The sequence below is a fragment of the Coffea eugenioides genome, chromosome 3 (genome assembly GCF_003713205.1).
Source record: "Coffea eugenioides isolate CCC68of chromosome 3, Ceug_1.0, whole genome shotgun sequence".
Classification (NCBI taxonomy): domain Eukaryota; kingdom Viridiplantae; phylum Streptophyta; class Magnoliopsida; order Gentianales; family Rubiaceae; genus Coffea; species Coffea eugenioides.
The window spans coordinates 8,668,116-8,740,010 of NC_040037.1; the positions used below are offsets into that span (position 1 = coordinate 8,668,116).

At 35.3% G+C, this 71,895-nt stretch overlaps 5 protein-coding genes and 1 non-coding gene across 6 annotated transcripts; 3 read left to right on the top strand and 3 right to left on the bottom strand.

Moving 5' to 3' along the window:
- Positions 1 to 6,582: 6,582 nt before the first annotated feature.
- On the top strand, positions 6,583 to 10,262 carry LOC113765948 (pentatricopeptide repeat-containing protein At1g04840-like). Its single transcript, XM_027310184.1, has 3 exons — positions 6,583 to 7,789; positions 7,883 to 8,719; positions 9,448 to 10,262. Exons 1-2 carry the CDS (start codon positions 6,583 to 6,585, stop codon positions 8,713 to 8,715), a joined length of 2,040 nt encoding a protein of 679 aa, XP_027165985.1. The 3' UTR covers positions 8,716 to 8,719; positions 9,448 to 10,262.
- On the bottom strand, positions 9,920 to 13,839 carry LOC113765949 (mitogen-activated protein kinase kinase 7-like). Its single transcript, XM_027310185.1, has 4 exons — positions 12,920 to 13,839; positions 10,550 to 10,571; positions 10,231 to 10,419; positions 9,920 to 10,036 (listed from the first exon to the last, which is right to left on the bottom strand). Exons 1-4 carry the CDS (start codon positions 13,837 to 13,839, stop codon positions 9,920 to 9,922), a joined length of 1,248 nt encoding a protein of 415 aa, XP_027165986.1.
- Positions 13,840 to 21,314: 7,475 nt separating this feature from the next.
- Positions 21,315 to 28,378, top strand: LOC113766874 (TBC1 domain family member 13). The gene is made up of 9 exons (XM_027311039.1): positions 21,315 to 22,000; positions 22,637 to 22,729; positions 23,075 to 23,179; positions 23,976 to 24,125; positions 24,704 to 24,802; positions 24,884 to 25,012; positions 25,964 to 26,143; positions 26,845 to 26,961; positions 27,985 to 28,378. Exons 1-9 carry the CDS (start codon positions 21,509 to 21,511, stop codon positions 28,147 to 28,149), a joined length of 1,530 nt encoding a protein of 509 aa, XP_027166840.1. The 5' UTR covers positions 21,315 to 21,508; the 3' UTR covers positions 28,150 to 28,378.
- Positions 28,379 to 29,091: 713 nt separating this feature from the next.
- Positions 29,092 to 34,821, bottom strand: LOC113766899 (O-fucosyltransferase 1). The gene is made up of 10 exons (XM_027311059.1): positions 34,706 to 34,821; positions 34,461 to 34,617; positions 33,828 to 33,906; positions 33,653 to 33,723; positions 32,537 to 32,625; positions 31,553 to 31,676; positions 31,180 to 31,463; positions 30,882 to 31,011; positions 29,575 to 30,287; positions 29,092 to 29,370 (listed from the first exon to the last, which is right to left on the bottom strand). Exons 1-9 carry the CDS (start codon positions 34,711 to 34,713, stop codon positions 29,673 to 29,675), a joined length of 1,557 nt encoding a protein of 518 aa, XP_027166860.1. The 5' UTR covers positions 34,714 to 34,821; the 3' UTR covers positions 29,092 to 29,370; positions 29,575 to 29,672.
- Positions 34,822 to 40,218: 5,397 nt separating this feature from the next.
- Positions 40,219 to 41,199, top strand: LOC113765950 (cytosolic sulfotransferase 5-like). The gene has a single exon (XM_027310186.1). The coding sequence runs from the start codon at positions 40,219 to 40,221 to the stop codon at positions 41,197 to 41,199; it is 981 nt and encodes a 326-aa protein (XP_027165987.1).
- Positions 41,200 to 62,049: 20,850 nt separating this feature from the next.
- Positions 62,050 to 62,156, bottom strand: LOC113767208. Its single transcript, XR_003467927.1, has one exon. It is a non-coding gene; the product is annotated as a small nucleolar RNA R71 (small nucleolar RNA).
- Positions 62,157 to 71,895: the final 9,739 nt, after the last annotated feature.

Here is a 71,895-nt window from a genome sequence, read left to right on the forward strand (position 1 = left end):
AGGCAAGTGAAAAGTGTCACCAATACAATGGTGCTTTTTCAAACTACATTATACCTGCTAATGGTCACCATTAATTTTTACTATTGACCTATTGTTGGGTTCAAATCACATAATTAACCAAAAAGCAAAAAAAAAAAAAAAAAAAAAAAAAGAATTGAGTCATTTAAAATGCTTCAAATACACCAAAAACCATGTCCAACCTCAAGCAATATGGAAATTTAAAGCACAAAGTAGTAAAACAAGTAAATGTTATTCAAAACTAGTGCAAGCAAGCAAGCATTGGCTTCAGAAAGAAGTCATATGTTAAAATGATTTTCTAAAAGAAGTCATGTTATGAAACTAGTTCTAAAACGATTTTCAACATGCCTACATCAATATATGTTAAACCCAATATGCACAAGATGATCAGGTTCTAAGGCATATTTTCGAAATTGAAGTGAATGAAGATCAATTCCTTATTCATATAATACATAACATTAAGGGGGACAGCACACAATGCTTACTTTTTTAATTTTCTATTGTACCTTTTGATGGTAAGGATAAAGTGGTCCCAATTTTTTAGGAAAAAAAATCTCATACTGAATTTGAAGACTATTATATATATATACTCACACAAAGGTATCTCATTGAATTATATATATGTGTGTGTGTGTGTGTGATACAAAAAGTTAAAATCTGTTTTTATAAAAATAAGTTCTATAAATATATTATTTTTAGATGGTGCACACACATCAGCTTTGCATTAATTCTTCATAAACTTGGAAGAAGCCAAACACAAAGAAGACTCGCTTACAAAGAAGACTTGCTAACTAACAAAACCATAGGTACTTTTTTTTTTTTTCTTTTGGATAAGCAAAACCATAGGTACATTCAACAAACGGTATCTGAGAAGTCACTGCATATAGAAGAACTCTTGGAAACAATTTAGCTTTCTTACCCAAGTCTTTTACTCCTTAGTTTTTGTCACCTTAATTTATGCCATGCCATGCATGACCCAAAAATTTTACGCACCAATTGTTATCTCTCGCTTATATCAAATGCAGATTTCAGATCTAATCAATGAAAAGCATCACCTAGCAAATTGCTCAAGAATGCAACAATAATTTATCACAGCATCTTCAAAGGGTTCATACTGTTTGAAAAATCCAAATGGGTACCTAGCACTGCCAACTGATGTCAATGATACAAGAACCAGTTAACAGTCTACTGGCTGATGCCAAAATCACAAGTCGAAATATGTAAGACAGAAAACAGTCAAGCAAGACGATTGTACTTTTGTACTGTCATTCATCTCGAAACTTGAAAAGATTAACTATTCTACACGTTGTTCAAAAGTTATTTATTTTCCCACTTAGGAAACTGTCGTTTAAAAAAGGGTAAAAAACAAAAAAGTCTCCTGTGATAAACCTAATACACAGAAAAGCCCCCCATGATTTCAAAATATACAACACGACCCCTCATGCTTTGAACTAAATTGTAAAGGTGACGGAATCCGTTAAACTTAACGGAAATGGTCAAAATGACCAAAATACCCTGATATAATTCAACAAAAAAACAGCTCAAAAAATCATTTATTTTATTTTCTAAGTAGAGAGAATTGAGAGTTAAGGGGTAGAATAGGTATATTTGATAAAAATTAGGTATAAAAATTTTTTTTTAGGTTCCAATATGTCATTTCCGTTAAGTTTAACGGATTCCGTCACCTTTACAATTTAGTTCAAAGCATGAGGGGTCGTGTTGTATATTTTGAAACCATGGGGGGCTTTTCTGTGTATTAGGTTTATCACAGGGGGCTTTTTTGTTTTTAACCCTTTAAAAAATCATGCACAGACCCAAAAAAAACCTCTTGTAATGATGATAAATCTTTTCTCTTCAAGAATATTGGGTATAGATGCATGCCAAAGAGAAGATGAAATCAGAAAGTGTAATATGGGTGCGATTAGATTAGATTCAGGGTTTCTTTTTTGGTAATTGAAAATTTTTATCCCCCATTTGTACTAAAGTGTTCTGTTTTTCAACCTTTTTAGTTACATTTTTTCCTAGAACTCATGCATGTGATACTTCCCTCCAACTAGGAAGGGAAGGGGGAGTTAAACGGGAACGTAATTTTTTTTTCTCTTTTCTTTGACATCCAATTTTTCTCTCTAACTTATTGTTCGAACAATATTTTTTTGTTATATGTTTGACTATTCACCCCCTCTAACTTATGATCTTGGGTCCATCTTTGAGCAAAATGAAAGTAAATTGGACAATAAAGAACGAGACCTTTCAACTTCATTAAATTTCATATCTAAATTAACAAATATATATACCTATGTGACATCTAGAATTGGAAATTTTTAAGAATTGCACAACGACAAATTGTTAACATATAGCACAACAAGCAATTAAAGTGGCATAGGATCCAGCCTAATTCATGATTATGTTCTCGAATGGATTAAATTAATCCAATGATAAAGTGCTTTTATCCTATCTGATGCAACTTCTTTTTTTCCTTATAGGGTTCAGACTAGTTTGATATCAGTGGGTTGCACCTCTGTAACTTATTGTCATTAATGGGGCTGATCAGAAACTACAACTGGATTATAAGAAGTTTAGCGTTTGACCTCCATGAATACTCTTGTTGCCAAGCATATCATCCGCATAAAATAACTAGCTATTTGAGGTAAAATTTTAAGCATGATGAAATGAACTTTTGAAAATAAAAACAACTAAATTATTAAACACCAATTTGCCTTGTCTAACAAAACATGAATATATTCATGAGCTCTACTTTCTCCTTTGAGCGTCTTGTATGATGTATGTGAGGAAACAATGGAACATCTTTTTTTTTTTTTTCAATTGCAACTTTTCTGGCTGCTGTTTAGTGTAAAATTCATTAGCTATTCTTGTTATATAGACGTGGTTTGAGGCGGCAGGATGAAATACAATAATGTTGCAGTAGACATACATCATTTTGTCATAATTTGGAATGTTGTCTGCTACTGTCTATCACTTATGGAAAGCAAGGAAGAATTTTTACGATGGCAAATCTTTTCGCGATAAAAAAATAATGATTTTTTTTATACTGAAAGTGTATACATTAAGGGGAATAAATGCATGGCACATTACTGTAATTTGAATTCAAAATCTAAATTCTGTATATTTGACGTGCATTTAAATTTGGTAGTGCATGCTATTAGCGTATGCATGATTTATCCTAAAAAGGGTTAAAAATTTTCCTCGTAATATTGCTTTTTCCATACAAAGAATTGTGATTTATAGATCATTAGGTTTTGATATCATAAACCCAAATTTACCTGTCGAATATGCTCATATTTTGGGTGAAATATAGTGAAAAAGAAGCAGTTCAATTATTGTCCAGAAGGGAAAACTAGGTAAGCAAACAATATTGCCTCTTGCATATCCAGATATCCTGAATAGCAAGAGTAAATATAAAATATAAAAGAATCTGGTAAAGTGCGCACTACGAGTCACAAAATTTTTTCAAAATCTTATTTAGTCGACTTTATCGTTTTTCATGTCAATTGATCAACTAAACTCCTGAAAATGATCAATTGGCTCATTCCTATATATTTTCTCGATTAAAAGAGTTAAAATTGATGCTACTTCAGCTGTACACCACATTTTGCGAAGACATTTTAATCATTTCATATACAAAAATAATTGAGTGAGTCAATGTTACTTTGCGAAAGTTCAGTGACTGTTGATGTTGGAAACTAAAGAATAATGAAAAAAACTCTAATACAAAAACGATCTTTGCACTCCTGAATCTTTTAGGAAAATAATAGAAGTAGTTTAGCAATAAAATAACTTGACTTATCAAAAAAAACTTGATTTATATTTTAAGAAAGGAAAGATAAACTACCAAAAAGAATCACGGTAAAGCTTTAGTAATTTATTGCATTGGCGACCATGTAAAGAAGAATTCTTAGAAAAGACAAAAAGAAAAAGAAAATCAATATTTGCTTTTCAAATAAAAAGTAATATCTTTTTATTCTTCTTTATCCATTTACCAATGCAATGTTTCCCTTAAAAGTTCATTTGTGTTACAACTTGCTTTTTTAAGAATATCTTTCCTTATTCTTCTTTAATTTTTTTAAAAAACTTTCCCAAAGAATGGATCAATGGTCACTAAAATTTTCTAAAGTCTTCTTTAAAATCCTAAAAATGATAATGATGATATATTCTGATACCCCTGTAACATATAAGATTGGAGTAAATCTTATAAACACTGACATTGTATACATTATCATCGTTTGATTCATGACATGTATGCAAAAGTTGAATTTTATTTTGAGGTTCATTTTTTAAGTCATTCAAAACTTTTATTTACATTTTCAAATCACCCAAATGCTTTAAGCTTTTTGGGTTAACGTAATATAATAAGCACCATAAAAGGCAAGGAAGTTATGTGTACAACTTGTGAGATAGCAAAGAATTTGTACCAAACTTCCAATTTGAAATAATTATTTTGAAATTTCACTTATTATATTTGACATGGATTTTGTATCAGTTTATAAGTGTTTTCTTTTTTGATGAACATTATAAAGTTTATTAAGAAAAGTTAAGACAAAATCTCAAGACTTGTATCTAATTGTTAGAATTGCTTAAAAACATTAAAAAAATAAGTACCAACTTTATTTAGTATTTCTGGTTCTATTGTAGATTTTGCTAATACTCACCATGTAAGGGACTTGTTCAAACAATAGAGATTATTCAAATTGTTTTCATTTTTTCGGTATGTTATTTTTTTTTTCGATCAATCAACAAAAATTACTGGAATGCATGAAAGGGTTGGAGTAAAACATGCTTGTAGATCGATCTGATGTAACTCATACTTTTGTTTGTAAGCTTTGTTTCAAGGGGGAAAATATTAAATATACCATGTCTTTTGAACTTGAAGGAAATTTGTACGCAGGTATACAATTGGCATACATCCCCGCATTGCGTCTCCGCTCACCCTTTTTCTTTTTTTGTCGGTAAAAAAAGTTTGAACGAATTCAATTCCGATTATCACCACGGATCAAGACATGTCTCTGACATCATGGGCGGCATTGCATACCCCTGCTTCCTAATTATAGCTTAATAATACTAAGAAGATTAGTGTTTAACCTGTATGACTACACTGTTACCAAGATTATCATCATGAATAAAAATAACCATCTAATTGAGGTAAAATCTCGACTTAGTTAACTAAAAGGGAATGAACTTTTGAAAATGAAAACAAAATATCGATTGTTGTATTTGTTTTCAGTATAATTAAATACTACTAGTTTGCAGGGATGGTTAGATTGGGTAGTGAAAGAAGAGAGATTACATACAGAAGTTCTTAAGTTCAAGAACTCTCACTTATAAAAGAAAAATAAAAAATATTACTACTTTGCATTGGCAATATAATCACCCGCGCCTTGCTTGATAATCCTTCTAACATTAGGAAATAATAATCATCCGCCCCTTGCTTGATAATCATTTTAACATTGGGAAACACTTGCTTAACTGCCGTCCATTAGCCAAAGCTATATAACCTTAGCTAACTCCACCAACAATCTTTATTTTGTCGAGTTTCATTCTTGAAGCCGCTGATTTTAGGTTAATTTCTTCTCATATCCAGGTTCCTTGCAGTAAATAACCCACATAGCAGTAACAGGCAAATTATACAGTCATGGCACTTCTCAAGAGACGATGCTTAAACCTTCATATTGAACTTCCTGTCCAAACAATCAAAAACCAGAATCAATTCCCACTTCTCTCCCAAAGCCTTCAGTCACAAACATCAGAACTGATTCTCAAGAAATTCCCTCCTGTCTGATCTTGAGAAACTTCAGGTTCTTGGCTCCGGTAGCGCAGGGATTGTTTAGAAAGGCCGTGACAAAAAAACATCAGTGTTCTATGCTTTAAAAGTTGTCGAGGGTTGTCATCCTGATAAAGAGATTGAAATCCGTCGTTCAATCAACTCTCCTTCCACTGTTGGATGCCGTGGCATCTTTGAGGAGACCGTAGGCGAAGCCGGGATTCTTCTGAATCTTCCAACCTACCTTTTTCTATTTCTAATCATTTTTTTATCTCACACATATCACATCACAAAAAATACTACAGTAATTATTCCAAATAATATTTCAAATAATACTTATCCAAACAAATGTTTTCTCAAACGTTGCATTCACAGAATGCGTTCTTTGATTTTGCCTTTTTTTCCGAGCATTTGTTCCTTGAAAAATACACTACCTTGTCCATTTCTGTTTGCATTGAATAATCACTATATTAAATATGTGCTTAATTGTATAATTACTAGATTAAATGTCTTTTGTTGTAAGCAGAACATAAAATTTTTCAATTCTGAGCCCATGATGAATCAAAGATAGAAACTAAGAAGCAGTATATCTTTTTGAATTGAAAAAAATCTTAACTTTGGCTATTTATGGTATGGGACTAGTGCTAATAAAAAGAATCCATGGGGCACAGTGCAAAAGATACAGGGACTTTAGTGTGATTAAGCCCCTTTATTGAATATGAAGAATAGCAACTCTTTACCCGGCAAAAATAACACTTGCAACTCTGGGTTGAAGTATGAAAAAGGCCATGAGAGTTCTGGCACCAAAAAGTGCTCTTCCCTCCAAAAAGAATAACCCCATTTTTTCTCCACCCCCTAAACCTCACCAATCTTACAGCAAAATCATCCCTCAGAATCCGAATCAAGCTGAAACCCATTTCATAACTCTCATTCATGCCTCCAAAACCATCCTCCAACTCCAACAAATTCATTCCCAACTCATTTTGCAAGCAATGTCTTCCAACAGTAAGATCATCACTCAACTAATTTCTTCCTCCTCTTCACAGAGATCAATTGACTATGCTTTGCACATCTTTAATTCTTTTACTGACCCAAATGTTTATATGTTTAATGCATTAATTAGAGGCCTAACCGAAAATTCTTGGTTTAGGAAAACGTTTGAATTTTTTAAGCTTATGTTAAGGCTTGATGTTAGACCATCTAGGCTGACATTCCCATTTGTGCTGAAATCAGTTGTGGGGTTGGGTGATAAATGGCTTGGTGGGATGGTTCATGGTGGAATCTTGAAGATGGGACTTGAGTTCGATGGTTTTGTGAGAGTTTCTTTGGTTGATATGTATGCGAAAATGGAGTTGTTAAGTCTTGCGTTGCAGTTGTTCGATGAAAGTCCTGAGAGAAATAAGCTTGATAGTGTGCTTCTGTGGAATGTGGTGATCAATGGGTGTTGTAAAAGTGGGATCTTGGAAAAGGCTGTGGAGTTGTTTGAGGCGATGCCAGAGAGAAATTTCGGGTCTTGGAATAGTTTAATTAATGGGCTGATGAGGAATGGCAAGGTGGATAAGGCAGTGGAGCTTTTCGAGGGGATGGTTGAAAAGAATGTGGTTTCTTGGACCACAATGGTTCATGGATTGTCGCTGAATGGGATGCATGAAAAAGCGTTGGAAATGTTCTTCAATATGATCGAGGAGGAGGGTGCGAGGGCCAATGATTTAACACTTGTTTCCGTGCTTTCTGCTTGTGCAAAAACTGGGGCACTTGAGGCTGGGATGAAGATTCATAAGTATATTTTGAGCAACAAGTTTCGGTTCAATGCAGCTGTCGGAACTGCTTTGATAGACATGTATGCCAAATGTGGGCAAATTCAGTCTGCAAGTCAGGTTTTCCGTGACACAAAAGAAAAGGATGTCCGTACTTGGAGCGTGATGATATGGGGTTGGGCAATTCATGGATCTGTTGAGCAAGCTCTGCAATGCTTTGAAAAGATGAAGCTGACAGGTTCAGTGACACTTTTCTTATTGAATTTTGGATCTCGTTAATCCTTTTGACTGTTTTATTTGAGAACTGAAGTGCATATTTTACTCTTTGCAGGGATAGAGCCCGATGAAGTAGCTTTTCTTGCAGTTTTAACTGCATGTTCACATGCTGGGCTAGTAGATGAAGGGCTTAAGTTCTTTGATAGCATGAAACTTGACTACTCCATTGAGCCTACCATGAAACATTGTGCTGTAATAGTTGATTTATATGGCCGGGCTGGCCAACTCGACAAAGCTTTAAGGTTTATTCAATGCATGGCATTGACTCCGGATTTTGTAATTTGGGGCGCCCTTTTTTCTGCCTGTCGAGCTCATAAAAACATTGAAATGGCAAAATATGTTTCAGAGAAACTCCTGCAGCTTGAGCCAAAACATTCAGGCAGCTATGTATTTATGTCAAACATTTATGCAGGGGTAGGGATATGGGAAGAAGTGGAAAGAGTGAGAACTTCAATGAAAGATAAAGGTGCAGCTAAAGATCCGGGATTGAGTCATGTGGAGGTGCATGGAAAACTACATAGTTTTGTTGCTGGTGATCAAGCTCATATGCATACAAAAGAGATATACTCAAAATTGGAAGAAATGACAAATCGTGCTAGGGAACATGGTTACATTCCAGAGACTGAGTGGGTACTTCACAATATTGAAGAGGAAGAGAAGGAAGACGCATTAGGAACCCATAGTGAGAAGCTGGCACTTGCTTTTGGGCTCATTAGGACGAGTCCTGGGGTGGTGCTTAGGATTGTGAAGAACCTGAGAATATGTGGGGATTGCCATTCTCTGATGAAACATGTCAGTAAATTGAGTCAAAGAGAGATTGTGGTAAGAGATATAAAGCGTTTCCATCACTTCAAGGATGGAATTTGCTCATGCCAAGATTATTGGTAACATGGTAAGAACACAAGAATCGTGCTTCCAGGTGATTCTGTTCATGTAAGAGGCTTTAAATAATTTAGCTTTTTAATGCACCATCTGTGTGTTTGTTGAAGTTAGTTTATCTCTGTTGTTTCTATTTTTTTTCAATATACTCAGGAATTAACAAGCAATCTAAGGTATAGCTCTGTCATATAGTTTACCTTGAGTTTGTCAATATTACTTTTGCCTTTGTTTTGGCCACTTCCATGAATTCATCTCTTGTACGCATGGATACTTCAAAGAATTTCTTTTGATTTGCCAACTTTCCATTGGTGCAGCTGAGCTATCAGCTGAAAATAAAACAAAAAATTACTAATCACCAAAGTGTAACTGTAATATTGTCTTTCTTAATTAGTTGATAGAGGATGCATGGGTAAAAGTCCCTTTGTGCCCCTTAATCATAGAGAAGGATACATGGTGGCAATGGCTATCTAGGCTGCTAGCTTTATTTTTGCACATGATTAAGTTACAATAATATTTATCAGCTACTTCTAATAATTTAAAGTCTGCATTTGTTGGTGGTAGCATTATAGCATCTAAAATTTAGTTGTGAGTTGCTATTATATGCAATAATGCTGATTACGTAACCCTAGAAGGAGAATCTGTTTTTTGTTTTTAATCTTTTGCTTTTGAATTGAGAAGATTGGTTTGAGAATGTAAAATTTGAAACCAGTTTAATATCTATATTTTTCTTACTTTGAGTAGATTGATCTTCTTGCAGGTGTCGTGATGGCTCCATGGAACTTCTAGTTTCTTGAGAGTGAAATAGGGTTCAAACTAATTTGTTTGGTGCTTTGCATTGGATATGAACTGTTTCAATCATTTATCATGCCTGTGTTGAACAACAGCATTAATACATAATAGAAATCTGTACAGATAGCTGTGGTCCTGAGTGCAACTACAAAGCAACAAAGGTATGCCTTTAGAGTATATTGACATGCTGATATGGCAGAAAAAGAGTTAGGTAGATTCAGTTCAATACAAAGCCAAATACATTTAAAATAAAGTCTAATTAACCAAAAAAAAGGGAAAAAAATTTGCTAATGTTTGTATGAGCTTCATCAGATTGATGACTTGGATCTTCTGCTCAATACTAAGGGATGAGCTAATAACTGGGAAACACTCCATCTCTTATTTAATTCCTTCTGCAAGCACATTGGATTAAGTCTTGAAAACTTTATGATGCATGGTCTAATAAGCTTGGAGGTTCTTCCATGCTTATCTCAGACATGAGGGCTGTTGATTCTGCTTTCTGTCCAGGCTTCAAGTATGGAATATCAAATATACAGCTCCGCTGGCATCAAGCCCAAGCTCCTTACAAGACTGCACAGGGATTGCAACCATAGGGATACGGATCAAACCTTTGTGGGCTGATATAAGCACAAGGACATGCATAAGTTTTGCATGAATCATCTGAGCCAGTAACTTCACTACTAACTACAGTATCTGTAATCTTGCATTCATCTGTTTATCAAGTAGAATGTTTACTGGCTTGATGTCACAATGAACAATTTTTCTTGCATGTAGATGATCAAGTCCAGTGAGTGCTTGGAAAGCTATGCTCCCGATAATGTCTTCAGTGAGTGAACCATTGGTTTTGAAAAGATTATCCAGTGAGCCAGCATCCATGTACTCAAAAAGAATCCCAACCTCACCTATGGTTTCCTCAAAGATGCCCTGGCAACCAACAACAGAAGGAGAGCTGATTGAACGATAGATTTCATATTCTTTATCAGGATGACCACCCGGACGATTTTTAGAGCATAGATTATTGATGTTTGCTTGTCACGTACTTTGTAAATAATACCTGTGCTGCCAAAGCCAAGGACCTGAAGTTTTTCAAAATCAGATTGAAGTGCAATTTCTGGAGAATTGGTTTTGATGTTTGTGGTTAAAGGCTCAGTGAAAAAAGTGGGGATTATTTTCCTTTTTTCTGATTGTTTGGTCAGGAAGTTCAATGTGAAGGTATGGGCACTTCTTGAGAAGTGCCATGACTGTTTAAGTTGTATTGTACTGTTACATGCGTTGTTAAACGTTATTTACTGCAAGGAAGCTGGAGACAGGAATAATTTTACCCAAATCGGTGACTTCAAGAGTGAAAGATAACACAGATTGTTGGTGTTATGAGCAGAGATTTGTTGGTTTTTTCTATTTATTTGGTGCTCTAAGTCAACATGATAAGCCAAAAAAAAAAAAGGATGATGGGTTCGCTGATACGAAGGTATATTTGTCACTTTAGATACGACATTTGTTGAAGCAGAGTGGTTAAAATCTTTACTGTGCCATTAGACACACAGAGAATTAAAACGAGATGGCCTACAACTGCATGACAGCGTAAAGATCTATCGTTTCAATCTCGGGAACAACTAACGGCATGGAAGAACTAAGCAATTGCTACGATAGTTCCACTATGGAGATCAACATTCAAGACAGAATAATATGATTCTGATTTATTAAAAAGCAACCGCCAAAGAGGAAAAACACATGAAAATGGGAGAGAGATTGGCAATCGATGCGATAGGTATTCAAGTGGAGTGTTTAGTGCTTCATCCCTTCAACATTACTAATCGCACTTGATGATGAAGCAGTGCTGTCGCTGCAAAAAAGCAGACGATGAGGAGGCAATCAGTGAGATCGCAGAATAGTCTGCGTCCCTAGTTTCGGGCAATGACCTTATTATTATCAAGCAAACCATGATGATCAAATGGGAGTTCGTCGAAGGTTAGTGTCCCAGCATCTGCTGCCACCAGCTGCTGCTCGTTGCCATTTGCATGGAAGCCTCATGAATCTGAATCATCTGCCAACGCCAACTTGCCAGTAATGCATTAGTCATTTTGGCCATTTTACAAGTTTAAATGTACCCAAAACTGAGGAATATATAAGTGTGCGTGTGTGCGCGCGCGCGAGCTTAGCTTACAAGGGCTAGGAATGATAATGAGGAAGCTAATTTATACACAACTATGGATGCAGAATTGAGAATTCTTCTGCATTTGCTGTTGATTGTTAGATGAAGATCCGGTGCGGCTTGTCTTTTGCACCTTGTTGGAGAGAAACTGTCATGGATTTGTGGCAAATCTTTGTAGTGATAAAGAAGTGAGAAGAAATGTTCGAAAGGAGCCATGGAAGTGGCTAAAAGTATCTGAACTTTGTTATACTCGGATTCCATTGTCAATGGGAGAAGAACAAAACTCAAGGAATCAGTATCTTTGTTTTTACTACAGATTTCGGAGTACTTATATCACGAAATCAAGTTATTGGTATGATCTTTGAACATCAAATTCGCATCAAGTTGTTCATTTCTGCAGTAAACTTATCCACAGTTACTGCAAAAAGCCTGATTATAACAAGATCAGCGACCAGTATGGTATAAATGGCAATATGGTACAGTAGTGTCTATGAATTACATACGATTTTTTTTTTTTTTACGTACAATTGTATATACGCTAACAAGCACAAAAAAAAAAAAAAAAAGCTTTGTCAAAAAATCCACTATACTCTTTTAACTGTTGTTCAGCAAATCCAATTAGAATCACAAGAAATACTCAATCAAAACCATGATTTCATTTGTTTAACTCACCTTTCTTTTCCTTTTTTTTTAAATTTCATTTGTTTTAATTTCCTCCTCTTCTTCCTATGAACTATGATTCTAGTTGCACTCCCGCCCCCCATAAAGAATTTGATACTCAATTTTACCACCTAGTTCATGTTTAAGATAAAATTACCTTTTATATTTTACTTATTATCATTTTATTTCTTTTTCCTTTTATTTCTACTCTCTCTCTCTCTAAGCACTTCATTCACTTTTTCCAATTCTCTCTTTCACTAATAAGAAAAATAGCATTCTTAATAATTTAATTAATCAGAAACTCAAAGTTTTACACATGTGTCTAAATAGTTTTAATTTCAATTGTATATGTTCTGTAATACAAACAACATATATCTTATTGTGGTACTAAAAGTTTAGTTTTCTTAGTCTCCTCCTTTTATTTTGTCCAATTCTCTATCACAAACTCTGATGCTAATATTATTGTAGGTTGCAGTTAATTGTTGCTTACAAAGCATACATAATCTGGAAATTATAAATAATGAGATAAAATTATATTTACAAATAAAGCAAAAAAAAATTGAAAAATAAAATCTAGGGTTTCTCAAGCTTCATCAGGTCGATGACTTGGACCTTCCACTCAATACAAAGGGATGACCCAACAACTGGGAAACACTCCACCTCTTATCCAATTCCTTCTGCAAGCAACATTGGATGAAGTCTTGAAAACTTTCTGATGCAAGATCTGGTAATCTTGGAGGTTCTTCCATGCATATTTCAAACATGAGAGCCGTTGATTCTGCTTTCTCTCCAGGCTTCAGGTATGGATAATGTCCAATATACAACTCCATTAAGGTCAAACCCAAGCTCCATACATCACCCGCAAAGGGATTGCAACCATAGGTATGGGGATCAAATCTTTCCGGGCTCATGTAAGCACAGGTACCTGCGTAGGTTTTGCATGAATCTTCTGAACCAGTAACCTTACTACTAACTCCAAAGTCTGCAATCTTCACATTCATCTGCTTATCAACTAAAAGGTTTGCTGGTTTGATGTCACAATGAACGATTTTTCTTGCATGCAGATAATCAAGTCCAGTGAGTACTTGGAAAGCTATGATGGCGACAGTTTTTTCAGGGAACGAACCCTTGGTTTTCACAAGATTATCAAGCGAGCCGCCATCCATGTACTCCAGAAGAATCCCTAATTCACCTATGCTCTCCTCGAAAATGCCGCGGCATCCTACAATTGAAGGAGAGTTCATTGAACGAAGGATTTCAATCTCTTTATCTGCAGGATGACATCCCCGGAAAACTTTTAAAGCGTACAACATTGATGTTTGCTTGTCACGTACTTTGTAAACAATTCCTTCACTACCAGAGCCAAGAACCTGAAGTTTCTCAAGATCGGACTGGAAAGCAACTTCTTGAGAATCAACTCTGACGTTTGTGATTGAAGGTTTAGTAAAAGAAGTGGTAAATATTTTCTGGTTTTCGATTGTTTGGTCAGGAAGTTCAATTTGAAGGATTAGGGGTTTCTTGAGAAGTGCCATGGCTATTTGTGTTGTACTGTTTTATGCGTGTTATCTACTGCATGGAAGCTGGAGATAAGAAGAAATTAACCTAAATCAGACGCTTGAAGAAAAAAACTCAACGACAAAGATTGTTGGCACATTAAGTTATATATAACTAAGGCTAAATCACATAATTATTTGTCAGACTAGTTTTTTGTCAAGTTTGTCTATTACAAATTTTTTAAAAACTTTAATTACAGTAATCTCAAAAAAAATTTCAAAATTTTTAAACTATATACTTCAAAATATTCAAAAAAAAAACACACTTCAAAATTTTTTTAAAAATCTTCTACAGTAAGTTACAGTAAACTTTTAGACAAACATTCAAAGAACTCACTTGTCAAACGGGGCATATCAGTAAAGCTATTTCCAAATTTTGATCGGATTATCAAACGGGGCAAGCGGAAAAAAACGTTCTTGTTTTTAATATCAGAGCGAAAGTTTCTTGTCGAAGAATTAATCTCATACGCTGGTAGTCATCTGTCTCTTGGCTAACATGGACAAAGATTTTTCCACCATTGGCCCGGTCATAGATGATATTAGGCATGCGGTTGAACTTTCTCATGTTGCTACCCTCAAAGAGAAAAAAAAAATTCTCATGTTGCTAATCTCAAATGGGTTCCAAGGGAATCCATTCTCATTATATATAATTTCCCTCCAGATTTTGTAAAGCAATTGGTGTTCAACAACTTCTAGCAATTTTAGTAATAAAATTTCTTCCTATTTTTTTTTAAAAAGTCTGATATGCTAACGAGTGCTCTTAACTTTGAGAGTAGATTGACTTCCTTAAATTATGATAAATAATTTCTAAATTTTGTTTTCTATATGAGAATATGATTACATATATAGTATTCTAGAACAATAAAATTGTCGTTAAAAAAAATTTATAGTTATCCATAGACAAACCAATCGGACTAACTAGTACGTATCTAAGATGAAATTAATTGGGCTTACATTGACATTGATCACAGGAATATTAAGGGTCAATTACCTTTTACTCTCTTGTGGTTTAACTTTTTACCATATAATCCATTATGATTTAAAAGTCTATACATAATCCCCTTCTTTACCATACAACTCGTTATGATTTCAAAATATATACATAATCCCTTTTTCCAATAAAACTAGCAGCCCATATAAAAAAAAATGCAAACAAGAACTAAAAATTGGTAAATTCACCATTTCATTACTTTTTTTTCTTTTTTGGTTTTCTTTCTCTTTTTTTTTTTATCTTTCGGGAAGAGCATATGATATTAAAAAACTGTACTTTATGCTATTAAATTGTAATAAACCTTAATTTGTCCTAAATACAAAAAAGAAGAAAGGAAAATAAAAAATAGATAAATAAGAAATAAAATTTAAGAAGCATATTTAAAATAAGAAATAGACAAAAAAAACTGATATTTTGATTTGGTATTTTCTATTTCTCATTTATCAAATTTTTATTTTCCTTTTTTCTTTTTTGTAATTGGGGCAAATAAAGATTTATTACGATTTAGTACGTTAAAATACTTTTTTTTTTTAAATCATCTCTTCTCTTCACATAAGGGAGAAAGAGAGGGCTAATGCACCTCTTGAATCATTTTTTTTTTTTGGTTGATATAACCCTGCAAAAAGTGAATTAAACGGATTTCTCAAATATTACACGATTAGAACCCATAGATAAAACATGAGAACCTTAATTCCACCTTAATAACAACATTATCCAAGACTGCCCTGTGAAATTTGAAGATTTTGAGTACCTTTTGCTATTCTGCTCTATGATCTTTTACTTGCAGCCATGCGTGAGAAAACGAAATACCCTATTGTTTTGCTCTTGGCGGAACGGTGGAATATCATGTAAACAACTAACCTTTACGAGTCCATGCTCCACCCATTAGGGATTTGTTGGAATAATGCAATTTCTGCTGCAACTTTCTAACTTTAGAATAGGTCAATTTATTTTTCTTTTAATGTAAGGATCAATGGTGATTCTCCACCTAGTCCCTTGATAACTCGAATCCGTAGCCTATTGATTACAGGTGAAGTGTCTTGCCAACTAAGTTACGTTTTATTGTCAAATAATAATAAGTTAAGTTCTTAGTTAGTTGTAAGGAGTTTCCACGTTTAGTGTCTTTTAACTAGTTCAACTATTTTAAATTACGCTTATTTGTTGAGATTTATTAGGAGATTTGTTAGTAAAAAATATATTAATTTGTTTATTGTATGCTCTATAAATAGAGAGGTCATGAATAAAGAGCTTAAGCTTATTTTCCAATCCTAAACACAAGTTTTAGTTTTTTTTTTTTCAACACTAAGTATTGTTTAGTAGATTATGCTCAAATTCTAACAAAGTGATATCAAGAGCCTATGTCTTAAGGGCTTTCTCTTTTTTTTTTTAAGGGTGTGTGTAATTGGTGAAGATCCTTTATCAGTTTAAAACCATAATAAGAAAGAACTTTTTGTTCTAACTTTCTAATTTTTAGTGGTAAAAACTATCAAATTTGGGCTGTAAAACTTTGAACTTATTTAGTACTTAATAATCTATGAGATGTGGTGGAGATAAATAATTTTGTAGCACTACTTGAAGATCCGACAAATATACAAATTAGATATCACAAAATTGCAGTTAGATAAAGATCCAAGGCTAGCATCATTCACACATCATTTTTTTAATATCATTGTCACAATAATAATGACGTCTGCTATTGATGATCTTATTGAGAATGAACTTTTCTCAATAAAAATGAATAGAGAAAAATTTTCTCTAAATTGGTCAGCATTTAACAATTATGAGGTAGATTTTTCTTTTAGTCAATTTGATGATTCTAGAGTATAACATTGTGAGATCAAAAATTCAAATCCTAAAAGAATTCAAGTGGAGATTATTGATAAGTTGATAAGAGGATGTATTAAACTTATTCTTGATATTTATGAAGATTATAATTAATTTTACTATTTTGAGTCTATAGGTTTCGAAAAACTTTCAAAAGTGCATTGTTGCAAGAAATATCCAAAGATAATGGTGGTTTAAATATTGTAGAAGGGTGTTCTACTTTGAACTCTCAAAAATGTTAATTGGACATATACATTAAAAACATCATCAACCAATTCAGAATTTGGCCCAAGAAACTACAAGAAGTAGTTCGTTGCAAGGCTATTCATCAATTTGTAAAGTTTCTTACAAAAGTCGTGTCTAAAACAAGATTTAAAGATTTTAGAAGACAATTCAAAATTTGCAACCAAAATAGTAAGGAGAAGTGTTGGAATAATGCAACTTCTGCTGCAATTTTCTAAATTTAGAATAAGTCAATTTGGTTAATAGTTTAAGTTGCTAGTTAGTTGTTAGGAGTATTTTCACATTTAGTATCTTTTGACAAATTCAACTATTTTGAATTATAATTATCTATTGATATTCGTTAGGAAATTAATTAGCAAAAATTGAGTTAATTTGTTTCTTATATGCTCTATAAATAAAGAAAGAAGTCATGAATGTAGAATTTAAACTCATTTTCTAACCCTCAATATAAGTTTTAGTAAGCTTTAATTTTTTTTTTGGAACATTGAGTGTTGTTTTGTAGTTTATGCTCTAAATTCCAACAGGATAGAACTATTGCATTTACAGATTACAACATCACTTCCAAATCACTAATTCATCAACGCTGCATTTGAGCTTAGTTTTCAATGTTCATAATGGCTAGACTTATTCGTGCTCGTAGCCCACAAAAGCATAGGGCAAACAAAAGAAGAAAAAGAAACAAAATGCAACAGCATAAGTCTCTTGCAGGTCTCGTGATGCCTCAATGGGACTTCTAGTCTTTTGAGAGTTAAACAGGGCTAGACTCATTTGTGTTCGTAGCCCCCAAAAACGTAGGACAAACAAAAGAGGAAAAAGAAACAAAATGTAACAACACAAGTCTCTTGCAGGTCTCATGATGCCTTCATGAATGGGACTTCTAGTTTCTTGAGCGTGAAACAGGGTTCAAACCAATTGATTCGATGCTTCGCATTGCCATTCTGAACTGCTTCGAGCATTCATCGTGCCTGCATTGAATATTGAACAACATCATTAACCCATGACTAGAAATCTCCAGAGTTTGTAACTGTCCTGACTACTGAGTGCAAATCCATTGCACAAGATGTTATGCCTTTGGAATGAATGGACATTGTCGGTAACTGCAGAAGATTCACCTGGAGAATCATCAACCTGGTCACAGATTCACAGCTGATTCTTTTCCCAAAAGGACTAGCTAGGCTAGCTTTTTTTCCCCTGCAATGTTGAACAATGGAAACCCACAGCACAGAGTTGCCTCCCGAGTTAGTCACCCCAGTTGAGTGTTGATCAAGATTCAAGATACAGGAAAAACTGGTGAACAAAGTCTGGAGCTGTGAAAATGGATCCCCCATCAATGGATGGTGTAGATTACCATAATTCGACATGGTACAGTGTCTCAAGTATTATCAAAACTTAAGCCTGATGGCTGCTGCATACCTGAATTCATGAACACCATTCAACTTTCTCTTGCAGGCGCAGTGGACCAGGGAAAATATCTTATGTCCCTCCCTGATTGTAGATTTGTAGGACCCAAGCCAGAAAATCTAAGACAGAGTAGGAGATGGATTGTGTAACTTTCTTCACTCATCCTTCTTCTAAACACATTTTCTTACATCCTAAATGAACAAAGATGCAGCATATATACCTTATCAATGGGTTATCTTCTATTATATATTTATTTATTACACCCCTAATACACTATAATCTTGTAATATTTTATGTATTTTTCTACTCGGTTGCAGTAAATCAATATTTGGCGTAATTTGTATACCAAATATTGGTTTAAACCAACTAAATGAAAATGGGATAATTTCAGAAACCTTCCTCAAAGTTTTTGACAGTTTCACTTGGCACTCTCAAATTTCATAAACTTTCAGTTGCCTCCCTTACTTTAACCTTTTTATATCATTTACAACCTATTTTAAAATATAATATTAAAAAATTTATTTTGAGAGAGTAAATATAATCTCATTCCAAATTTGCCTTTTTGTTGTTTTATTACCAAAACACGAGTATATTAATAACAAATGAAAAAAAAAGTATAATGATTTATTTTGATGCAACAAAATATAGTGTTTTTTTTAAATGCCAAGAGTATATATTTGAAAGTTTATCGAAGTTTTTGCAAGTTACAAAGATAATATTTTCTTTACTATAAAGTGTTTTGAATTAATTTATAAATCATTTTCACATATTTGAATTTTTTATTTTTTTTATCTAAATCGATGGCTTGACAAATAAAAAGATACAGCATGCTAAAATTTATATATAAATAAACTTGTCTGTATTATTTTTAAGTTAGCCCAAAAAGGTATTCTCATGGTTACAAATTATTGCAAGTTATGTTTAAAAGCACTATAAATCAATCAATCATAATTTTAAGTAATTTAAACTTTTTTTGTCCGAACCAATGATACAAAAATTGTTAAAGAGTTTTTTTTAATCTTGTTATCAACTCTTAAATTTTCATTAAAGAACTACATTGATCAATTTACGAAAGTTAAGCAATAAATTTGGTGTATTATGACAATTAAGAAATCACAAGAAAAGGGTAAATTTGAAATGAAAAATACACTAATTTGACAGTGTAATCAGTGCACACAGTGTAGCACACAGTGTTTGCGATTTGACAGTTTCTCTTGGCGTTTGCTAAATTGCATTTCTCCAATTGGCAGATTTCATTAGCTTTCAATTAGAAGAAGGAAATAGATAGATTGTAACAACAGAGAAAAGGAAATGAACAGATCGGACCATAACAAGAGATGTGGGGCTATTTCCAACTCCAATCATGAATCCCAATATAACTTGTCATTTTTGCAAAAATTATTTAAATTTGATTCCTTAATTTTGTTTTCGTCAAATTAAGTTTACTGCTTAATTTTCTTTTGGAATTAAAGGAACGAATGAATTGAGAGGTGTTTCTACTTGTCTGGTCAAGTACACTACACATTGGCTTATGATTATGGCTTAGGTAAAATACACTTTATCTCCTTTAGTTTAGCACTTTCTCATATAACTCCCTTGTGATTTGAAAAACTATATATAATTCCCTTATAATTTGGACTAAAGTATCAAAATTACGGAATTTACACTCCGTAACAGAGTCAACTAAAATGTCAATGGTATCCCTTTGTAAAATTGAAAATTATTAATGATCACAGGGAGATTGTGTATATATTTTGAAAACTATAACAGAGCACTAAATTATAAGAGAGTTATGTCGTAAAACATAAAACTATAAAGGATTAAAGTATCGTACATATTAAATTTATATAATTTGATCATTTCATCCATTTTAATTTTTAATCAAGGATATTCTTGACATTTCCTTGGTTCCGTTACATAGACCATTTTCGTCAAATTATGCCATTTTAGATAGCTTAATGATAACCAATTGCCTTTAGAGTAATTGGTCACCAAGGAAAGTCTGCCTTGTTTGGATTGCTTGTTTTCGTCGGAAAATATTGTCGTTTTTCGTGATCACATTTCCCTATCACCTTTTTCCCTCACATATATCAAATCGCTACAGTAATTTTTCCATGAAAAATAACGGAAAATGCAATCCAATCACAACATAGTGCAGATTAAGGATTCGTCTCTAGAAATTTCTTGACTTACATCTATCTCTAAAATTTTCTAAATATTTTACCAGCGAGTGCAAAGGCACTCATTTAATTCAATGAATCTTAAATTCTCTCTTGACCCATTTGAATCCATCCCTTACTATAAAGTTGAGGTAGGTATAGAATAAAAAAAAAATTTATAGTGTCAATAAATAATAATAATAATAATAATAATAATAACATATCCAATTTGCCAGGAGCAAAACACCTGGGTTCTCCTACGTTGCAATTAGAGCTGTTAATCGAGCCGAGTCGAGCCGAGTATTTGGCTGCCGAGCTCGACTCGAGTTTAATTCGAGCCGAGCTTGACTCGAGCTCGTTAGGAAAACGAGCTTTAAAATGTGTTCGAACTCGGCTCGTTAAGTGTACATGTGGCTCGAGCTCGAGCTCGAGCTCGACTCGTTTATCACAAACGAGTCGAGCTTCACGAGCTCGAGCTCGAGCTCGTGAAAATTAACCTTAATAAAAACCTATAATTTTTAATTTTTATAATTTTGATTTCTAAAATGACAAATATGCCCTTCATTAACGAGCTCTAACGAGCTACTCGAGTATCAAACGAGCCGAGCTTACTCGGCTCGTTAACTAAACGAGCATGTTTCGAGCTCGAGCTCGACTCGTTAACCAAAATTAACGAGCCGAGCTCGAGCCTTAACGAGTCGAGCTCTAACGAGCTTTCGAGCTACTTGATTGACTTAACAGCTCTAGTTGCAATCGACTCAGGCAGAAGAAAAGGCGATGGCCCATTTTCCACGTGACCAACTCGTGGTATCTTCTAATCCACCTGCCACAACTTCCCCAACTCCACTTCACTTCCTCTCCCCTCTCTTCCCCTCTCTAATTTCTTCCCGTCGAATGATGACCTTGACGCCGACCGCGGCGGCGACGCCTCTCACCACCACCTCCACGGCCACAAGAACCCTCATTTTAATTTAGAGAAATATAAAACTAAAAAAATCCTCTATTTTCACAAATAAATATTCTCAAAAAAATGTTTAATTCTACCAGCGGTAATAATAAAAAGCGCGTTCCCGATTGGTTGAACAGCTCTCTCTGGTCTTCTTCTCCGCCGCCACCGCCTGCGTCTCCGTCTCCTAAATCTTCTCCCAACGACGTCGTTGCTGATCGCGGTGTTAAATCCACTCCTGCGACCTCCGCCAAGTCTTCGGTTCAAAAGGCGGAGGCGTCTAAGTATGAGCCGCCGGCGCCAGCTCCGCCGAAGGTCGCCGTTACGGCTCCGCCAGCGGTTGTTGTAAGAGCAGAGGCGCCGAAAGTGGAAGCTCAGGATCTGTTGGGTAGTCAGGGGAGGTATTATAGTAGCGAGGATGATGAGGAGGATGGAGCTCGGAGCAATGTTGATGCGGTTGCAGACACGGCTTCTGAAGCGAGTGCAGCGGTGACGGTGAGCTCACCTGTATCGGCCGCTCGGCCGGCGAGTTCTGCTGCCGAGGATATTTCGCGGCAGGCTCAGCTATTGCAAGAGGTATTTATCTTTATATTTCTCTCTGTCCTTGCAATTTACCTAAAATTATGCTTATGTAGTAGTATAAAGAATATGAAATTTGTAAAGATGTGACTTTTAAGGGAATATGTCTGTGCACACACTTATAGGTGTTCTGTGTGTATGTACATATACGTTTAAATTGATAATGTGAGGCTTGAGTTTGGTGGATGATGAAATTCGTGGCAATGTGATGCTTCATTTGGTTCGGCTAGGATATCTTGGTCATATTGGGCGTTTGGATGGTGATTTAGGATAGCATAGGTTAATGTAGGATCATGAAGTTAGGCAATTGGAATTAGAATGTCAAACCATGAATGTCGTGATGGTGGTCTAACAAAGGAAGAAGAACATTGGCGGTCACAGCAGCAATGAGGCATTCACTGTGTGTACGTCATAGTAAAAGAACTAAGTTTGTCACCCCATGTTACCCTCCTTTGATGGTTGTAAAGGTGGTGGTCATTCTATCCAAGTATGTGCTTTTAGGCTAGCATGAACTCCATTTTAGTTTGTTTGCAGCTGTAACATTCTCCCCATGGGTGTTTTGTTGTCAATTAAGTGCATATTTTTATGTTTTGGTTTGGAATTGTTTTTACCTTTGTTATGTACTTATCTTAGCTATCGAGGAAGGTTATAAATATGGGGGAATTGCGGAGGCTAGCATCACAAGGTATACCAGATGGAGCTGGCATTCGTGCCACAGTTTGGAAGGTATGTAGTTATCTTGTGAAATTAACTGGACCCCCTTTTTTCCCCTATTTTCAATCAGTCAGTCATTCTTTGAAAGTTAATTCAAGAAAAATGCAACTTCTAGCATGACTTGTCTTTTGCCTTGTACTCTTCTTTAAAATGTATCTATCCCTTAATAGTGTTCAGTTAGTTGGAGAACTAATTAAGCTTTCTTTTACAATTTTGTCACTCCTCCACATTCAAGATAACTTTTTGTTGGCTAGAAAAGATTTTAATGCGTAATTGGTCCTCAGAGAATTTGGTATGATCTGATTTTAGTTTTGCTGCGTCCTTAACATGAATCTTTTGTGCGCTTGAAATTTGCAGCTCCTGTTGGGGTATCTGCCATGTGATCGATCACTTTGGTCTTCAGAATTGGCAAAAAAGAGGTCTCAATATGAGCATTTTAAAGAGGAGCTTTTAATGAATCCTGTAAGTACTAGCTTGCAACTTTAAATAGATGGCTGGTCATGTCTAATTGAGAGGTTTTTATTTTTGACTCTGAAAAGTGGAAAATGTAATCATTACTTGATTGTCTGTGGTTCAACTTCTCTTTTTCCTTTTTGGAGTACGATTGGAATTAGGATCTTACTTTTGTATTGTAGTTTTCAATTTAAACTTGATTGATCAAGTTTTCCTCTTTTTTACTCTTTATGAGTTCTGATACATTTTTTTGCCTGGTTCTATCACTTAAAAGCTGAAGAGTCCTTTGAGATTAAGAAAGCTGACTAGCAACATAAGTACAAAGAAAGGGAAATGAAGAAGATTAATGGTTCTAAAATAAAGTAAAAAATCTTCTAATCTGAATCTTGATGGAGTCTCAGCTTTATTGATATAGTCTGCTACACTGGAAATGCTAAACTTGTATAGCAGACCTGTATAATTAAGGGTCTCATAAAACCTACGAGAAACTAAATATCTGGACAATAGAGTATTTTGGAGTTTAGTAAGCTTGCTGCATTACCACTGCCTACCATTGTTACCCTAAATGTTCTGAAACATAGACTTGTTTCTAATTAGTGGAATTTGACATATCTTCATCACCTCATAGTTGACGCCACTAAAGTTTGTGATATATAAATATATTATTCAAATTTGTCAGCCTGCTTAACATATGCCACATCCCATTAACCCAGTAGATATCTTATACTCTAGTCAGGAGTGCATTCAATTGTGCATTGCATTGCTTCAAATTCTTGTATTTCTGAATGTTTTTGCGGCTAGTCAGTCAGAAATCACCAGGAGGTTAGAAAAGTCAAGTCTTAAGAATGATGAATTGGATGGTGAGGACAAGGGCTTTCTTTCAAGATCAGAAATAACTCATGATGAGCATCCTTTGAGTCTTGGCAAGACGAGCATATGGAATCAATTTTTTCAGGTAAAAAGTATTTTTCTTAACTTTTATTGCTTTTCTGACTGGCCCTCTCTTTTGATTTCATGGAACAATTATCATTCAAAGAAATGTTGTGAGTAGCATTTGAAAACACAACTAGTTTAGTCCATTTAAGGGGGCTTCTGCCTTGAAATTGAGTTAGACAGCTGACATGGGATCATCCTGGATTCAACCTTTTCCACGGCAGGGTTAAGATGTCTAAAGGTCTGACGTAAACCTAGTTTATGAGACAGTTGGGGGATTATAACTTGCATATGCTATGTTTTCTCTTGCCTCTTTTAATATGTTCTATCATCTGATATATTGTTTTAGGTAACAAAAATACTCGTGCAACATACAGCTGCTTCTTTTGTTGTGATATTTTAATTAAAGCATGTTAAAGGGATGTTCTTATCAAGTTTAGCAATTATATTATGCTTTTCACCTTGATGTCAGATATTGTACTTTTAGCATATGTTGGCTTTTAGAAATATGAGTTGATGGCTGCTTGCAGCATTTTATACCCAGTTTCTGTCAAGACTTGAAATTAGCTTATTAACCTTCTTCACGCCTTTGATGTGCAGGACACAGAGGTAATTGAGCAAATAGATCGAGATGTCAACCGTACTCATCCAGATATGAACTTTTTTTCAGGGGACTCGTCTTTTGCAAAATCCAATCAGGTAAAATGTTCTGTTTTTAGTGTGATAATCAGTGAGAATTCGATGTACTTGTGCTGATCTGATTATGTCATTTGTTTTCAGGATTCCCTGAGGAACATCTTAATTGTATTTGCGAAGTTAAATCCTGGTATAAGATATGTACAAGGCATGAATGAAATCTTGGCACCACTCTTTTACATATTTAGAAGTGACCCCAATGAGGAAAATGCTGTAAGTATTTGTGTCGTTATCCATAGACTATTTTGTGTCTTGCTTCCATCCACTGTAGCTTGGAATTCCATATAATATCAATTCAGGAGAAACTAATTTTTCCTTTTTCTATGCCTGCATGTCTTTGAATCTGAAGCATTACCCAGTCAGGAAGTAACTATTTATGTTAACTAGGAATTAGAAAGCAGTATTTCCAACTTGCATGTGTAGTGAGGTGATTTGATTCAGCTAATTGTAGGTTTGATTGCTTAAGATTTCTGGTTTAAGAAATTGAGATGGACGTTTGGTAGGTGGGAGTTTAAGATATATTTAGATGAGTATTTGATATATTGAGGTTTGAATCCTATCACCTTATTGTATGTTTACCGGTAAAACCAAGAGTTACTGGCTAACTGACTTTAGACTGATATTTAGCAGCAAAGCTTCTATGCAATGTTACATGGCAAAAAATCTCAGGTGATGTCTGCTATAAAACAGATTCCAACTATTGGATTGGGGACATAAATTACATTCCCTACCAGCCCTTGTAGACTAAGTTTCCTATTTTAAACTTTTGTTTACAGTTTTGGGCTCTTTTATTTTGGACCATTCATGCAGTGTTTTATGCTTCAGTTTTATCACATACAGTATAATTTAATTTCTTATGTTCTGCATTCATCTGAATTTAGTCCCTTATGATTTGAATTTGACCAGTTTGGGCCCTTATGTCTTTCTAGTTTGAAATTTTGTATGTTTTCAACATATATAAGATATGACAAATTAAATGATAAATGATACTGAACAGTAAGGTACAATGAAAGTTTGATGGACAAAATATGTTGAAAGTGAAACTTGAGGGGCTAAATTGAGAGTGGTACTAATTTTTAAGGCCAAAATATAATTGCCATAATTCTACTTCTAGTTGCTTTGGCTGTAATTATTTTTTTCTTATTTATTTCCAAAATTCCATAGGTCTCTGCAGAAGCAGACACTTTCTTCTGTTTCGTGGAATTGTTAAGTGGATTTCGAGATCATTTTTGCCAGCAACTTGACAATAGTGTTGTGGGAATCCGTTCAACAATCACAAGGCTGTCACTGCTTCTGAAAGAGCATGATGAAGAGCTCTGGCGTCATCTTGAGATGACTACTAAGGTAAGACTACTGTATCATGCTTGTCGCTTTCTCCAGTACAAGTTGATGAGTTGTAACTTGTTTATGTATTCAAGTAGATTGATTTCTCGCTTAGAATCACAACATCCCAAGTCTGAAAGGAAGCTCACCTCTGCACTTCCAACTTCTGTCACAAATAAACACCTCATCATAACACCAGTTATGTTAGTAGTTGAGAGTACTTGTCTCATCTCTAGCTGGCAGAGATGATAATGATTGATGCCTACTGGAATAGATGTATTAAGTGGACCTATATATATTTTAGCTTGGTGGTTCGGGTATAATGAGTCAGCAAGGATCTGATAGCTTGATTTGGAACAGTTATAGTTATCTAAGGAGAATAAGTATTTGTCTCTCAATAACTCCAGATTGGAACACCTGAGAAAAGTTAGACTTCTAGCACATGAGTGTAGCTTCTTTGTCTCACGAAGTTGCTGTACTCAAAAGTCAGACATATATTTGTTTAATATGGCTAGATACTTGATTTAGTCATGTTTGTGCATGTGTTGGTATACAAAGGGGAGCTTAAAAGGTTTCTGGAACAGATTTTGCTGACTCATGCTAACAGTTTTTGATGCTGTTCTGCAAATTGGTGGAGATAATGATATGCATATAGAAGTCCTTTCACCATTTATGTGATACTCTTATAAACTTTTTGCTTTTTCTTCATTTTGGAAAAACAGGTGAATCCCCAGTTTTATGCATTCAGATGGATAACTCTTCTCTTGACTCAAGAGTTCAATTTTGCGGACAGTCTTTTCATTTGGGACACATTATTAAGTGACCCTGAAGGTCTTCAAGTAAGTATATCAAATAATGTTCTCCTTTGATACATGTTATCCCAATAGATTGCTGCAATCTATGTGATGCAAAGTTTTTAAACCATTGACGTTAATGACTTAAATTAGAAACAGAAAATACAAATATAACCATCTCCATGCCAAGTTAAATGTTGTGTACAAATTTTTTACTTCGGTTACAGAAATTGAATTTGGTTATTGATGACGTAGGGCTCAAGTTTAAGTAAAAAGCTTTTTCATTGGTTGGGGCAAGAATTTCAATTTCAAAGGTGGACACTTTAAAACATAATTCAAGACAGAATAGGTCATCAGAAATGAAAATTTAAGCATTCCCACAAAACTGTAGAATCTCATTGTCGACAATTCTTCTATTATACATCTGAATGGTTGCATTAAACCAAGCATATTCTTTTACCTGTGTCTATTGGCATTGTTGGCCACATTGCATCAATTTAATATCTCGTTCATTCTGGTCCATATTCTTATGGCCGCTAAAACTTGTTTATTTTTTTCCCAATTCTAAGACTGTTGTGCATATTCTGGTAGTGTGAAAGCTCTTTTTGCTAACATTTTACCAGGAGAAGCATTTAGCATATTCATAACATGATAGGTTCATGATTGTACAAGAGCTTTGCAGGGTGATGGAGAATAAGATTCTAGAAGCAGAAGTCGGTTTAAAAGTTGTCACAGGCCCATCTCATGGTTATTCCATGTACTTTAAAGATAACTTGAGAATGCCTTCATATGTGGTTACGAGGTGCAATCCCTTTAATTTGATGGCACTTACAAAGATTACAAGTATTGGTGGATTGCTGAAGGTTGTTTTATTTCTGTCAAAGGAAAAGATTTAAGTTAAACTTATTTCAGCTGGGAAGCTTCATTTTGAGCAGCTTCAATTGATCAATAGACTTCTGTGGATGCCTGCATTTGACTCAAGACTTTGGCCCCAGAAAACGTGATAAATTTATTGCTATGATGTTGGTGGAAGTAATGTAATGCTTAATTATACCCTCTTCATTGCAGGAGACGCTACTCCGAATCTGTTGTGCCATGCTGATAATAATCAGGAGGCGTTTGCTTGCTGGCGATTTCACTGCCAATCTGAAGCTACTCCAACATTACCCACCCACAAATATTAGCCACCTACTCTACGTTGCAAATAAATTGCGTACTCATCCGGCTGGCTAGCTTTGGTAACCAAAAAATATCATTGGATTACCTGTTTCTGTTGTTTCCGTTTACCTTACCCCCCTCAATATTTATTTTAAATATTAAGGTCTGTAACATTGCTAGATGTAAATATTTGTTGAAAATAATTGCTTAGCACCACATTATCACATTCCCGAGTGTTGCATTGATTGTGTAAGGATTCTTTCTTTGATCTTTTAGCTCAGAGCAATTCTAAGTTTTGGTACCATCATTATTAAGCCACGGTGTATGCTTTTTCGCCTCCTTGTGCCTTACTTCCATGACTTTGGGTACGAGCGAAGAATTCTGTTCCTTCAATCTTAATCGCATTTTTTGGGAACAATAATGGTCAGTAGTACAAAAGCTTTAGGGTGGTTTAAGTTTAACTGGGACATACCATATTATCTTTTTGGATTTTTGCCGAAAAGATTTACCCCTTGACACTGTAAAACATCACTAGTTAAGAGTACCATCCTTACCATTGTTATATATCTGCCCCAGGTGCAATCTCAACTTAAATATTCTGGTACCAGGCGCTGTGAAAGTCAACCAAAAAAAAATAAAAATGAAATGTTGCCAACCTGAACTTCTGAGAAAAGAAAGATAACTCATTTATGATCATTCAATTTGTACATATATTGTATAATTTCACTTATTAAAAATGGCTTATTGCTCTCCCAAATAGTCGGCATTCGGTGCATAAATAACAGTTGTTACAATCTTGTATTTTCAACCAGTGATCAATCGCCAAAATTACTCGAGATCCAGCGGGCATAACCTGGAATTTTTAGCTTGGCACCAAGGACTGGAAATTAATTGATCACATAAAGATTTAGATCTAAGAAGAGCGTTACTCCATGAATAATCACAGTTAATTGGCAGGTCACAAGATCGCACAACTGAAATATGAAGAAATCGATGGAGAAATGGTACATCCCGCTATGCTACCCCGAAAAGGTAAGACACCTTTTTAAGCAACGGCAACAAGTTAGCCTCGTCCGGTTTTGTTCAAGCAATAAGAATGTGTACAGTAAATTTTTGTGGGAAGAAACAATGGCACTATAAACAAATAAATTGCTACAATACCTGATTATATCTACTGTACGTTCTTCAAATGCATTACTAATTATACCTCTTATGTTCAAAACTCTCCCTCTATCGGAAATCCAATTGCTTGAAAATTTCATCTCTAGACTGGTAACACAAGGACGACGATGTGAACTGAAAAACATCAAAATCCAATTAGAAGATGGGAACGCAGAAAAGCCAAGAAACAATTTTCACAATACGACACTAGTTTAAAGTACTTTACACTGCCAGAAACCAACTTCAGTTTCCCACAGTCTAATATTGACTAAAGACTTTTTCAGTATTAACTGAATTGACTAGAAAACAGGAAAACAGTGAACAAGAGATAGAAGATACCTGTAAAGTTTGTCAATCTATCATGTCACAAGTTTGGCATTGGAGGTTTGCATCACTTAAAATTTCGTGGAATAATCCTTTTAGTTAAACTCAAATTCCTACTTATCAGTTACAGAAGCCACATCTGACCCGACAAATCCATCATCAGTAACTCCGCTACCCTGCAACCGACTCTCCAAGATATCTGAAATATTTTTTGGCGGGCATCCATCCGCAGGATTCTGTGCCGGTGTTTGACAGAAACATTCAGGCCAGGAATTGGTATAGAAAGACTCAGGTGATATCCGCTTGTGAGGTCCACCAAAGTTAGTATTTAGCATCACACGCCTAATCGCTTCCTCAAAACCTGCTGTATGCCCATTTTCCCGAGCAATGAACACAGGAGTAAGAGCCTTTCGGTCAGGCCAAATTGTAGTGCGAAAATTATAGTAGAGTCGGTGGCCCATGAGATTATTGGCAAAGTTGCTCGGTCCATCATATGTTGGCATAAAAATATCAGCAAGTAGACAGACCATGTAATCCACAGCAGAACCCACCAATCCCATTGTGTTCTTAGCTAGCTCACCAGTAGTGTCTATTGTACTATGATTCTCAAGGCGAGGGAACATGGACTGGAAAGGTCCCATGAATCGTTCACCACCAAAAAGTTCACCAGATGCAATGTATATTCTAGTGGTATTATTGAACCCCATTGCACGTAGGATGAGACCCACCTGTAGATTCAAGGAATAACATTGAGTAATGTTTGTAACAAAAATTAGCTGGCAAAACAGCATACTCCAGAGCGGTGGAAAAGAACTATTTCTGCAACAGTCACAGTAAAAAATTTTTTTTTCCTGGTGCTTATAACATTATCCTGGGTGGTACTTTGGATAGGAAGCATTTGATCTGCCAGAGGAATATCAAATCATGTGAGTGACTGAAAGCAAAAAGCAGATTCCTTTCTTTCAAATGAAAACGAATGTCATCATATCTTGGTACCATTAGGCTTCAGTTTGGTAAGATAACTTTTACAATAACATAAGAAAAGGTTGGATTATGCCAATCATTATTGTCTTTAGCCTACCTGTGCCATCATTTTTTGTGGACTACTTTTTGGTTTTTACTGCCATGAAGGGGCAGGGAAAGGGCCGGGAAAGGGATCATTTCACTACAATGAAGAAGAAATCTCTTGCATGTTAAACATCTACAACATTTCTGATGTTGATGAAGAGCAAACTATAAGACAAGCCAAGCATGTAGTTGCAAGATTATAACATATAGAGAGTTTAACAAGAAAATAGTAAAGGGTGAGTATTATAGGTTACCTCTTCTGGTGTCAGGGGACATTTACCAATAGCCCTTCTTTGTTCATATATAAGTTTCTTCTCTGCAAAGTTTTCCTTTCGATACTTCTTTAAAATTTCTTGTTCTTTAGGTGTAAAAATATCATAGCACCTGAACAGATTTCATACCGAAGATTACTTCAGAAGCATTTTTATCTTCTCATTCTGAAATTTATATGGAGGTAGGACAAAGGGACAGAGGATTTAGTTTTGCTAGCAACGAAAACCACTTATTTCCAGAGGGACAGAATTTCTAATGACATGGAACTATCAATCTTACCCAGCAAATGCCAGCATATCCATCTCAAAACGAAGATGAATAGCCATGAAGTGACCTTGTGCACGAAGTCTGTCTACTATTGATTTGCTCAATTCCATAATATGCGGCTTAAATCTAAGGGCATGATAGTTAACCCGGCACCTCAACCTTTGGTACTCAGGGTTGTCAATTTCTTCTGCCAAACGATGGGAAAATGGAGTAAGATAAATAGCACCATGTTCCTTCATCTTCTCCAACGCTTTGGATGTATACCAACTGCTAGGAGCATCTCGAGGAGGCTCAAGCTGAGATTGAAAGACATTCAGATTCAACAATTGACAAAAAAAAAAGAATTAAACTGCTTGTTTGAGATCCACTTTCAGGTAAACTGTACCTTAAAAGCTTTCAGCTTCCTCATTTTCCCATTTTTCGAGATTTCAGGAATTTTTTCCACAATATTGACATCATACTTCAATGTCTTGATGAAGTGCTCAACATCATAGATTCCTTGGAAACCACTACAGAAAAATGCGGACTTATTAAGTAAAAGAATATTTATCAGGAAAGTTCAAGAGGTGATATTTACTTAAAACATACTTGCACCCAAAAAAAAAAAAATTATCCTGCTGACTTGCTGTGTCTAAGGATTTTATTACAATTATCAACAAGATAGAGAAAAAGACATAAGCAACAGTTTTGGATATACTAATTCTCTGAGCTCCTTTTCACCAAATGTATCTCCTATTTATCTTCACAGTTTCCCTCTTTTATATCCTCCATAAGTTTTTAATAAACAAGTAAAATTGAAGTGATCTTTCTTAAGAGCGTTTTTTGCCACGGGAAGTATGTAGGGCTACAGCATGAGGCTCACAAACTGTCTTGAAAATATTAACTTCACAACACATAAACTGATAAATATACATAATCCTACAATAAGGATCCAGAAGTACACAAGTTAAGCCACCAAGGAGCCAAAGGTGTTAAAAAACAAAAAACACAAAAAAAAAAAAAAAAGATTAAGAGGCTACCTCATTAGTTAATATGAATTTTTCTGTCTAAAACCTGAAAACTGCACTAAAAATCTTAAACTTACCACTTTTGGACCAAGCACCCTGAAGGCTAAACCATTCACCCTAATGTCAAACATCTCAGACGAATAAAGCCAGAAAAAAAAAATTCAAAATAGGATTCATTTATGAGTCTTTAGAATTTTACACATTAACAGGCTCTTTTGAGAATTGAATTCAGTGACAGATTCTAACAGGATTCTCCAGATTTATCAAGAACTATAGTCCAAAAAACTGAGATGCAAACACAGCAAGAGAATGGAAGCATTTGAAAAACTAAGGGCTAAGGTAGTCTTCCTGCAAAAAAGTACCTGTCATCATGCCAAAATGAGTTTGCATCCAACTCTGGCAGCACTAGAGTAGCATTCATTATCCGCGCAGCAAGAACAGCATTACAAATCTAAGTTACAAGTTGTAAAGTTAATTAAAGCAATCAAAAGGATGTAGACTCAACTTTCAACTCAGGTAAAAGAGTTCACTACAAACTCTTAAACATGTCTTTATAAATCAGAAAAAAGATTAATACTCCTGAACAGCAAAATATCAGTACATGACTCCTTGCAGATGTTGTATGAAGGATAAAGAAGATTGAAAGCATCTGAACGGTAGGACTTCTACATTCTACTTGAGGTATGCTGGATTATAAGGGGAAGTGTAACAGCCTCAATAAACAGTAATGCAAAGGGGGAATCAATTATAAGAAGCCCAGACATCATTGGTTGTTATGCAGACTTTCTATGAGAGAAAGAAATACACGACTTGTAAAAGTTTATTATGTGCATGGTAAAATTCAAAAGTAAAAGTCTTTCTTTCATTTTCTTCTAGATATTGCATCCTCATTTGCATATATATCTTATCCCAAAGCGATCTAAGTGCTTTGCACACCTAACCTCTCAATATCTAACTATTTATGATGAAAACAATGATTTGTCATTCTCTCCTTTCCTATCAATGAGTTCTGACCCTTTTGTCCAAAGTTTCTTCGTTTCCCTCATATTTATTCACCGCAGGTAAGAAACTATAATAGGCAACATGTTATGAAAAACAGCACAAATCTCATTTAAGCAAGCTAAATGGATCATCAACAAAGGATCTCTAGAAGAGTGAAAACCTTATAAGTTGACCTACAAACAAGATAATGTAATCGTTATAATCTTGCACTTAGAAACTACAAATTTTCAATTTTTCTTTTTCCTATGTTTCAGTAAGTAGACGGGTGTATATAAATTTTATAGGCAGAAAGTTATTAAAAGCCTATTGATCTTTCCATGCAGAAGGTATTTCCCAAAGCTTCACAGAATTAAAAGGCTTAGGCCAATCTTGAATAATGCAAGTCCAGCCTAGAAGGAAACCAGAACTTTAGAGGAAAAGCTTCAAATGAAAACATATGAAAGCTACTACTGCACCAACTGAACTTGCATACATACCGCACTTCTTTGCTGATTCAGACCGCCATTGCACCTAACACGCAAATAACCATTGGTTTGTTTAGGAGGAGCTGTAGAGAGAAGGAGGGGGGGTTAGCATCCTAAGCTATACATGATTCTAGATATTCAACAAGAAAACCATACTTATCCACAAAAACTATGTGAAAACACATACTGGGCCAATCAGAACGTGGGGCAGATGATGCTCTCCAACCACCAGAGGGAGCATTTTCCCAGAGAGTATCTACATTAATCTGTGTATATGGTAAAGATGAGAACATGCCAGAAGATCTACTGTTCCATATCAAAAGCAACTGAAATACTCTATTTAAAAGCTAGAACTTCATCACCTCCAAACCTCAATTTCCTTTCACTGTTTTTTATCCACCCCATAAGCAAAGGTCATACCAAATTGATCAAATACGAGCACCTAAACTCTGGAATTTTCTTGCCCGCATACGCACTCTCTCATTAGCTAAAAGCAAACTCATATAGCAACACTAAATAATGGGAATATACAAGAATCTCCTCTATTTTCGAGTAAACATTGGAACTTAAAAAAAAAGGATATAAATCTTTACCAACTGCATATTACAGCTTATTGATGTAAAGCTTAAAAAAAGAAAAAACACGTACACATACACACAAAGAATCCCAAGATCAACTAAGTATTTCAGCTAGTTAAATCAGCGAAATACTAGACTTCATAAAAGTAACCAACTTTTAATCACTGAACTACAGTTAACTAACTACATTAAGTTCAGATAATGCCAAAATAACTTTTTCCCAGAAAAATGGAAAGAATTACCTCCGATCGCGAAGGAGAAGAACTCGAACTCTTCAAAGTGGAAACAAGCGACACCATACAGATGACTAGTACAACAGCCGCGATTGCCAGCTTGCCAAACATCCCCTTAACTCCTCCATTCGATTGCTTGAGAAGATGATGGTACCGATGTCCATGCCTGCAAATTTTTACACAGAAAATTCTCAGATCCGAATCAAATAACTGAGCTTAATCAACAGACATCTACAGCGAAATGCTGAATTTACCTTCTCATTGGCGGTGATAATCAGAGAGAAGTGCGTGTTTATGCGTGAGAGAGAAAATTTGTCCGGGGAAAGGAGTTTTTGACTGAGAATGTGGAGAGGATGGATTTGTCGGAGGGGCTGAGAGATCTAATCTAATCATATGGGTACGGGAGAAGATATCATCAAAACTTCAGGCACTCAAAAATAAATCAAATTAAATCTAAGATTGGCCCAAGGGGTTATTTATGCAAATAGCTTACATTTTTAACCAAAATTAAATAAGTATAAAAATTTTTACCCTATCCTATAAAATAGAAACAGAAATTCATTTATAAAAAAGCTAATATCAAAAAACAATAATTCTTGCCTTTGATTTTGGTGCAATTATGGAATTATTTTACTTTCTAAATGATTTGATGTGCTACATTCGTATGATTTTGCTTTACACATAAATTTTATTTGTCTACACTAACTCAATGATAACAATAACTATGTATATAAATGCATATTAAATCTTAAACCTAGTATAATAATCGCATCAAATTGCACCAATGGCTAATCATAATTGCTATGGTAAAGTTAAACAGCCTTGTTTGGCAGCCAAGTTTTTTGTCAAGTTTGTTTGCTACAAGTTTTTTAAAAATTTTAGCTACAGTAATCTAAAAAACTTTTCAAAATTTTTAAACTATGCACTTCAAATAGTAAAAAAATTTTAAAAACTTCTACAATAAAGTTTTAGACAAATATCCAAAAAAATTCACTTGCCAAACGGTGCTATGTGACGCGAACTCGAATATGCAAGTATAGTAGACATAGGTACTATACTATAAAATCAAGAATCAGAGACATACGCGATAGGGTAAAGTAAAGAATCCGATTAATGTTAGACGTTAAGTTGGATTGTTGCATTGCCATAGGTAATGCTAGTTTTAATAGTCCTCTTGATAATAGGCCTCGGGATGTTGTTTTTGTCAAAGAAAAGATGCACTAACAACTAGCTAACATGGTCTCCAAGTTATAGAAGTTGATTGAACACGAAAGTAAGCCAAGAAGTAAGAATTTATGCAACTTGGTCCAATGGAGGCACGCCATGTCCGGCAGTTTTTTTCCTGGAGTAATTTCGGAGGGGACTGAACCACCACCGGACCAGACGAGTGCACTATACACCCGTCTGGATTTTTCAAACAAGACCACATTTAATTGTGGCAAATTGATGGGAATGTGGCAAATTGGTAGGAGACAAGGTTTGAATCCTTGGCACCCATCCCACCAAACCTTAATGCATTGGTGGTGGCCACCAACCCAAAGGCATGTCTGGCAGTTTATGAGTCAAGTGAAATCCAAGAGACCGATTTAAGGGTCCATTTCCTTGATATGGACTTCAATCAAATATTATCGAAATTTCTTGGATATATACCTTGAATTGATTAAATAGATATCTGAATTTTAGGTGCATTAATAAAAGGATCAATATTTATTTGAAGTTGCAATATTTCATATTATGCCCCCTCCTAATTTTAAGTTTATTAATAAAACATAGGGTTGGCATCCTTCTTCCTCCATGGGGTTTGCCACAAAAAATAAATCACCATTTGGTTTTGAAATTACTTTCATTGTGGTTTCGTGTTCTTAATTAACTGATATGAATCACATTTCAACTTGAATAAAATGGTTAAATGACACCCGATTAGAGGAATAGAAAGGGAAAAGAAATAGACATAACCATGTAGACACAAACTCACTTATTTGTGTCGTATATCCAATCGTAATAATGTATACATCTTCAGTATATATAAGATTTACTATATATATATATATAACAAATGTATGGATCAATTGTATTAAAAGCTAATTGTACATGTTCCAAACCTAACAAGAAAGAAAGCTTTTTCTTGTTTTCTTGACTTTTGTTACACGCTATTACCTACTCAATGGATGCACTGAGTCCAAGCCAATACATAGAAAGCCCTGGATGGGAGTTTATCTATCAATCAAATCAGCATTATCAAGACCTTAATTAACTTTGGTTGAAGGCTAAGACTTTATAATCGCAATTATTCCACTTGCCGTAAATGCAAAGGAGGCTTTTCTTCTACTTTATATGTGGTAAACTTTTGGGGTCAACATTGAATTTGCACACTCTTTCCGTTCCCATGACCAAATTTTCCTTGGATAAGTGTAGTGGAGTAATATGTTCGCACATTAAATTGGGCAACCTGGTGAAATTGCTCCTAAGACGTGTCCTTGTAGAATCAATAGTTGCAGTGGTCCTCAGCGCAAGTAGAATCAGTGGAAACCTAGCAACGGCGTGGTTCTATGAGCTTAATCTTTAATTGGATTAGGTAGAGTTTGAATCTATAGGCTCAAATTAAAAATAAACTGAACTTGGGCCATATTAGACTTAGACGCGATTAAAGCATAGCCCATATATAAGTATAATTATACATATATAATATATACAATAATATATAATCTTTACAATTATACATAGTATAACATAAAATGTTAATAATTTACATATAAATTTTGGAGTCCGTTGAATGAATGATAATTATGCAAAATTTGAATTTGAAATTCAACTTTTGCACACATATCATGAATCCAATGCTGATAGTGTATACACCGTCAGTGTAGAAAAGATTTACTCATAAATTTATTGTAATTCAAGAGTATCAAATATATATTTTATATAATTATATGTTCAATTATGAGTTTGGGTCGAACCCGGCCGATTTGAGTTGAAACTTATATAAAAAGGTGAGTTGAAATCGAACCTTTAATTTGAACTCTAAATCCTGAAAGCCGAAACTCAAAAAGCCTCTTTTATTTGTGAGCCAACCTGCTCTACCAAATCCTAGATTTAGTTTGATTTTAATTATGTTCTAGATATAAAGGCTGACCGGGGTTAGTGCGATCGGTCCAGTGGCCTCCTCTTCAGGAGCAAGGTCCCGTGTTCGACTCTCTCCCCGTACCGCGCTGGAATCCTTGGGGCGGGCTCTCCTAGCCTGGGGGAATTAGATTAGATTCCTTGGGGCGGGCTCTCCTAGCCTGGGGGAATTAGATTAGATCTCCCGTACCGCGCTGGAATCCTTGGGATATAAAGGCTGACACATTTAAAAAAAAATATATATAAGGCTGACATAATATATAATTTTGGTGAGAATCATTTATGCATAGAACAAAGAAGAAAGAGCAAGCCATTGACATTCCATGTGATTAACAAATTGTTCAAGTGGAGAACAAACAACCAGTACTCACTAATGTAGGGAAAAAAAAAATTTCCTCCCAACCCTGTTAAATAAAAAGAGCTAAATGTGAAGCACCATAATGGGAGACATTTGGAGTCCGTGAAGCAAATCATTCCCATTTTTCTTACAGGTAGAATCTTACATTTATTTTTACAAATTAAAATGGTTGTTTTAATTCCAATAAGGAAAGCAGTGCATAATCAAAATAACTTTACATACCCGGTTCAGGTCTATATGGAGTGTCAATAGCTTGAAATCCTAAGGGCAAAAATGGTAAATTCAAGTAATATTGAAAGAGCATCAATAAAAAAGAAAAAAAAAATCTCACATCCTTGAAGGGTCTTAGAGGTCCTGGGTTGTAATCATCCTTCCTCCTCCTAACTTCTTAAATCACACCTCTTCCTTATTATTATTTTTTAAAATTCAAGTGATATTGAAAGCGTATCGATAATTTGGGTACTCATATTACACCATGAGATTCGTTGTATTTGTCAGCCAATGCGTAGGGATATGGGGAGCTGAGTAGAAAAATTAACTACATTTGTTGAAGTTGTATAATTGCCCTTGGATTAATCTTTCCTACACTAACAGAGTATACACTATTAGCATTTGATGAATAACAACTAAACAAAATTTGAATTTAAAATTCAAATTTTGTACACATGTCATGAATTAAACGGTGATAATGTATACACTGTCAGTGTATATAAGATTTATTCATTGCCTTTTTAAGCATAATGTTATGTGCTTAACGTTACTTTCTGCGCAATTTAGAGTCATGACTACACTCAAAACACTTAGGGTCGTATTTAAGTGCACATCACTTAAAAATAAGTGTTCGTAGTTGTAACAGTATCTTATATCATACAACGACACGATCCATACTTTCTTGGTGGATCAGATATACGAGAAAATTCGACTTTTATAATAGACCTGTACTTTGCAGATAAATTCAGCAACCTAAATATTATGTATGTTTAGATTATATAGCAACACAATGAAAATTTCTATAGTCCCTTTAAGAAACCATTCCTTCAATTTTTATGTATTCAGTGACTGCTAGATTATTCAGGGTGTGATAGTTGTTTACATTATAAATGATTGAATATATTACAATTCAAAAGTCAAAACAAAAAATCCAATTGTGAATCTAAAATTGAGGGGTGTGATACCAAAAAATAACAATTGAGTATTATCTCCCACCAAACACATATACATATAAATTGATTTCGGTTGTATTGATTACTTGATCTCTACCTAAAGATATATAATTTTAGATAAATTATCTTTAGCCCCTTTAGTTTGGTGCTTTACTATATAAACCCTTATAGTTTATATATATATATATATATATATATATATATAACTCCTTCATAGTTTGAATTAAAGTGTCACGATTAGTCTTTCTATTAAAATTAACAATCAATAGTAAAAAATCAAAGTCAACCTAATAAATTGACAAATTCACACTTTCACTACTTTTTTTCTTTTTTTCCTTATCTTTCTCTCTTTTTTTTTGGGAAGAGAAGAGATGATTTTGAAAACCTATACATTGGGCTACAAATCTCAATTTTCTTCAAATATAAAAGAGATGGAAGAAAATTAAAAATTAAATAAATAAGAAACAAAAAAGATGGAAGGGAAATATAGAACAAATAAATAAGAAACAAAAAGTACTAAATCTTTTTTTACTACAAATATCATTATAGTTTTTATACTAAATCTTTAATGATATTTTGTAGTTCTTATTTATCTATTTTTTATTCAATTTATTCTTTTTTATGTTTGGAGGGAAAAAAATTAATGAAAGGGTAAATTTATCAATTTATTAGTTTGATTTTGACTTTTTACTATTGATCGTAAGTTTTAATGAATGCTAAAACTAACATTGACACTTTAAACCAAATCATAAGAGAGTGACATATGAATTTTTAAACAATAGAGGGTTATGTGATAAAGTACCAAACTACAAGAGAGTAAAAAGTAATTTGTCCTAATTTTTATCCAAAGGCTTTGACCATTAGTATGTGAATATTTTATTCATTTATTGCAGCCTGATTGCCTAACGTACGGGATATGTTACCTGCTGATCTAGCCATGATATCTCCACACTGACTAGAATTATGGTCAGGCCAAGTAAGTGAACTTCTTTTCAGTATTTAGCAACTTGAACTAAACTAAAGGGTTTACATTTCAGGCTTATTTATATGCACTTTACGAGATAAGTTCATTGCCCGGCTCTCTTTTTTGGTTATTTAGTACTATTTCTCCATTCTCATGCTCAACATGACTTCTAAGTCATTTGAATCTAACTGCTTTCAAGATTTTCTTGAATCTCTTCCCAAAGAGATCTTTTGGGAGAGCTTTGATATCTATCAATGGAAAGGTTTTTGGTTTCAACCTTTCATTCTTCAATCCACCATAGCTTTATCAACTGAATTTGTCCCGCGTGACGATGATATCATATTAGCTTCATCTCTCAAAGTTGGGACTACATGGCTTAAGGCCCTTTGTTTGAGCATCAACAATGGTGCGGATCAAGAAAATGAAGATATTCTCACGAAGGGCAGTCCGCATTTATTTGTTCCAACTATTGAGTCTATGGTCTTTGTTCCTAACTCAGATTCTGTGCTTTCTGGTATGGCTTCTCCAAGACTTCTTCACACACATTTACCTTATAGTCTTCTTCCTGATTCAATGAAGAACTCAGGTTGCAAAATTGTTTACCTTACTCGAAATCCTAAAGACACTTTTATCTCATTTTGGCACTATTTCAATAGCACCAAAGTTGACACATGTGGTACAGAAAGACCACTTGTAATTGGCATCAAACAACAAATTTCTTTGGAGAAAGCATTTGAGTCCTTCTGCAATGGAACTTACCTTTATGGACCTATTTTTGATCATGCCTTGGAGTATCATAAAGAAAGCTCAAAGATGCCTCAGAAGATATTGTTCATGAAGTACGAAGAGCTAAAGAAGGACCCAAAAGGGCAACTGAAAAAACTTGCTTCATTCCTCGGGAAACCATTTACTGAGGAGGAAAAAGTGGACAAAATTCTGTGGAGGTGTAGCCTGGAGAGACTCAAGAACTTGGAGGTTAACAAGAATGGGGTAAATCCATGGAATTGGTTGGATAATAGTGGCTATTTCAGGCTTGGTGTCACTGGGGATTCGAAGAATTATCTAACAGCAGAGATGGAGGAGCGTCTTGATCAAATTGCCCGCACGAAGCTGGAAGCATCTGGACTTGATCTTGATGCATGACGAACACCAGAAATGCGGCACCTGATGTTTAGGCATGCAATATGTGTTCCTTCTCTTCTGTACAATTCCATACGATCGACAATAAAATACTGGAATTTGTCACAATAGTAAATCTTTCACACGGTACAAGTGAAGTTTATTTGTACAAACTGGCCCGGAATAATGCCATTGTAGCAATAAAACTCGTATTCTCTTTCAAGTTACTAACATGCACAATTTCATTACATAAGAAAAATCGAGGTTTTAGGTTAATTTTGAAAAGAAAATATCAAGAACCATTTCGCTTCATTATTTCCTCAGGCCATATTCTATCATGTTTTGAAAGCTTGCTGTTAGCTGATGGTTCTTATTGGCAAAAATGAAAGAAAAATTATCAAACTATTCATAAACAGGCAATAGCGAATCATAGTTCAAAACGAAGCATCTAAATTAAAAGAATTTACTAAACAAAAATATAAGCTCTCTCTTAATGGCTAAAGTAATACAATTTTAGAAGTGATTATGATTTTCAAAATCTCGTAAAAATGTAAATTGTAATATTCCTTAGCTGAATAACTTCTTTTAAGTGTGTAAAATCTACTTAAAGCAAGAGATAATTACAGAAACCTCCCCTGATACTTGTGACAATTAGAGTTAGCACCCTTTATGTTTAATAATTACACAAACCTCTCCTGATATTTATGACAATTAGAGTTAGCACCCTTGATGTTTAAAAATTACACATCCCTCACTTGAATAGTAGCTTTGATATGTGTAAGAAAACCTTATACATATCTCAAATTGCTCTTAAGGATTTTTATTTTGGTTCAAATCAATATCATTAATTTTTTTTCCTCCAAGTCCCAAATATTTGGCGTTGTCTAAGGTTTAAATCATTTTCTCCATATTCATTTAGCAAAATTTACTATTGCATACTTGTATTTGCAATAGTTTTATTGAACTTTGGTGGGAGAAAAAAAGAGAATAAATTAGAAGAATGAAAGATCAGAAAATTTAGGGGCATGATAGAAGCTGAAATATGTCAGATATGAAGATTGTGATTATGGTAAAGAATAAAAAACTTGGACATACAAAAGAAATGGATTAATTTGGAGAATAAATGGTAGTGGTGCTGATAAAACTATTTAGTGAAGGGAAATGCTTGGTAGTGAGTTTTTTAAGTTTGGATAGCCATTTGATTTTTTTACTACAATTTTTCCTTTTGAAAAAAATAAATTGGCCACTATTTTTGCAGAGGATGATTATCATTCTTTTAGGAAGGTTATTGTATACATTCTAAGTCAAGAAGAGAGGTAGGTATAATATTTAAAATTAGAGGAGCTTTAAGTGAAATTCTTGAAAGTTTCGTGGGAGGTTCTGAAGTTATCCCTTAAAGAAATTGCAAATCATCAGGTACAACAATTACGAAATGTGATAGGCAATTCTATGCAACCCTTATTAGCAAATAAATTGAATCAAAATCTAATTGTGAAATTACTAGGAATACTAGCTAGTTTGGTTTTACAAGGATTGCGTGATTTCACTATTTGATCGGTCAAAAATCTATAAAAATTTAACATTCTTGCAAACTGCCGTGCTAGTCAAGTAAAGGGTTTTACCAAACTGATGTCTCAAGAGTACTTGTTTAAAAAAAAAAAAAAAGATTTCAAGTGTATTTATATAATAAGTTAAGAGTGTTCTAGTTATAACAAATATCCCAAGAATACAGGTTAAAAAAAATAGATTTTTCTAATGGGTACCTATTAAGTATAAACACGCATAAATTTCACCTAATCTGTTATGTATATACACATATTAATAATTAGTATTCTTTCTTATATTTATACATTTTTTTAATTAATTCTACCTTTTTAAAAATTCAGTCCTCCTTGCATTTATTACACTTTATCTAATTAATCTTACCTTTTTGAAAATTTCATCACTTGAAGTATATTTTAACGCGAATACCCAATAGGCACCGTTGAGCAGGCTTAAAAAAAATCCATAAATGGAAGAGAGCTTAGCTCCTATTATCATTAGGCGGCTCTAATTAAAAAAAAAAAAAAAAAACTCGGCGCCGTTCCATGAACGGAAGAGAGCTTAGCTCCTATTATCATTAGGCGGCGCTAATTGCAGAAAAATTCGGCGCTAGACAACGCCGGGCCAGAGGGCTTCGCCGATTAGCATCTCACGCGGCGCCGGTGCCTGGGTGCCAATTTCTAAAAGGGATAATTGCAGAAACCCCCTGAGGTTTCTGACATTTGCACTGACCTCTCCTGTAGTTTGAAAAATTACACTGACCTCCCATGAGGTTACTAATCCTTTGCAAATTCAGTCCAAATGATTAAACTATTGTTTTAGGGAGTGAAATTAGAATTTTTTACCAAATTTGTCCTTTGTACTACATGTCCAATGAATGACAAAATACTACAAATCAATTAACAATTAATAAATTTTAAGGAGTATAGTTTATAGGCAAATATGCATTACCTATTTAAAGTGCCGGCTCTTTATGGGTATTTTACTTTCAAACATTTAATTTAATACAAATATTTACGCTCAAATACTTATTTGTATTTACTTTCAAATATTTAATTTTTGTTAAATACAAAAACTATCAATCTCTTTTCCGTAAAAATATTAATATAACACTTTTTCAATTTTAGTTACAAACATTTATGTATTTAACATAAATTAAATGATTCAGAATAAAATATCCATAAAGAGCCAATACTTTACTCATGTAATGGATGAAAGCCATAAAGAATTAATACTTTATGGGTCATTATTAAAAAAAATATTTAATTTATATTAAATAAATAACCTACCGATTTCCTTTTTGCAAGAATATTACTGTAACACTTTTTGAAATTTACTAACAAACATTGATATATTTATCATAAATTAAATGTTTGAAAGTAAAATATCCGTAAAAAACCGGTACTTTAAATGAGTAATACGTGTTTGCCTATAAAGAGTCGGTAACTATTTAAAGTACCGGTTCTTTAAGGGTATTTTACTTTCAAACATTTAATTTAATACAAATGTTTACGCTCAAATACAGATTTGTATTTACTTTCAAATATTTAATTTTTGTTAAATACAAAACCTACCAATCTCTCTTCCGTAAAAATATTAATATAACACTTTTTCAATTTTAGTTACAAACATTTATGTATTTAACATAAATTAAATGATTCAGAATAAAATGCACATAAAGAGCGAATACTTTACTCGTGTAATGGATGAAAGCCATAAAAAATTAATACTTTATGGGCCATTTATTTTTTTTTAAAAAAATATTTAATTTATATTAAATAAATAACCTATCGATTTCCTTTTTGCAAGAATATTACTATAACAATTTTTGAATTTTACTTACAAATATTGATATATTTATCATAAATTAAATATTTGAAAGTAAAATACTCGTAAAGAGCTGATACTTTAAATGAGTAATGCGTGTTTGCCCATAAATTATACTCCTTAAAATTTATTAATTGTTAATTGATTTATAGTACTTTGTCATTCATTGGATATGTAGCACAAAGGGCAAATCTGGTACAAAATTCTAATTTCACTCCCTAAAATAATATTTTAATCGTTTGGACTAAATTTGCAAAGGATTAGTAACCTCAAGGGAGGTCAGTGTAATTTTTCAAACCACAGGGGAGGTCAGTGCAAATGTTAGAAACCTCAGGGGAGGCTTCTGCAATTATCCCTTTCTAAAATGTTCGGCGCTAGTCAACACCTTTTTATTACAAATACTCTCTCCGTTCCATTGAAGTTATCATGCTTTCCTTTTTTATTTGTCCTAAAATAATTGTCACATACCCAAAATAGAAAGCTTGTTTACATTCAATTTCAACATTTACCCTCTTAAAATATGAGTCCTACAACTTTAACTCAAAAGTCAAAATAAAAAGGAAGACACCCCAAATGTGTGTCATGCGTTGTTGATACGTGATTTTTGGTCATGCATTTTTGAGTTAAACAAAATAGATAGGTTCCACAGCAATAAATTTCCACCATAACTCTCTTTGTATGCTTTACACGTTAGAGGGCAAAGGTGGAAAGTGAAACAAAATTTGCAACATTTAGTGCACTGTTAGTAAAAATCACAACTTCCCAAGCGCGACAAACTTATTGGGACGGAGGCAGTATAAAAAAGGTTTCGCCTATTGGGAGCTGCCAATTTCACAAGGTGCCGGCGCTAATGTCAACACCAATTTTTTTTTCTTTTTTAGTTTCAATGAACATTACCAAAATTCAAAAAATTCGCCATCGAATATGCAAATTCATAATTTTCAATCATCTTTTATCCTACGTGCATCACATAAAAAAGATATTACAATATTTTTTTAGAAAAAAATACTATTTCTAATAATCTACCATCCAAATACATGCCAGCCATAGTGCACCTACCCAAATTCAAGAAGTTCACTATTGAACAAGCGAACCTCAATGCCGGTCATAGACTCACAGTAACGCCGGCCCCTCCCCCCAAACAAAACCCCTAGAGCTCTTTGTCCACAAAGAGGAGCTAGGCCGTGTACTTGCATAGTTTCGCACCAAAACGAAAAGGAAAAAAGAAGTACATGCATAGTTTCGTTGGAGTATCGAGAGGGCCGAACAGCCATCAAAAAAGCCGTTCCGAACAATTTTTGTCCAAATCAATAGGATAAAATCTCATTTGTTCAAAATGTAATTCAATTTTAACAACTTGTAATTATAGAACAAAATGTTGTGAGTCTTACACATGATGTTGAAATTGATATACAAGATGTGATTTAAACTTTACATATTTTTTTTCCAACCAAATCATGGCCATCAACCTTTTAGGAACACTTGCAAATAATTTTTCTCCCTTCTAGGAAAAAGTTGTACCCAAACGGTGGCTTTGTAGCCTTATCAGACTTTTTCTTTTGAAGTATCTCTCAATTTTTACACCCGGAAGGTTTCTACCAACCTTTTAAAGGTTGCAGTGCATGTGGATGTATCTAAGTTGCCTGTAGCCACTCTAAAATGTAGATCCGGAATCTCATAAGTTGAGTTGTCGTGGAGTTTTAATAGACTATAATTTTTATAACAATTAATATAAATTGGTACAATTTTGATGTAAAACTTGTGTTTATAACTTGATTACACCTACCCAATATTATTAGAGATACATAGTGGGTTTTGAACATTGTGAGGCTCCAAATCCCTCTAAAAGCACCATGCTTGACCTTGTTATTTACTTGCTGTTCTCCAACTGTATATACTCCGAGCTCGTCTTTTCTTTCTTCTGTTTTGTGTCTGAGAAGCATGTTGGAGGTTGCACATTTTTTTTCCTCCTGTTACCTTCTTCGCCCCCACCCCTTCCCCCCGTTTATTAGTAAGATAATTAGCTGCTATCCTCTTCCTTTGGTAACAGGACGGCTCCTGCTTGATTTAATGCTCCATTGCCTGAAATTATGGTAAGGTCCACTCTCGAATCAGGAAAACGTTTCTTCTGGTTAAGCAGGCTGAGTTTGCTGCTTCTAACTAGCCATAAATACATAGTACAAAGCCTCACAATACTTAGTCAAAAAATGTGGCGTGGACAACCCAAATTCTTCAGTCTACCACGATTGCCATTTTTCTTTACATATATATATACTCCACCAGCTCAGTTTATTGCCCAGCCCGCTTTTTTGTATATGCAATATATCTGCAGCCTCATTGCTCAACATGAATTCTAAATCAATTGAATGTAATTCCTTTCAAGATTTTCTTGAATCTCTTCCCAAAGAAAACTTCTGGGAGAGCTTTGAAATCTATCAATGGAAAGGTATTCGGTTTCATCCTTTCATTCTTCAATCCACCATAGCTTTATCAACTGAATCCCGCGTAACGATGATATCATATTAGCTTCATCTCTCAAAGTTGGGACTACATGGCTTAAGGCCCTTTGTTTGAGCATCAACAATGGTGCGGATCAAGAAAATGAAGATATTCTCACGAAGGGCAGTCCACATTTATTTGTTCCAACTATTGAGTCTATGGTCTTTGTTCCTAACTCAGCTTCTGTGCTTTCTGGTATGGCTTCTCCTAGACTCCTTCACCCACATTTGCCTTATAGTCTTCTTCCTGATTCAATTAGGAACTCAGGTTGCAAAATTGTTTACCTTACTCGAAATCCTAAAGACACTTTTATCTCATTTTGGCACTATTTCAATAGCATCAAAGTTGACACATGTGGTACAGAAAGACCACTTGTAATTGGTAGCAAACAACAAATTTCTTTGGAGAAAGCATTTGAGTCTTCTGCAATGGAACTTACCTTTATGGACCTATTTTTTATCATGCCTTGGAGTATCATAAAGAAAGCTCAAAGATGCCTCAGAAGATATTGTTCATGAAGTATGTTGTGCTAAAGAAGGACCCAAAGGGGCAACTGAAAAAACTTGCTTCATTCCTCGGGAAACCATTTACTGAGGAGGAAAAAGTGGACAAAATTCTATGGAGGTGTTGCCTGGAGAGACTCAATAACTTGGAGGTTAACAAGAATGGGGTAAATCCGTGGAATTGGTTGGATAATAGTGGCTATTTCAGGCTTGGTGTCACTGGGGATTCAAAAGAATTATCTAACACCAGAGATGGAGGAGCGTCTTGATCTAATAGCCCGCACGAAGCTGGAAGCATCTGGACTTGATCTTGATGCATGACGAACACCAGAAATGCGGCACCTGTGTTTAGGCATGCAACAACTGTTGATCTTGATGCATGAAGAGGACCAGCAATGCTCCACCTAATGTTTAGGGATGCAAATACCTGTTACTCTGCATTTTTTAAAATCGGAAAAAATGCACTTTTCATCCTCAAAGCTGGGTTGATGACCAATTTCGTCCTCAAAGTTTTACCAAGAACACATTTCATCCTCAAAGTTCCTGCATTTTGGCCAATTAGGGATAATTGACAGAATAATACTCAATTTGGACGGAAAGCTACACGTAAGAAGCATGTGCTATTAGAACCAACTTTGCATCCAACAAAAAACAGGTAAAAATTTTGGCCAATTAGGGATAATTGACAGAATAATACTCAATTTGGACGGAAAACTACATGTAAGAAGCATGTGCTATTAGAACCAACTTTGCATCCAACAAAAAACAGGTAAAATCTGTTCTTGCTTCATTTATGTCCTCTCCGCTCCTCTTCTTGTTATAGTCCTAAAAAAATTTCTAACCACCATCACCATTCTAAATCCAATTATTTGCTGGCAAAAAGGTTGACATAAATGGTCGACATCCACTTATTCATGAGTTATAGATGACTTGGATTTGAGTATCTATCCAAACACATTAAATTAGCCCAGCCCATTTAATTTAATTTGATTTTTATTTTTTACCTATCAAAAAATATATATAATAGAGGAAACCCTATTTGCAAAAATAGAGGAAAACCTTAAAAAGCTGGTAGGTTGTTGTTTCCATATCTTGTATAGAAACTACCAACTGTTTATAACTTTAATTTTAGAGATAATTTCAGAAACCTCAACGGAGGTTTTTGACTATTGTAAGTAGGTCCTCTTTAATTTAAAAGATTACACTTACCTTCTCTACTATTAGCATTTCAGTAACAATATAAATCCACTATACTAAATTTGTCCTAAAACCCTAAAATACCCTTTTGTTAGTTAGAAGGGGGGAAACTCGCTCATAAATTTCTTCCACATTGCAACTATTGCAATCGGCATAACTACCACACTGATGAAGTCAATAAGTCACTTTAACTTAATCCTCGTATTCTCATAAATTTGAAAGCCCAACTTTGCAGCCCTAAAGCTTCCTGTGCAAATCAATTATGACAATTAACATTTGCATTCAACCTAATCTTGTTTCTCAGTTTTTTTTGCCTAAATTTTGCATCTAAATTGACCAATGTCATTATTCAAATTCAATCAAAATGGATGCAACCTTGTTGATGCTAAAATAATCTAACCCACCAAGAATACCAACATGGAACAACCAAAAGAAACATTAGAGACCACATTCTATGTCTTTAGGCAAATTTGATTATAGTTCTTATATCCCAAAATTCTTTTTTTTTTGTTTGCACAATTGGTATAATAGTGTAATCTTCCTCAATCTATCTTTCTTTTTTAGCCATCATTTTTATTTTCTTGTTTATACTACGTATCACTGCCATTCTTTTCATCTTCATTTAGTTTGACAATAAATATGCTTTGACAACCTGTCGTTTAGCAATTTCAATTCAATAATACTTACAAAAAAGGAAAACAAAAAGAGAGAGAGGATCTATTTCCATAATAATGAGGATTCGGGATGTATTAGATGGTTGTGTAGATGGCGACTGTGGAAAAACAATGGACTATGAAATACAGGAGAGAAAAGGTAAAAGAAAGGATAAAAAAGAGACAATAAGAGTTTGTTTTGTGTGGTAGCCGTTGTTTTAAAATAAAAGATTAGTTTTAGTTGTAAGTTTTTTTAGAAATTATCTATAAGTGATGGATATTATAGTCATTTTACTGCATGAATGGAGGTTAGTGTTATTATTCAAAACTAAGGGACGTGAGTGACATTGTCAGAAACCTTAGGGGAGGTTTCTGAAATTATCCCTTTCTTTTATCTTGTCCAAAAATTATCACCTCTTTTTAACTTCTTTTTTTTACCTTCTCTAGAAATGAAAAAAATGCTGGCTATGCATGGGATTCTTTGTGGGCTTCTTTTATTTCCCATAAACTATCATCTGTTTGTTGCTTTCATCCATTATTTGAAAAAACTACCAGTTATTTATGGGTATGATTTTTAGTTCCAACCTAAAATAGGCATTATATAAAAAGACCACCAACTGTTTTTATCTTCATGCTGATTTACATGTCAATAAGGTAAGAAGGAAAATTTTGGTAGAGTTTTGCCTTAAATTTTAACAATCCAAAGTAGCAACCAAACTGGATATTGTAACCAAATTAATATAACCAACTAAAACCATCAAAAAAGAAGAGGCATAGGCTTGTTGAAAATGCATTCCAAGTCGTCCTTGACATGGCTCCTACTGAATATGGACCATAAACGAAATAAAGTAAAGGTATAGAATTTAGAATTCAAAAGTTATAACACTAATGTCTGCACTTTCGAGCGGGTTTTATCCCTTTTTTGTTGGTTCTAACAGAGCATGCTTCTCACGTGCAGCTTTCCGTCCAAATTGAGTGTTGTTCTGTCAATTGTCCCTAATTGGCAAAAATTCAGGAACTTTGAGAATGAAATATATTCTTGGTGAAACTTTGAGGACGAAATTGGTCATCAACCCAACCTTTGAGGATGAAAAGTGCATTTTTCCCTTTTCAAATCCAATACTACAGAAAAATACTGATTACCAGAAATAATGATCTTTTTTTGGGAGCCTGGAATGATGACGAAATTCATTTGTATGCGCAAGTTTGGATTGATGCCATAGTTATACTTATAGGTGGCAAACAAAACTATTTAATTAATTTTAACCATATCCGCTCATTAATAATTGGATATGGGTATATTAAAGTTTTACATATGGATATAAATGAGTTACTCAATTATATCCATTTATTAAATGGATATAATTGGGTAATCCATCAAACCTAATTAACCCATTTAACTTACATTCCTAAACTTGTATTTCCATCATCAATCATTGTTGCTCCGCCATCGCCTTCTCCTCCCTGCCAGCAAGTCCACTGCTCCTCCCCATCTCTTCCTCCACTGCTTGTTTCCCCTCCCTCTTCTTCCCGTCTCTCCTTAATAGAAGGTCTTTGCCCCTTCCTCGCCCGATTTCAATGACATCAAATCCACCTTGAAAGTGTAAATTTCAGAGCTAATCCATGAAGAAACCCATGGTGTCTTGAAGATTTTTCCGGAGAATGTCGTCCGTGATGCTGTGAGTAATCTTTGCGGGCCCAAAGAGACGTTAAACAGGTAGGCAAATAGAACAAAATATGCTGTCCAGGCTAACATAATTATGAAGTTCCTTTTGTATTATGCTTGTGAGAAGTTGTATTATGCTTCCAAATATACTAGCTACTGTTGATTGTTAGTGTTCGAATTTGGTTGGGGGAAAGGAGGATTGGTTGGTTATTTTTTGTTATTGAGATTGAACTTACATTATAATTACACATTTGTCTCATTACAGAGCAATTCTTGCATATTTGGTCGATGAGTTAGAAAGAAGATTGGATTGTTTTCTAATTTTTACAAGTTTTTAGACTTGTATATTTTTGCTAAATTTCTTTCTCATTTCTAAAGATAATTGATTCTGCCTATACATGGTTCATCTCTTTGTAAAAATTGTTAAGATTGAGTCGTTTTGCTGTTGTGAGTGATAGAAAAATCTAAGTGGTTTATAGGGCAAAAATTGACTGCTATTGAGGAAAATAGTTCTTCATAATGTATCACTTTCTGGAATTTAATCTCTAATTTAACTCAATTCCCTATAGGTGGGTAGAATAATGGCCAATGCGATGTATCAGTTGGTACATGAATTTTTCTCTTTTCTCTTTTGATTGTAAGATACAATAAGATATTTACTTTCGTGTTACTACTAATGTTAAAGAGGATTTTTGGTTGCAAATTTGAAGTACTATCATTTTCTTTTACTTATTCTGCTTTTGCTGCCTATCTTTTTGTTATAGTCCCTGACAAGCTTGTTCTTCTAATGTTTCATCAAGGATGCATTACATATTCAAGAAACCGATCGTATGGTTCAAAAATGATTAGTCCTATGTAAGTGCTCTACTGGGAACTTTAAAAAAAAATTTTCTTGATTTTGGCAAGAAAAGTTTGACACTGCTCCATGGAAGAACTTTTAGCTGGAAGTCTCTTGTGTCTTCTTGCATCAGATGATAGATTCTAAGGGGGTGAAAAAAAAAGAATTATGTGATACAATTTGTGATTTCATGGTACTTTGCTAGCGCAGGATACTGATGAAAAATCAATTCGAGTTAAAAGGGGGTCAAACTCTCAAGACCCTTTCTCTGATAGTTGGAGTAGTCCCATATCATCGATTCATTGACCTTAATAATGTAAATCATAGTTTAAGGGTCATGCTTCCCATATCTTAACTTCTTCCTTGAGTTTCTGAAAAATGGTTAGTTTCAGAAAGTGGAGTATTAACCTGTAAAAGTTTCATGGATTCTAAGTGTACTTATTTCGTCTACCAATTTGTGGGAATTCAGGCAGCTATAGTTTATTCTGGTAGTGAAGGTTGGCAAGAAGTTTTGGCCATGTAACCTTTCACTGTTCTATCAGTTATTCCTATCTATTGAAGATTTTATCTTTGTTTGTATACTAAATGAAGTAATTGCTAGTCCCCATCAGGATGGCTTGCAGTTCTCAATTGAGCCAATAGTCTTGTTCATTAGGATGCAAATTGTAATTTTGCTATCCTTGTTTCAAGCGAACCATCTTGTTACAGCTGCCAAGTTGTATGAAAAAGTTTGTGCTTTTTATGCTGGTGAAGGATGGATGAGAAATCAATATACAAGGGCTACTATCAAGTTTGTGGCTCCATGAGAGTGCACAAAATGATTATACAGGAAGCAATCCTGATGTATCCAATCTTGTACTATCAAGTTTATGAAATGAAGATTATGGTGTTTGACAAAAAAAAAATATATATATATACAAGGGCTACTATGCTTCATGCTATTAACTACTTTTCTTTTATTTATTATTTTTATTTGTTAGTTTTATCTTATCATTTTATTTCCTCGTAATTTGTTAACTTGGTCATTTTTCAGTATTATCAATTTATGACAAGCTTTAGCCTCCTTTCTTACTTTTTCAAAATGAAATTTTAAATTTACGTACAAAAAGAAATACTAGGGGTTCAAAGTTTTGGATTAAGTTTTTATGTTAACCTTCATATTATTTAGTCCAAAATTTTAGATTCTTATTGTTCAATTATTAAATAGTATGTAATTTTGTGACATAGCACACGGATGGAAAAAAAATTGGTCATTGGAATTATTTGGCATAATAAGTAAATATTTAAAATTAATGATGGGTGCAAACTAGTATAAATTGATAATTTAGTTTACAAAATGAATTTAGATGAGTTTGTAAAAAGTTAGAATAAATGGGTTATAAATGGGTAATTATATTACCCAACTCATTTTTTGACTTATCTATTTATACCCATCTAATTAAATGAGTATACATGAGTTGACTCACTTATACTCATTACTCATTTTACCCAATCCAAACACATCCAAATCACCCATCTTGGCACCTCTAGTTATACTTAATCATCTTACAACTTGTTATGCTAAAAAGACCTAGACATTGCATAATGATTAATAGATTATTGCACAATTGCGGTATATAAGAAAATCAAGGTAATATGTTGATTTTGAAGGTTTGCCTCATTAAGTGGGTCTCAAGAGGGGGAAAAAGTGGGTCTCAAGTGTTATATTTTTGGAAAAAATAAAGTAAAGTTTATAAATGTAAAATTGTGCATTTATCTAATAAAAATGGTGCAAATATATTAAATGTAACAATGAATTTCTATTAGACAAGCATTTGAAAAGTCTTAATTCTGAAAAGAAAATTGCATGAACTATCTAACTTCATTAAGTTTGACTTTGTTTGGTGGACCTCCTATTCGTTTCTTACCGTGTGCATTTGGATGCATGAGATGTATAAGAGTATGATCATTTTAAGTTTAATTGATCCTAATCTTTATTAATAAATAAAGTCACGTGTCATACATCCATTCAGATGTGCATTTTGGAAAATGGAGAGAGAATCCATGTGAGAGGAACCAAATCCACTTCATTAGCCTCTCAATCTGTTAAAAAGAAATTGATTTTGAAAAAAAGAGGTCAATGACTATCTTACTTCGTTTACAACTCCATTCACCCAACTAACTTATCAAATCTAATCTAATTTAATATATCTATGTATGTGTGTGCATACTTTGTTATACTATTTTTGTTTTGGTAGGTTCTTGAGTTAGCTATTTCTATATTCTATCAAATGGATGCTCTATTTTTGTCACGTTTTTTTAAAAAAAATTATTTGCTTATGTTTCTTGATGGATTTATTCTTTTTTTGGTAACAATTAATTATAGTCTTTTTCATTTTTTTACTTAAAGTAAATTTTTTTATCAATCAACTAGTAGCTTTCCTTTTTTAATTCTCAACAATCACATTCACTTATTTCCATTATTTGTCTTGGTTTGATTATTTATTAATAGTTCTAAAATTTTGACAATGTTCATTTTAGTATATTCTATTTCACAACTTTAGTATATTACTCATACAAATCCATTTAAGTTTACTACTGCTATTTGTTTTGTGTGATCCTTTGTGAAACAAATTATCGTCTATTTGAGCAACTGATCGTGAGTCTTCAGTGGTTGTGATAACTTGAATATTAATGTTTCTGCTAAACAACGAAAAACAAATTGATAATACAAAGTGCAAAGTTTTGATGTCCTAAACAAAACATCAAACAGAAGATCCTTGGCAATTTTCAATGGTCTGAACCTCCTGTAGCCTGTCCTTTCCTAATTCTATAAAACCATCTTTTGGGGGGACTAAGAAAGGATGCAGAAACTTGTTTCAGGATAACCAAAAGCATATACAGAAAGTAAACAAAATATCACCAACTCAGAAATCACCCTAAGTAGACTTGGTATCACATGTAGCAGTAAAAGTCTTCTTTAAGAAAACATCTAGCATCTAATACCATGGAACGGGTAAACTAACATGTAAGTGATTAAAGGTAGAGCACTCTAGGAGCAACTCCAGTACATTATCAGTATTGCCACTCATCCAAAAACACTTTGTAACACTTTAATGTAAAGTATGAGACTAGGTTCCCAAAACTTTACCATCCACTACTACAAGTTAATTGGTTTAGATGGTCACCAAGCACCAAATAATAGCTAATTGTAGTCCATCTATAAAAGAGGAAAGAAAAAACACAATGGGAAGTGAGTGTGTGACAATGTACCGGACTCATTTTTTTTTAAGGAAAAGAGCTCAGTCACAAATTGCATGTCACATAAAAGCTTTGTACTTGCTTCTTCTTTGCTAAAAGCTTAAGAGTCATAGATCATGTTAGGAAATTAGGGGTTTGTTAATTATTTCCTATTTTCTAGGTATTTTTTCCATCTTTCTACTGATGTTTGTCTTCCTGGTGTTTTGCTACTTTGATAATCTCTACTTCGTCCTAAGCACACAGCTTTGGCCATTTGCTTTTGACCACCAAAATCCACCTATTTATATATTTTAGCTATCCAAAATAACGCAAAACTTAGGCGTTCCTCTTTCTGTTCAAAAAAATCTATTAGGTCAAAACAGCTTAGATAACAGGGAAAATCAGGTTGACCCTGGACAGCAAAAATTCTGGTTTAAAGCATGTGAGAGCTACCAAAAGGCTAGCAATATTGATGTGGGATCGGTTATGAGATGCCCATCTTGCAAAGAAGAGAGCAAAGTTGTAGCAAGGTAATTACCAAATTAAGTTTCACTCTCCTATAATAAAAAATTAGAATATAATGTTTTATTCTCAATGTGTATTAGGACCCGAATTGGAATTGCTGTGGATGATGGTACAGGCTCTATAAACACTATTATCTTTGGGCTTGATGTTAAGAAGGTTATACCATTTACAGCTCTTCAATTCTGAGAAGCTCATAATGAGGTAAGCTAACAATCATGCCAACGAAAATTACTGCTACAAGTTTAGCCCTTGCGTGATGATACAACTACTAGCTTAATATATCTTGCTTAATCTTGTCGATTCTTTTTTTTTTTGCTTCATAGACTTCATCCATTCTTCTTTGAAATGCTTGTGTTGCCGAAGTCCAGTCTTCATGAATATTGTTAAACAAGAAATAACTACAACTAATAGGTTTATTGCATTTAGCTAATAATGACCAAGTAACAAACTAAAAGCTGGGCCGAGACTAACTTTATCAACAAACTATGAGTATCTGTTCTTATATCATTATTTGAGTATTAGACCAAGTAACAACTAACTAATATTCTGGTTTTTATGCACCTTTGCTTGGGTATAAATACTGCTCTCACTATGTAAAAGTGCAGTGACTATAATCATTAGAATGACTATGTATAAAATAAAAAAAAGATCAAGTACAAAAAATATTAATGATTTGTTTGTACTTGAAATTAGTAGTATATTGTGTGTATAGTTGAAGATTTTTGTGTTTCAAAAAAAAAAAGTTCTTCGCTGCTTTTTATGACTTAGTTTATTCCCCAATTTTAATCAAACAATATATCCATTTGGTTTTATCTTCATTTTAGAGTTGTTTCATTTGTCTTATACTATTTTTCTAGAACCAGGACCAATAGAACGAATGCTCAACATTGGGCCATTGCACTTTTTTTCCCTTCATAACTTATGATTGGGATCCAATTTTTTTTTGCACAATATGAAATTACTCACAATTTGCATATCATTACCCAAGTCTTTTCCCAATTAGAATCTACAATAAGAATTTCGACTTCTAAACAAATAGCTACTATTTCAGGATATGCTTAATAATTATTTATACTTTAAAACAAAAAATTGCAGGAGCTTAACTTTTCTCCTAAACTAGCATCTGCAATCAAAAAACATACGATTGTGTGTTTCATACACTACTATGAGGCAGATTATCAAGGCCAGAAGGAAGCCAAGTATAGTATTGTCAAGGCATACACTACTGAGGAATTAGCTCATGTTTCAATGGCAATCGCGACTGCAGAAACAAATGAAAAAATTCTACACCTTCATGCTACTGTCTTGCAGTCTGCTAAGAAGAATAAATTTTTCAGTCCATCAACCAAAAAACTGCTTGATACCATTGCTGAATCTTCTACTACTGCAACCAACATTCTGCCTCTATTGACCACAGCAAAGAGAGCCTTGGTGTTTGGAACTGTGACTCCTAAAATTGGTTCGAATTCTTCTGAAGCTAATACACTTGTCTCACTGTCCATCGATGCACCCTCAACTTTTGCTCCAACTAATCCTGCACCCGGAAGTCTTTTGAAGAAGTAGTGATGACGAACTCTGAACTTGCTTGAAGCCTTTTCATTAATTATTTGTTGGCACTTTACAGCTGAATTGCTAAGATATAAAATAAATTGTAACACAGATATAAGAAAAAGCATGAGAATTTTTTACAACAAAAAAAAGCAATTGGTTGTCGAGTAACACCAAAATAGAAAATATGAAACTGTCACCGAATTGAATTACCAATTAGAATTTTGATTTTAGGGTTATTATCACGTTTTTCTCTTAATGTTTGCTGCCACTATCAAATTCCCCATTAATGTTACTTTTAGTCACTTTTTCCCTAAGACTAACGGTCAAAGTAAACTGAGTTTGTTAATTCAAGTGAAAAAACATGTTTAGCGCTTAAAATTATTATCACTTTACCCCCATAAATTATAGTTTTATTATCAATTTGCCGCTAAAGTTATTTTTTAGAAAATTTATTCCACTATTAAACCAATTTAGCAAGTTAAAAAACTTTAGAAGGAAGTACCATCCTCTTTGTATAATAAAAATAATAAAAAATTTTAAATGACTCTTCTCTTTTTTAGTATCAAGGAAAAAAGTCAAAATATTAATCTTTTTCTTCTTGGAAATCTAATTAATATTAAAAAAAAGGCAGGGAAGGAGAGAGAGGGAGGGGGAGAGAGAGAGAGAGCTCAATTCTTTTTTTAAAAAAATACAAATAAGAAAGAATTAAATATTTTTACCATTTTAAAATTATTTTACTTTTCTTTTTACCACTCAAATTCAATCTTAATCTAGACGACATTAAAGTAATACATTAATATTAGATTCTTTCTTGTCTTCTTTCTTGGAAAATCTAATTTTCCGTTACCTTCTTTTCTATCTCTTTTTCTTTTCCTAGTATTTATAAGTGTGAAAAAAAAAAGAAATTTGAAAAAATCCTTTTATTTTTATGTTTTTGGAACTCTTTCGAGTGAAAAAAAGGAAGAATAAACATTCCAATTTTTTTTAATTTTTAATTATATATAAAAAGGGTAAATATATTAAAAATTTTTTGAATATACTGGTTAGGTTAACAATGGGCTAAAATGCCTAGGAAATAATGTTAGAGTGTAAAGCAATTGTATTACTATAATTTAAAGGGACAAAGTGATAATAACAATGTGGTAATGTTAAAAAATAAAAGGGTATTATTGTCCAAAATTTGTTAGCATGCTGAGTTGAATTACCTATGAGGGTGAAGTGACTAAAAGATAATATTGGGGATAAATTGATAGTAGTGATATAATTTATGGAGGTAAAGTGATAATAACCCTTGATTTTAACCAAAATTTTTGCTCACCCTTACTTGCAAAATTATATTGCTAGTGTAATTAAGAGATAAAGATATAGAACTAGAATAGCTACCTTATTATTCTGAATTCGAGTAGATTTTTATTTGAATACTACCATATTAGTATGCAATATATACCTTAATAATTATTTTCCTTTGAAGAAGCATTTATACCTTAATAATTAGAGTAAAAAACTTAGGGAGTCTTTGAACTATTGTCGTTGTCTACTTTTGGCCTCTAATCTAAATTTTGTTTCCGATTGGCTTTTGAACAATTAAAATTACATATTTTAAGGACTTCCGGTGACTTTAAGCATAAGTTTGGCTGGATTTAAAGGGCATATTTGTCCGTTCCTAATTGAAGTTTCAGAACCTGCATCAAAAACCCTAAAAAGAGGTAACCCTTCAATTTCTTAATCACACAATTAGATTTTTCTTAACAAATCCTCTAAAAATCGAGTTTTACCAAAAAGATTTTGATAGTGACGCTTTTAAATGATCGGAAAAAAAACCACATGCGAGGCATGGTGCAAAGTTTTTTTCTTGTGGGTAAAACTTGATTTTCAGAGGATTTGTGAAGAAAATCTAATGGTGTGCTTAAGAAATTGAAGGGTTATCTTTTTTTTTTTCGGGTTTTCGATATTGGTTTCAATGCTTCAATTATGAATGGACACCCTTTAGATCCAGCCAAATTTTTGCCTAAAGTCACCTGAAGTTCTTAAATTGTGCAGATTTAATTGTTTAAGGGCCAATTGGAAACCAAATTTAGATTAGAGGCCAAAAGTACACAACGGCAATAGTTTAAAGGCTCCCTAGGTCTTTTACCCTAATAATTACTTTCCTTTGAAGAAGAATTTATACCTTAATAATTACTTTCCTTTGATGTTGTATATATGGAGCAATATCCTATAATAATATTTCAAGTGACTCCTCTTGATAACTTCTATATAAACGCAGCATCAAGAACTTAAAACGCATCACTAGACAAACAAGATGACTAGCAGTTTCATAAAAACCTTTTTCTTGTTAGCTATCCTATTATTTTGTCTTTTGCAAGCCACACAAGTGCATGCTAAACAAGAATATAGAACTATCATAGCTAACGGTCTTCCCAGTGGCTCCCCTCCATTGATAGCTCATTGTCAATCTAAGGATGATGATATTGGACATCATACTCTCAATCCAAATCAATCTTTCAGTTGGGAGTTTGGCATGAACGCTTTTGCAACCACTAGATTCTATTGCAGCTTTACATGGGGACAAAAAATTAGATCCTGTGATGTCTTCAATGCAAATTTGGCAAATAGGTATTGATAGAACGATTATTTGGCGTATTTTGGACTGTTATTTTGTCCTAATTTTGACTATTCACGGTGCTAAGAACTGGAGTTTCACTCATATTCGACATTTGTGTGAATTGTAGGTGGTCGGCATAAAAAATGATCTCGCAAGGCAAAATTCCAGAAGACCTTGCATTTCAGAGCGTGGTCACGCCTTGGAAGGTGGACGAAACCGAAAGCCGGACTGCGGTCCACGTGAACCGCGAGGAGCATGGGATTAAAACTCCAAAAGCTAGCTTTTGTGCAATCAATTGGGCCAGACGTTTGTTTTCTTCTTGACTTCTCTTGGGCGGCGCTACATATAAAAAGAAAAAGGAGATTCAGAATGAGGGGATCAATACCTGAGCTTTAGTCTTCTTTTCCGAGATTTGTCAGACGCTTTTATTTTTCTTTTGGTTTCTTCGGCGGCTCTGGGTCAGACATTGGAGACTTTCTCCTCTGCTGTAGCTTTTGCTTTCGGATTCTGTACAATTTTTCCTATTCGACTTTTGCTTCTACTTTCGCTCCAGGGGTACGAACGCGAAACCCAACAAAGGGAAGCGAAGGTTTTTCAGCCGTTCCTTCGTTAATTCATCTTTTCCAATTCTTCGGCAATTAATTGAATGAATTCAATTAAATCATGCGGGATTGACACGATGAGGAGCGGCTAATTTCCTCCTCTACCCAAAGGTTGACGCAAAGGCGCGGTCCATAATACCTGTGAGATCTAACCAAATCTTTATTATTTCCTCCAATTAATTGCTATTCGTGCGTTTCCTGAATTAATTGTTCATGGGTATTTTATTGATTGAATATCAACGGCCGGGTATTTGATTTAACTTAATAGCCTACTGCCACGTTAATTAAATAGAATCCGTAATTGTTCATTTAGTTAACACCCCGTGGCAACCACCATAATTGGTTTTATGATGGGGAAACGCAGGATCTAGCTTAAATAAACCCTCTTAGCGTGTTTATTGGTTAGGGTTGGGTTCTTCTAACTTTAATGCAATTGGGTAATTAAATTCCTATGGTCGTACCTAGGGTTGTTATCTGGTTAGGGAAGCAGTCAATGGTCGTACCTTGACTGTCGAAAAGGTAAGGAAGAACTGGTTGTCAGAGCTTATTGATAACTATAACCAACCTAGTGAAAAATGGATGAAATATCTTTGCATCGATGAGCATTTAATTGGACCGTGCCTGAGCAGTTGATCCTTTGGGTAGAACTTTTATTAATTGCTATTTTTAGTGAATTGTGCTTTGTGAGTTAGTTTTGAATTTTGTTTGTTTTATTTTATTTTATTTTTGTTTGCCTCCCATTGAAAATCCCCCAATTTCGTTCTACTAATTTGGAAAGAAATAATTTCCTACCTGCTCCCTGTGGAATCGACCCTACTTGCCATTGTACGCAAAATTAGTATTCTTATAGACAAACCCGGTATATCGGATCAAGCAAACTCTTCGGGAACAGGGTGAATCAAGTAACCCATTGCACACCTAGGGTCCCTGCTCCAGTACTTGGATTTGTTCTATAATTATTTAATTGAGGTGGTAATTAGGACTTTTTAGTAATTATTATTGTACAGGTTCGGCACCTGTCAATTTTTGGCGCCGTTGCCGGGGAGCTGGTGTTTGGATTATTTATTTCTTTTCAAATTCAGTTTTTGTTTTATTTTTATTTTATTCTATTCTTCTTGGTACTTTTGCTGGTTTATGCCCCGTTCTTCTCGCACAGGTGAATTAGTATACGATCCTGAGGTTGAGAAGGCAGCGCGTAGGCGGAGGCAAGAGACCAAGAGGCAAAAAGAAGGGCACTTATTTGCTGCAAACGAGTCAGCGGAAGACGAAATAAGCATGGCCAACAACCAAACATTGAGGGAGCTGGCTGCCCCGGAGCTGACTCACCAGCCCTTATGCATCACATTCCCCGCTTTGGCTGAGAATACCGCTTTCGAATTGAAGTCGGGGTTGATTCAACTCTTACCCTCTTTCCATGGTCTCTCTGGCGAAGAACCCCACAAGCACGTAAAGGAGTTCGAGGTGGTCTGCTCTAGTATGAAACCTCCTGGGGTCACTGAAGAGCAAATTAGACTGAGAGCCTTCCCGTTCTCTCTCAAAGATGCAGCTAAAGATTGGCTGTACTACCTACCAGCAGGTAGTATTACCACATGGGCGCAGCTGAAAAAGAAATTCTTGGAAAAATTCTTCCCTGCATCCCGGGCTGCGAGTTTGAGGAAGGAGATCTGCGGCATTAAACAATATCCCGGTGAGTCCTTGTATGAATACTGGGATAGGTTTAACAAGTTGTGCACTAGATGCCCGCAGCATCAAATTAGTGAACAACTGTTAATCCAATACTTCTATGAAGGGCTCCAATCAACAGATAGGAGTATCATTGATGCTGCGAGTGGGGGAGCACTTGCAAACAAGACACCGAGGGAAGCGTGGGAGCTCATCGAAGCCATGGCAGAGAACTCCCAGCAATTTGGTTTACGTGAGAGCAACCCTCCTCGTAGAGTCAATGAGGTAGAGACTTCATCCATACAGCAGCAACTGTCAGAATTGACGTCTGTTGTTAGGCAATTAGCCATGAGAGACACGCCGCGAGCAAAGGTGTGTGGAATCTGTACTAGCATGGACCACCCCACTGACTCATGCCCTATGTTGCAAGAGGATGGAGCTGAACAAGTGAACATGGCTGGAGGCGTGCCCGCGCCTCAAAGACCGTACGACCCATACTCTAACACGTACAACCCTGGTTGGAGAGATCATCCCAATTTCAGCTATGGTAGTAGGCCACAAAATGCATTCTCCAATCGGCCTCCAGGTTTTCAGCAACCTTGGCAACATAAGTCTCAACCCTCGTCCTCAAGCTCAGGGAGTTCTTTGGAAGAAATTGTCAAGAGTTTGGCCACGACTACCACTCAACTCGTCGCGACCACCACTCAGCTCCAGCAGGAGACTAGGTCCTTAGTTGCAAGTACTACTCAGTTCCAACATGACACCAAAGCAGGCATGAAGGACATGGAGACTCGTATGAGTCAAATGGCAACTGCCATTAATCGTCTGGAGTCCCACGTCTATGGAAAATTGCCATCGCAACCTGAGATAAACCCCAGAAATGTAAGTGCCATGACATTAAGGAGTGGCAAGGAAGTGGAGGGGCCGAAGGTCACAAACTCAAAGAGTAAAAGTGAAGACGAGATCGAGCAGGAGATAGAGGAAGGAGGACACATTCGTGGAGGTCCTGAGGTAATTCTCACACCATCAATACCCGTTAAAGCTAATTTACCCCCTTTTCCTTGCAGGTTGGAAAAGACAAAGAGGGCAGAAAAGGAAAAAGAAATCCTGGATGTGTTCCGCAAAGTTCAAGTAAACATCCCCCTATTAGACGCGATCAAGCAGGTACCCAAGTACGCAAAGTTCTTGAAAGATTTGTGCGTTAACAAAAGAAAACTAAGGGGTGATGAAAGAGTGATGGTGGGAGAGAATGTATCAGCTGTACTTCAGAGGAAACTCCCACCCAAATGTGGAGATCCAGGTATGTTTGCTATCCCCTGTAAGATTGGTTATTCTAGTATCAAAAATGCCATGATAGATTTAGGAGCTTCTATTAATGTGATGCCTAAGTCAATCTATGATTCCCTAAATTTAGGACCTTTAAAAGAAACGGGGATAATAATTCAATTGGCTGATCGTACATGTGCTTATCCGGATGGGATAGTTGAGGATGTTTTAGTGCAAGTAGATGGATTAATTTTTCCTGCTGATTTTTATGTGCTTTACATGGATGATAGAAGTGTCCCAAATCCATCACCCATTATATTAGGAAGGCCATTCTTGAGTACTGCCCAGACTAAAATTGATGTTAGTAAGGGTACTCTCACGATGGAATTTGATGGAGAAATAGTCCACTTCAATATTTTTGATACAATGAAACATCCTGTTAACTCTCATTCTGTGTTTGCTATGTATACCACTAATCCCTCTGTGCAAGAATTTTCTAAGTTTGCTTATAGGGGTAAATTCAAGGTTGCTGCGAACAAGTCCTATAGGATGAAAGCAATTCATGAGGTAAAAATGGAGAGAAAATTTAGGAAAAAAGTTGCACTCAATGGCCATGTGGATCCTGGAGGAGGGCCACCAATTACAAGAAAAATTCAATTACATCCAGACTAAAGAGTGGTGCTATGTCTAGCCAAAGACATTAAAGAAAGGCGCTGCTTGGGAGGCAACACAAGAATTACAATATTAGTTGTGATCATTTTTCCTTACTTTATGATTTTTCAGTTTTATTTTAATGTTTTGATGGTTTTTGTGGTGTTGGACAGAAGAGTAGGGGTTCCAAGGCGTGCCCACGCCTTGCAAAAAAAAAAAAAAAAAAAAAGAGTTCGTTTGGACATCATTTGGATGTGGTGGGCAGAAGAGTATGCTCTCCAAGGCGTGCCCACGCCTTCCAACCCCTCCGATAGCGAAAAAAAAAAAATAAAAAAAAAAAGTTTGACCAAGACCCTACTCCTTCCACTTTCCCTTCTTCTTTGACTAGTCTTGGACAATCTTCTCCAAATTTCTATTGCCTACGTTTCCAGACCTTTCTCCTTTGTTTTGGTCAAGCTCGCCGCCGCCTACCATCGCTGTCCGCCGCCGCCGCTCAAATCAACCTCGCGCGACCCCTTCTGCTACTCGCGCAACCTCGCGGCACCAGCAGCGCACGCGACGCCCAGCAGGCCTACCAGCTGCCCACCGCGTGCGAGCCTTGGCGTGCGCGCGCAGCATCCAGCAGCAGAACCCAGCGCGCGACTCCACCGCATCCACCGCCTCCTTAGGCTCCAGCCGCACCTTTTCAGTAGCCAGGGAAGTTTCTCTTCTTTCCTCCTATTACTTTATTTTGTCTCTTCTACATTGAGGACAATGTAGGTCTTAGGTGTGGGGGGAGTGGCTTCCATTAGTTCTGTTTTTCATTAGTTCTTTTTGCTTTGATTTCCATTAGTTCTGTTTTTCATTAGTTCTTTTTGCTTTGATTTCCATTAGTTCTGTTTTTCATTAGTTCTTTTTGCTTTGATTACTCAAAAAAAAAAAAATATAACATGGGATGAATGAAAAAAAAAAATTGAAAAACATTGTAGTTAGTCGGCTTTTTGGTTATGTCTATGCTTGTTAGTGTTGGGGCATGTTGCTGTGATAAATGACATAATCAATATGAGTGGGTATGTGGTCGTATATGCTGGCTGTGCATTTTGTTTCCCTTGGCAATGTCATTGAATGTTGAGTATGCTGGAATTCACCCATTTTTGTAACTTTTGGGGAGCTTTTGAGCCTTACTTGAGCATATTATTCTTGTTTGCTCTAATTTGTTTGATTGAGTGGGTATCGCACATGGTATGAACATTCTAGAACTTGCTATTTTGTACATGTCAAGACCGCATTTTGATGAACTGGATGCATTTGAAATGATAAGGGCATTTAGGATTTAACCCTCTTCAGCTTTCTAAAAAAAAAAAAAAAAAAAATCTAGCCCTCATTTTATATCCCAATAGTGAACCAATTTGAGCTTTTGTCCTTCGTTTCTGGTTGATATCCGTGTTTGTTAACCCAAGACCTCTTTAAACTTTCTTGTTTATCCCTGTGTTGTCAAGGGATGTCTGAAATCCATCATTTGTGCAAATCAAACAAATTCGGGGGTTGCAAGTGCTGTTAGATTAGGAGTGGTATGATGTTATCCTTGTAAAAGGGGGAGAAATTGGAAAAAGGCCACTGACCAGAGAACTTTGGCTTACAGGGCATGCCCACGCCTTACAGGACTTTCTCCTGAAAAAAAAAAAAAAATTCTGAAGAGACCTCGTGACCAGAGGACTATGGGCTACAAGGCGTGCCCACGCCTTGCGAGCAAAAAAAAAAAAAAGAGAAAAGGAAAAAAAATGGGGCACTTGTACAGGGTGTACAGCAAGTGGAAATTGCCTTGTTTGCAAAACCCCTCCGGTAAAGCACTGTGGTTATTGGTGAGTTTCGGACATTCTCTTGACACTTTACCCCCTACCTATACCTTCTTAACCCGCCTTTCACCTGAGCCCCATTACAACCCTATTAAAGTCCCTTTGATTTATGTGTTTAGTTCACTTTTAAGTGGTGGAGATGTGATAAACGTGCAAGCCTATGGTAATGGCATTCCGTGATGTTGAATTGAGCGTTTCTAGTATTCATATATATTCTTTGAATTACAACATGTCCGGTGTGTTTTACCTTCGGTGATATTGTCAGGGACCCTAGATGCTTGTGTTAGTATAGACTACTACATGGCCTCTGCTCTCTTGGTTGTACTTCTGAGCTCCGAAATGCTTGAGGGCAAGCATTGTCTAGGTGTGGGGGGATTTGAGTGGTGCTATGCAAGCATTGTTGGACATCATTTGGATGTGGTGGGCAGAAGAGTATGCTCTCCAAGGCGTGCCCACGCCTTCCAACCCCTCCAATAGCGAAAAAGTAAAAAAAAAAAAAAAAAAAAGTTTGACCAAGACCCTACTCCTTCCACTTTCCCTTCTTCTTTGACTAGTCTTGGACAATCTTCTCCAAATTTCTATTGCCTACGTTTCCAGATTTTTTTTTCCTTTGTTTTGGTCAAGCTCGCCGCCGCCTACCATCGCTGTCCGCCGCCGCCGCTCAAATCAACCTCGCGCGACCCCTTCTGCTACTCGCGCAACCTCGCGGCACCAGCAGCGCACGCGACGCCCAGCAGGCCTACCAGCTGCCCACCGTGTGCGAGCCTTGGCGTGCGCGCGCAGCATCCAGCAGCAGAACCCAGCGCGCGACTCCACCGCATCCACCGCCTCCTTAGGCTCCAGCCGCACCTTTTCAGTAGCCAGGGAAGTTTCTCTTCTTTCCTCCTATTACTTTATTTTGTCTCTTCTACATTGAGGACAATGTAGATCTTAGGTGTGGGGGGAGTGGCTTCCATTAGTTCTGTTTTTCATTAGTTCTTTTTGCTTTGATTTCCATTAGTTCTGTTTTTCATTAGTTCTTTTTGCTTTGATTACTCAAAAAAAAAAAATATATAACATGGGATGAATGAAAAAAAAAAAATGAAAAACATTGTAGTTAGTCGGCTTTTTGGTTATGTCTATGCTTGTTAGTGTTGGGGCATGTTGCTGTGATAAATGACATAATCAATATGAGTGGGTATGTGGTCGTATATGCTGGATGTGCATTTTGTTTCCCTTGGCAATGTCATTGAATGTTGAGTATGCTGGAATTCACCCATTTTTGTAACTTTTGGGGAGCTTTTGAGCCTTACTTGAGCATATTATTCTTGTTTGCTCTAATTTGTTTGATTGAGTGGGTATCGCACATGGTATGAACATTCTAGAACTTGCTATTTTGTACATGTCAAGACCGCATTTTGATGAACTGGATGCATTTGAAATGATAAGGGCATTTAGGATTTAACCCTCTTCAGCTTTCTAAAAAAAAAAAAAAAAAAAATCTAGCCCTCATTTTATATCCCAATAGTGAACCAATTTGAGCTTTTGTCCTTCGTTTCTGGTTGATATCCGTGTTTGTTAACCCAAGACCTCTTTAAACTTTCTTGTTTATCCCTGTGTTGTCGAGGGATGTCTGAAATCCATCATTTGTGCAAATCAAACAAATTCGGGGGTTGCAAGTGCTGTTAGATTAGGAGTGGTATGATGTTATCCTTGTAAAAGGGGGAGAAATTGGAAAAAGGCCACTGACCAGAGAACTTTGGCTTACAGGGCATGCCCACGCCTTACAGGACTTTCTCCTGAAAAAAAAAAAAAAATTCTGAAGAGACCTCGTGACCAGAGGACTATGGGCTACAAGGCGTGCCCACGCCTTGCGAGCAAAAAAAAAAAAAAGAGAAAAGGAAAAAAAATGGGGCACTTGTACAGGGTGTACAGCAAGTGGAAATTGCCTTGTTTGCAAAACCCCTCCGGTAAAGCACTGTGGTTATTGGTGAGTTTCGGACATTCTCTTGACACTTTACCCCCTACCTATACCTTCTTAACCCGCCTTTCACCTGAGCCCCATTACAACCCTATTAAAGTCCCTTTGATTTATGTGTTTAGTTCACTTTTAAGTGGTGGAGATGTGATAAACGTGCAAGCCTATGGTAATGGCATTCCGTGATGTTGAATTGAGCGTTTCTAGTATTCATATATATTCTTTGAATTACAACATGTCCGGTGTGTTTTACCTTCGGTGATATTGTCAGGGACCCTAGATGCTTGTGTTAGTATAGACTACTACATGGCCTCTGCTCTCTTGGTTGTACTTCTGAGCTCCGAAATGCTTGAGGGCAAGCATTGTCTAGGTGTGGGGGGATTTGAGTGGTGCTATGCAAGCATTGTTGGACATCATTTGGATGTGGTGGGCAGAAGAGTATGCTCTCCAAGGCGTGCCCACGCCTTCCAACCCCTCCAATAGCGAAAAAAAAAAAAAAAAAAAAGTTTGACCAAGACCCTACTCCTTCCACTTTCCCTTCTTCTTTGACTAGTCTTGGACAATCTTCTCCAAATTTCTATTGCCTACGTTTCCAGATTTTTTTTTTCCTTTGTTTTGGTCAAGCTCGCCGCCGCCTACCATCGCTGTCCGCCGCCGCCGCTCAAATCAACCTCGCGCGACCCCTTCTGCTACTCGCGCAACCTCGCGGCACCAGCAGCGCACGCGACGCCCAGCAGGCCTACCAGCTGCCCACCGTGTGCGAGCCTTGGCGTGCGCGCGCAGCATCCAGCAGCAGAACCCAGCGCGCGACTCCACCGCATCCACCGCCTCCTTAGGCTCCAGCCGCACCTTTTCAGTAGCCAGGGAAGTTTCTCTTCTTTCCTCCTATTACTTTATTTTGTCTCTTCTACATTGAGGACAATGTAGATCTTAGGTGTGGGGGGAGTGGCTTCCATTAGTTCTGTTTTTCATTAGTTCTTTTTGCTTTGATTTCCATTAGTTCTGTTTTTCATTAGTTCTTTTTGCTTTGATTACTCAAAAAAAAAAAATATATAACATGGGATGAATGAAAAAAAAAAAATGAAAAACATTGTAGTTAGTCGGCTTTTTGGTTATGTCTATGCTTGTTAGTGTTGGGGCATGTTGCTGTGATAAATGACATAATCAATATGAGTGGGTATGTGGTCGTATATGCTGGATGTGCATTTTGTTTCCCTTGGCAATGTCATTGAATGTTGAGTATGCTGGAATTCACCCATTTTTGTAACTTTTGGGGAGCTTTTGAGCCTTACTTGAGCATATTATTCTTGTTTGCTCTAATTTGTTTGATTGAGTGGGTATCGCACATGGTATGAACATTCTAGAACTTGCTATTTTGTACATGTCAAGACCGCATTTTGATGAACTGGATGCATTTGAAATGATAAGGGCATTTAGGATTTAACCCTCTTCAGCTTTCTAAAAAAAAAAAAAAAAAAAATCTAGCCCTCATTTTATATCCCAATAGTGAACCAATTTGAGCTTTTGTCCTTCGTTTCTGGTTGATATCCGTGTTTGTTAACCCAAGACCTCTTTAAACTTTCTTGTTTATCCCTGTGTTGTCGAGGGATGTCTGAAATCCATCATTTGTGCAAATCAAACAAATTCGGGGGTTGCAAGTGCTGTTAGATTAGGAGTGGTATGATGTTATCCTTGTAAAAGGGGGAGAAATTGGAAAAAGGCCACTGACCAGAGAACTTTGGCTTACAGGGCATGCCCACGCCTTACAGGACTTTCTCCTGAAAAAAAAAAAAAAAAAAAAAATCTGAAGAGACCTCGTGACCAGAGGACTATGGGCTACAAGGCGTGCCCACGCCTTGCGAGCAAAAAAAAAAAAAAGAGAAAAGGAAAAAAAATGGGGCACTTGTACAGGGTGTACAGCAAGTGGAAATTGCCTTGTTTGCAAAACCCCTCCGGTAAAGCACTGTGGTTATTGGTGAGTTTCGGACATTCTCTTGACACTTTACCCCCTACCTATACCTTCTTAACCCGCCTTTCACCTGAGCCCCATTACAACCCTATTAAAGTCCCTTTGATTTATGTGTTTAGTTCACTTTTAAGTGGTGGAGATGTGATAAACGTGCAAGCCTATGGTAATGGCATTCCGTGATGTTGAATTGAGCGTTTCTAGTATTCATATATATTCTTTGAATTACAACATGTCCGGTGTGTTTTACCTTCGGTGATATTGTCAGGGACCCTAGATGCTTGTGTTAGTATAGACTACTACATGGCCTCTGCTCTCTTGGTTGTACTTCTGAGCTCCGAAATGCTTGAGGGCAAGCATTGTCTAGGTGTGGGGGGATTTGATAGAACGGTTATTTGGTGTATTTTGGACTGTTATTTTGTCCTAATTTTGACTATTCACGGTGCTAAGAACTGGAGTTTCACTCATATTCGACATTTGTGTGAATTGTAGGTGGTCGGCATAAAAAATGATCTCGCAAGGCAAAATTCCAGAAGACCTTGCATTTCAGAGCGTGGTCACGCCTTGGAAGGTGGACGAAACCGAAAGCCGGACTGCGGTCCACGTGAACCGCGAGGAGCATGGGATTAAAACTCCAAAAGCTAGCTTTTGTGCAATCAATTGGGCCAGACGTTTGTTTTCTTCTTGACTTCTCTTGGGCGGCGCTACATATAAAAAGAAAAAGGAGATTCAGAATGAGGGGATCAATACCTGAGCTTTAGTCTTCTTTTCCGAGATTTGTCAGACGCTTTTATTTTTCTTTTGGTTTCTTCGGCGGCTCTGGGTCAGACATTGGAGACTTTCTCCTCTGCTGTAGCTTTTGCTTTCGGATTCTGTACAATTTTTCCTATTCGACTTTTGCTTCTACTTTCGCTCCAGGGGTACGAACGCGAAACCCAACAAAGGGAAGCGAAGGTTTTTCAGCCGTTCCTTCGTTAATTCATCTTTTCCAATTCTTCGGCAATTAATTGAATGAATTCAATTAAATCATGCGGGATTGACACGATGAGGAGCGGCTAATTTCCTCCTCTACCCAAAGGTTGACGCAAAGGCGCGGTCCATAATACCTGTGAGATCTAACCAAATCTTTATTATTTCCTCCAATTAATTGCTATTCGTGCGTTTCCTGAATTAATTGTTCATGGGTATTTTATTGATTGAATATCAACGGCCGGGTATTTGATTTAACTTAATAGCCTACTGCCACGTTAATTAAATAGAATCCGTAATTGTTCATTTAGTTAACACCCCGTGGCAACCACCATAATTGGTTTTATGATGGGGAAACGCAGGATCTAGCTTAAATAAACCCTCTTAGCGTGTTTATTGGTTAGGGTTGGGTTCTTCTAACTTTAATGCAATTGGGTAATTAAATTCCTATGGTCGTACCTAGGGTTGTTATCTGGTTAGGGAAGCAGTCAATGGTCGTACCTTGACTGTCGAAAAGGTAAGGAAGAACTGGTTGTCAGAGCTTATTGATAACTATAACCAACCTAGTGAAAAATGGATGAAATATCTTTGCATCGATGAGCATTTAATTGGACCGTGCCTGAGCAGTTGATCCTTTGGGTAGAACTTTTATTAATTGCTATTTTTAGTGAATTGTGCTTTGTGAGTTAGTTTTGAATTTTGTTTGTTTTATTTTATTTTATTTTTGTTTGCCTCCCATTGAAAATCCCCCAATTTCGTTCTACTAATTTGGAAAGAAATAATTTCCTACCTGCTCCCTGTGGAATCGACCCTACTTGCCATTGTACGCAAAATTAGTATTCTTATAGACAAACCCGATATATCGGATCACGCAAACTCTTCGGGAACAGGGTGAATCAAGTAACCCATTGCACACCTAGGGTCCCTGCTCCAGTACTTGGATTTGTTCTATAATTATTTAATTGAGGTGGTAATTAGGACTTTTTAGTAATTATTATTGCACAGGTTCGGCACCTATCAGGTATTGTGGTTCAAGCGTTGAGGTTTTAAACATATGCTACGGGTTGGTGAAAGAAGATGGTTTCTATCTTTCTGCTGGAGATAATCCACAGCCAAGTGATTTGCATCTGATCAATAAGTGGTGAAATGATTGTATTTTACATGATCTCATTATACAATAATAACCA

Excerpts from the sequence above, each read along its gene's own strand:
- LOC113765948 (XM_027310184.1), top strand. The coding sequence starts at position 6,583 with ATGAGAGTTCTGGCACCAAAAAGTGCTCTTCCCTCCAAAAAGAATAAC. Across the intron at positions 7,790-7,882 it reads TGAAAAGATGAAGCTGACAG|GGATAGAGCCCGATGAAGTA; the intron begins GTTCAGTGACAC and ends TACTCTTTGCAG.
- LOC113765949 (XM_027310185.1), bottom strand. The coding sequence starts at position 13,839 with ATGGCACTTCTCAAGAAACCCCTAATCCTTCAAATTGAACTTCCTGAC. Across the intron at positions 10,420-10,549 it reads CCTTGGCTTTGGCAGCACAG|GGCATCTTTGAGGAAACCAT; the intron begins GTATTATTTACA and ends GTTGGTTGCCAG. Across the intron at positions 10,037-10,230 it reads TTCATTGTGACATCAAGCCA|CGGAGCTGTATATTTGATAT; the intron begins GTAAACATTCTA and ends GCTTGATGCCAG.
- LOC113766874 (XM_027311039.1), top strand. The coding sequence starts at position 21,509 with ATGTTTAATTCTACCAGCGGTAATAATAAAAAGCGCGTTCCCGATTGG. Across the intron at positions 23,180-23,975 it reads AGGAGCTTTTAATGAATCCT|TCAGAAATCACCAGGAGGTT; the intron begins GTAAGTACTAGC and ends GCGGCTAGTCAG. Across the intron at positions 26,962-27,984 it reads GTGACCCTGAAGGTCTTCAA|GAGACGCTACTCCGAATCTG; the intron begins GTAAGTATATCA and ends TCTTCATTGCAG.
- LOC113766899 (XM_027311059.1), bottom strand. Across the intron at positions 32,626-33,652 it reads TGAATCAGCAAAGAAGTGCG|ATTTGTAATGCTGTTCTTGC; the intron begins GTATGTATGCAA and ends CTTGTAACTTAG. Across the intron at positions 31,677-32,536 it reads TCATTTTGGCATGATGACAG|TGGTTTCCAAGGAATCTATG; the intron begins GTACTTTTTTGC and ends ATTTTTCTGTAG.
- LOC113765950 (XM_027310186.1), top strand. The coding sequence starts at position 40,219 with ATGACTTCTAAGTCATTTGAATCTAACTGCTTTCAAGATTTTCTTGAA.